Below are 60,948 nucleotides of genomic sequence, written 5' to 3'. Positions count from 1 at the left end.
ATCAAAATCAGAAGAAAAAAAGATAATAGAGGGACCAAAGTTGCAATTAAACTTTTTTATTATTATTCGATTTTGAGTGAAATTTATGATTTTCTAGAATATCAATCTAGTATATTCAATTTCTTTGTTATAGTTTGTATCTTAACATTATTTTTGATATTTTTAAAAAATTTATAGTGATACTTTGTTGTGAACCAGACAATTTAGTTCTCTAGTCATATATAACATTATTGTACTTTTTCTAAATGATGTATTACGTACTAGTACTAGCTAGTATTTGTACTGGATTCCATACCATACCTCTTAGCCAGGTGTGAATTGATTAAGATTTGAAAATAATATATATTTTCAAGGATTTTTACATTTGACTTGTTCATCTTCTTGTTCCAACAACATCTCTAAAGGAATCATGTTTAACTGTATATCTTACCATGTTAAATTGAAATATGCAATTGCAATTGCAACAACAATATTGCTGGTGTGATATATTTCACAATCACATTGAGCCGTAATTGTGGTGTGATTAAATATCACGTGTTAGACCGCATTAAAGTCAACATTTCACTCACATTTATTTAAGTATTTTGATTAAATTTTAAAATATCAGAACACTAAAACTCAATTTACTTCGGATATAATGAAATTTGTTAACATTAAGTATTTTTCAACAGTGTATTTCAATTATCCCTCAATTAAATCTCACACTGCAACGGCCGCAATGTACATCGCAATGACCACAACTGTAACACTCGTATCTGCAACCACAAATTAAAATCATGTATCATAGTTTTCAATTATAAAAGCTTTCGGTGTGACGTATCATACTTGTTTAGCTCCTTTAGCTATGGAAGTGATTTGGAGGAAACGTTCTTGATAACCCGGAGGACAATAGTGTTGCCTATAACACCCCGAATTCTAGATTAATTGTTTGTTTAATTAATTTAACATGAATATATGAGTCATTGTGAAGTATTCGCTAAATATGATATTTTAGTGTTTTTATGTGAGTCCTTATGATAATTCATGATGTTTTGATGAGTATGATGGTTATGTGATGTTTATGTGAGTCATTGTGAAACATTTGATATAGATGATGTTTTAGTGATTTTTGGTGAAGTATTTGACTTATGTGATGTTTTGATGATTCAAGTGATGTTGTGGTGAATTGTGATGACTTGATGAAGATGAGGTGTGATATGATGTTTTGGTAATTTATTTGATGATGTTGATGTGTTGGGGAATTATAGAGTATTTTAGATGATATATAATAATTAAGATAATTAGTTAATATTATTCTAATTAGTAAAATATAATAATATTAATGATATATGATGATTGTGGTATCAGAGGGTATGTATCCTTAGAATAGAGGGTAGTGCCTTTGATTAGAAGTTGTAGAATTAATTAATTAAACATAATTAGTTGTAATTATTTATTTGATTTGATTTAGTAGAAAATTAGATGATTTAATATGGTTAGAATAAGAATTATTATTTAGATATAATAATAATAATAATATTAGATATTATTTGATACTAATAATAATAAATCAAATAATATAAAGTGTGTGGAGATTTTGGGGGCAAATTAGTAATTGCGCGAGGATAAGTTGGGGGCAAGGTGGGTAGATCATAGAAAGGGTCTATTTTTAAGAGAAAATTATGAGGGTTAAGGCTTTTGTTGCTGATAAGTGAAAGTTAGAGAGAATGTGAAAAGGCTAGGGCAAAGAGAGACAAGAAGAGAAGAGGAATCTTGGTAGAACACAAAGAGGATTAAAAAATCAAACCATAATTCTATGGTAAGATAAGTTTTATCATTGTTATTATAATTTATTTAAGGCTTAGATGATTATAGGATTATTGAGGTTTTGGTGTAGGTTTTGATAATGAGATAGATGTGATGAAATTGATGATAATATGACGAATTTTGGTGATTTAGATGTGATAATATGTAATAGATAATACCCATAGAATAGAATGCATAGAGATGTATTTCGATTATGAAATATGGTGACTATATGGTGTTTTTAGGGCTTATAAGGTGTAAAAATCGCAAAGGAATTAGTCTGAAAAGTGCAGAAAAATTCAGCATACGGATAATATGCGTCGACGCAAACAGGGGAGCGGTCGACGCAAAATGCAGGTGAACGGTCAATGCAAAATGCAGGCGAACGGTCGACCATAGGGTCGGCCTGAGTGAACCCGACGTGGGTTGGATTATCTATGCGTCGACCTAAGGAGGTTATGCGTAGGCTCACAACATCCAATTTTTGACAGATTTTTGTAAAGGCCATAACTTGAGTTTTAGGACTCTGATTGATGCGTCAATCAAAGCGTTGGAAAGCTAACGTAATGAAATATACCTTGGTGGAATAAAATTAATCATAGGGTTTAGTCTTATAGTGCTTGAATTAGGATGTAATGATGAACTATGTAGTGTTAACATAGAAAGTATGCCATTTGTTATGAGTTGACGTAACCATGTTTTGGTATAACTTGATGAGTGTTTTCTTTATGATGACATGATGTTATTGTGATGATGGTGTGTGTTTTCCTTACGACGAGATGATGACACCATGTGGTGATATACCAATATGTAATGCCTTCTATTGTGAATTTATTTAACCATGTCTTGTTGTGACTTGACGTGTGTTCTATGATGAATTGATGATGTTATGTTGATGTGGGTCTTATGAAGTTGCATTTATTATCTCTGGCATTGCACAACACTTGTATTAAGTGATGTCTTTGATTGATTCTTGAAAGATAATGTTTGGTATATTTTAAGTGATGTATTTGATTTATTCTTGGATTTATGATGTTGTTGTGACGTGAAGAACTGGCGATTGTTGTTATGTGATGGAATGTAGTAAACGATGTTATATGATTGTTGTTTCCTTGATATAACTACTATATCTATTCCTTATGTCTTTTATAATGATTATGATTTACTCACCCTTTCTATTTGAATGTTACGTCCACATGGGTAACGCGCAGGTGGTCAAGTTTAGTGCAGGAAGCATAAGAGGTAGCTTCGGAGTGTGCTATTTAGTTTTCGTTGAGTATAGTGGGTCTTGCTCTGATATGTAACATCGTGGTTTGGATCGATTGATTGTGAACCTTGAGCATTTTTTTATTTTGAAGATTTTGTATTACTTTTATAGTCATGAAGTTATAAACACGAAGTATGGTGATTTTGTCGATGTTTGAACTACCTTTCATGGTAATGATTAATTTATGAAGAAGTTTCTAAGAGATATTTATTCCACTGCGAAATTTGAAGTAATTTGATTAATGGCACTCAGGGCCGACCCAATCAGACTGAAGGTCCCGTTCTAATTTAAATAATAAGCCCAATTTTTTTTAAAAAAAGTACAATTATAATAAATAAAAATGACAGATATAAAATATAATCATGTATTAGTAAAACAAATTTAATTATAATTATTTGGACTTTGATCAATCTAATTTTTTTATTGTATTGATTTTTTATCATAACATTTTTTTGATTTATTAAATTTTTTTATATCAATTTATATATTTATTAATATTAATGCAAAAAAATTGGACTTTTTAAAAATTTGGGGCTTCTAAAATTTGGAGCCCTGTGTTGTAGAGCCTAGCCTCTTACTCCTGCACAGGGTTAGGCTTGATAGCACTAAAGATGTTATTTGTGTTTAAATTTTTTACAATCCGTATTATGGAACAGGATTAATTGCTGTATGAAATTATATGAAAATGTGACATCTTCACTTTTATTTTATGTTTATTTATTTATTAAAAATATTCTTGAAAATGATGTCCTTTCAAAAGGGTGTTACACTGCTACTTTTGGCCTTCCTTCTTTTTAATAGCTATGTACTTTAGTTGAATTATTTAGTGGTAGTGAAAACTGATTTCAATTTGATTTTTTTTTTTTAAATGAGATAAATGAATTAACTTATGTTAAAATTTATTAATTTAAAGATGATTCTTATTAATTTATAATGTTTGAATAGTTTAAGATCAAAATAATTTTAAACGTGTAGTTATCAAAATGGTTTTTAATGTGTATTTAAAATTAATTTGTTTTGCATATTAAACTTATATATCTACAAAAGTTGTTAACATGGTTATTTATATATAAAATGTTGGGTTGATAAATTTGGGATTTTTTTTTCGTTATCTTTGATTTTTGTATGTCAATTGATTAATTAAAATCATGAGTGCTAAAAATATTCTCTTTTCTTAATATTTACTCAATGAACTCATGTGAATTTCACTATTTTATATGGAATCTATTATAAAACCGAGGCCCACTTTAATTTCTATAACAAAAGAGTAAGTACAAAAGTAAACATTGAGACCAGAATATTTTTAACATTGTTCAAGGTTATAATTGATAGAGAAAACACAAAACGTTTATTGCACCTAATGCATTAGTCACTTATTCTGAAAATATTTAGAAAATATTTTTAGAATTTGAGAATTAGAATTTGTACGTATTTTAAACACAACAAACCCAATTTCTGAATTAAGTGAATTATAAGTAAAAAATTTAGTCTAAAAATTAAAATTCGGACTCACTCTAATCACAACAAATTCAATCTCATAATAACGTCAAATACAATTAAAAATAGGTTTCGAGATTGATATTCAGATTCAACTTTGAATACTAAAATGTGGACACACTCATTTAAATGTGTGCAACCAATCTTTTCCTCCCCATTCGATTATATTTGGAACCGACTTCTGAACTTCTCTCAAGAATATAATAAATTTTCCACTTATCTGAATCCATCATTTTCCAACTATGCTCTCAATATATACTTCTAATCGTTCAAACCAAGCATTTCATCAACTTCTACTCCTTTTTATTCATACTAACCACATTCACATCTCACATTTGATAAATTATTCATATTCTTGATTTTTCATATTTTTTTATGCATGCAACTCCTTTATAGCTTGATAGATTATATTTAAGATACATTAGGTTATATCCAATAGAAATGTAATTCCTATTTTGATTAGGTATGAATTTGAGAGATCTGAAGGTTAGGGTTGATGTTTGGTCTGGTTTTTGCTATCTAGGTAAATATGGATGTAACACCCCAACTAAGTTATGTGTTTAGAATCATAATAGTTGAAGCATTTTTAACTGGTATTGAGAATAATCATTATATATATATATATATATATATATATATATATATATATATATATATATATATATATATATATATATATAGCATTAGTGTACATGTACAACACAATCATCCCCAATGTAGTACATGAAACATCATAATGTCGGTACAAACTAAAATCCAAAACATAAAATACGGAATACAAAAGCTCTAGACACAACAGAAGCATACCAAGAGACATATCAATCCTCAAGGCCTTCATTGCGCCTTCCCCCAGCCACCTGAGAAATATGCAACATGATTGGGGGTGAGATACTATATCTCAGTGAGGGTCACCTATCCTACGAGTCCGCTCGTCTGCAGAGTACACATGACTAGAAAGATTTTATGTCCTAGTTCTTCAAGGGATGACTGAATCTACAAAAGATTTGAAGTCCAATGACCTCCTAAAATGCGAAAATGTTGGCTAGTCGCCTATATAGTCAATGCTTACCAACAAGACATATCCTCGTTTACGGGTTCACATTTACAGGCTAGGCGTATTGCCAACCAATATTTATGCGGACATACACCCCGTTCACACTACGCCCCTTATCATAGTGCGAAGTGATGCCTAGCAAATCATTCCACAACATTACGTTCCATTTCATAGTGTAGGCATCGCGTTACGCCCAATTTGGAGTGTGAACGACACATTATGTGAGTCGTAAGGAGTGTGACTTCACATTACACCCCTTGGAGTGCGATTATCCCATACACTTTGTTCAAAGTGTGAACATCACATCACACCTCACGTAAGCAGTGTGACTTAACATTTTGCCCCCACTTAGGAATTTTGAGTTAATGATTTATAGTCACCTCTCCGCATTACGCCCTCGTCGGAGTGTAAATGTCACATTATGCCCCATTTTGGAGTGCGAGAGTACTTCATGCACATTACGTCTCACCGTATTACGTTTTATCCCGTGATGAAGATATCGCAGTATGCCCCACTTAACTTAAGGAGTGTGAATATCATATTACACCTTGTTCGGAGTGTGAACGTTACATTACATCCCACTAAAGGAGTATGACTTCACATTACGCCCCACTTAGGAATTGCGAGTGAATATGCGGAAAAGGGTAAACATTCGTGTACGCATACAAGTACTCCTAAATACTTATACTGAACCTACTAGGGTTTCTCACTTGGCTGTCATTTATCCGTATTATTCAACCCAAGTTATTATGCCTGATATACACCTCCATGTTCATTGAGATTTTTTATGCAAAAGCATGCTAAGCGATCTAGTCTTATACAACACATCATATTATATTGATATATCACCACTTATATAATTATTTAACTCCATAGTGCATAAGAAAGATCAAACAAGTGAAAATGATAGAAAAATAGGGGATGCAATCAATTTCTCAAAGGCAACAATCGATTGCATGGCCTATTTCTCTTGGCGTTTATTCTAAATTACATGGTGGCAATCAATTGATCCAAAGAAGGAATTGATTGCTTCTAGGAATTTTCCACACGTTCACCCCCAAAAACTCATATATTCAAGCATGCAATCGATTGTTTTTAACTTGCAATCAATTATAAGTACTCCAAATTGCAAAATTCCCTGCTTTACTTCCAACTTTCTAGTAATGACACACGCACACACCAATCCTAAGTAACATGATCTAACATGTTAAGGGAAATACATCATATAAAATAACACCTACAAAGCATCAATCTATGGCATACCATATTTCATCATGCATTGAAAGTTAAAGTGTTGATTCATGTTATCATACTCATGAACATGTGAGCAACCTACGGATTTTCACATACACATAGCAGAAGTTCATGTAATTCATACTAAGAACACATTGCAAAAACACATTCATAGTAACATAAACATAATCATACACATGCATTTAGAAATTTTTTGAAACCCACAGGCAACAAACCCTCCTAGGGCTAATACATACCTCTATCTATTGAGCCCCTACTTAGTTAGATAGAACCTGCAATTTTTGACGGATGATGATGAAATTATGATGGTGATCAATCTTGTTATTGAACTTAACTCTTCAAGAATCCTACTACAACTTGTTATTGTTCTTCTAAAATTTATCTCTCTATCCCTTTTTTACTTGATAGAGAAAAGACAAATAAAAAAATTAATAATATCTCTCTTAAGAGTCATCCTTACTCCTGTAGTTTTAGGAGAATATGTACGACGCTCTCGATCAGGCGGTGGATCAAGCTAAAGAATTCTTTTTGCACGTTCATATCCCTATTACGAAATTGAATTCTTTCAAGGTTAATTAGGGCAGGGCTTTGGTGGCCAATTGGGACACAACATCTCAGAGTGTGAAAGCCTGATTTTCGCCTTCTTTTTCTTCTTTCTGTAATGTTGGATGGGCTTTCATGTCTTGGAAAAAACGACAATATTTAAAAATATATTTAACTTTACATCTGGTGCCTTTATTTAGATTTGTGTGTTTGGTATATTTTATTTCTTCTTTATGGTTGTCGAATCCACCTTCTTGGCCGCTAGTCTCCCTGCCTTGGATTGATTAGCATTTTTTATTGCGTTAGGACATTCTCTTTGTTCCTTCAATTTTAAAATTTTTCTCCTTGTGAGTGTTGATGGTGTTTGTCGTGCCCATCAAACTCTGTAGTAATAATCGGAGTTTCGTCATTGTTAGCTCCTATTGGGAAGAGTTAGTATTGTTCTTCAATGTTGCTATAAACCGTTCTCATCCAAAGACAAGATGCATGTCCCTTTCCCTAGAGTTGACCTAGTTCAAGGTGGACGTCTCTGAACTCCACTGTCTACATTCTTGAAGTGGTTAGTTCCTAAGAGAGGGGTGTGTTAGCTTCGCTTTAAGCATGTTCATCAAGTGTGGAATTTTCCCCCAAATGAGCGACTTATGCCATCCTGCAGAGGATTACAAGACCCTTATGGTTGCAATGTCCCAAAGTTAGCAAATTAATTATCGACATTGTGCAAAATATCTACAGAATTAACTCGTTGAGAAATTCACAATGGTTGTATGATCTACTTCCTCTTTACTTATTTTATGGATGTGGTCGTCCACCACGAGTTTTGTCCGCGTACCTTTGCTTGAAGGGCGTTATGGGACATTCGGTGCCTTCATAGTTGCTCCTCATCCCAACCGTAAAGGCTCGATTGTCTCTGAGCGGCTGTTCAGGGATGCATCTTATGAACGATCGGTTGAGTAGTATATATTATTTGTTCCTTTATTTTGATCTAGATGTCATTCTCCACAATCCTCCAAAATTAATCAACAGTATGCGTATGGGATGAGATTCCTTAAGACTCCCACCACTAAGTCCTTCTTAAGTCAATGTGTACATAGTTTAGTTTCCTTCTCTGGTGTACTATTTACGTACGAATTAGCGAAGTCGGGCCTTTATCTTGATAAGACGGGCGAGCGGAGACGTCTTGGACAGTGTTTCTCTTCAAGGTTATCAGAAACTCATATCACCTTCCTCTCGTCTGCTCTTTCCTGCTGAGGGTATGATCTTCGTTATTTTGTGAGGGTAAGATATTGAATTATTGGAGGTCAAAAGATCTCCACTATCATGTGTGTTTAGATCCTACTGTCGGAGATTTGATTTCTCGACTACGCTAGATCAAAAGCTATCATAGGAAATCCATTATCTATGTGGTATCTTGCAAGTGTTTCGATAGCGGTGGAGACTGTTAAACCCGCTGATAGCTCCACACTGAAGATTATTCGTATCTTCTTGTTTCTCGAGTATCCTAAGGCCCCTTTATCTTTGCTTCTTGATTCAATATCACTCTGTCATCTAAAATAGGAGTTCTAATGACAGATTGCCACTAGATTTCACGAGGATGTGGATGTTAGTGGTGACAATCAAATGTAGTAGGATAAAATCAGGATACCTAACAATTTTGTGTCGCATTAATATGTAGTATGATTCACAACAGTAATCATTGTAATCGGCGATAACTCTGCGTTCGGGATTTTGTTCACCCTATCGCGGTCTAGGGATCCTGGTACTACGCAGTCTTTGCTTATCACTTTGTGATTACTCGTCATAGGGAGGAAGTATTCTGGTAGTGAGTCTACGTTGAAAATTGTTATGGTACGAATCTATTTAATGATGGATAATTGAGGTGATACAAAATCAGAAGGTTGATCGAGGATCTTCGGTGTGATACTAGAGGTTTAGGGTCCATTTCTCGGCAATTTTTGTAAGGACCCGATTTTGGATCTAGGATCTATTTGAGGAATTTTCGTGAGAATTATGAGTCAATTTCCACACACGGCGTCATTGTTCTGTTTTGGAACCAGAATGAGGTGTATGTTGATGGTGAAGAATCATATATTGATGGTGCTGATCTTCAATACGGCGACACATGATTAATCTGTAAGGTTAGCACTCTAATGTTCAAATAAGTTCAAAATTTAAGATGAGTGTAATAAAAAAATGAAGAAATTTACATTAAATATATCGTGTAATGACTTTTATGTCTTGAAACATTTAGAATAAATTGAACTTTGCCTTTTAAACATTTGGCCGTCTCATAAGAATACCACTCTTACTAATAATTATACATTACAAATACACACTATTTACGGCAACGGTCCAAATTCCATAAAAGTAAAGTAGGTGGCCAAAAGTAAAATCAATCCATAAACATAAACTAGGCCACCTTAAATCCTTTAAATGAACAAAAAGCAAAACCACTTTTCTTCAATAATCCATCTCTCTCTATCCCTTTTTTACTTGATAGAGAAATGACAAACAAAAAAGAATAATATCTCTCTCAAGAATCAGCCTTACTCCTGCATTTTTAGGATCTCAAGGATCTACAAGCTCAAGTAGTATATTCTTTATTACAAACCTTATCCTTGTGATGTAACACAATCAAATAGAGCTGTCACGGGTTTCATGGCTTGTGTTTCAAATTTCAATTTTTAACTTGAAAAACAACCAATAATTTCAGCTTCACTATTTGCCAGAACACCTGCCACTTGAGAATATTTTTAAGTTGACCATACTTATTGATTATTCTTAGTACTTAAATATCATTATCATTACTTTTTCAAGGGATGTTTTATGAATAATTTGCCAACTCGATTCTCAAGCAAAACTTGGCACGATAATACGATAACAGTATTAATTAATTTTCATGTATTATACAAATGTTATATAGTACTTTTTGAACTGAAGTAAATTCTATAGAATGGAAGTGCCTAGGAATAAAAAATAGTAAAAAATAAACTTGTTTTCAACTCGTGAGTGATGTTTGGACCACAAACTTTCCTTATTATAAGCGACAATACATGTGTTGTTTGTAAGAGAATCTTATATTAAATATAGCTAGGTAAAAAAATTATTAAAAAATATTCAAATATAAGATAAGATATTTTGCCGATGAGAAATGATTTTTTTAGTTTTCATCTTGTGAATAAGACAAGTTTTGTAACAAAAAGGGAAAGGGTGTTGGGAAAGTGTTCTGTTTTTGCATCTTAGTAAGTAGCTCTTACAAAAAAAGTGTGCATAGACCAAACTAGAGCAAGCATAATGAACGTCATGGTGGTGTTTGGTAATGAAAAAGTTATCAATCATCATCACTCCAACCAGATCCAGATCAACTGTAGAATCATGATTTAATGAGAGTAGAAGATAATTGCACAAATTCAGCACTTGCATTAATCATTAATCATGATTTAATGGGAAGCGGCAGATAATTGCAATAGGTAGACAATATTGAGAGGAATGAACTGTTCCTTTTTTTTGGTGGTGAGGGTACTGGGTCACTGGTTTAGTGGTCGAACCACTGGGTCACTGGTCGAACCGCATGACTAAACCGGGTTAAATCGGATAACTCGGTTGAATAGACCGGTCATTATAACAAAATTATATAGGTGTAAAATCTGTCGAACCTGATGATTCAGTCCCTACAAAATATAACTAGTACTTAATTTTTTTGAAAACATCATATTATAAAAAAAAATCACAAATTCATAATTTAAATTCAAATTTTACACATAAGTATCACACACACAATCAAATAGTACATAATTATAAAATATAAGCAAAAGTTTAATCGCAACATAATTTAATTGAATAATTTATAACAATATAATTTCATTGTCTACTAAATTTAATTTCAATAAAAGAAAAATTGTTTCAATGTAGGGATTTCCTTCTTCAATATCAAAATTATCGGTAACAAAATCAACCGCATCTACAACCATTTTTTTATTTTTTATTTATTTTGTTTTTTTATTTAATTTTTAATTAAAATAGTCAAAATAACATTGTTTTAATTTTTAAAAATAAAAAAAAATAAAAAATGCATTTAAACCACCGGTTCACAAAAACCGCCGGTTTTCCCGGTTTTAGCGGTTTACACCGGTTTTGACCGGTTCACACCGGTTCGATGACATTCCCGATCCAGCTATTGAACCAGACCGGTTACCTGGCCGGTTCCCGGTTCAACCGGTCCGACCGACCGGTCCGGTCCGGTTTTTAAAACACTGAGTTGTACAGATATTGCAGCACTGCATGGCCCACAACTGAGTCTACATTTGCACCCGCTGAGACAGTGTCGATGATTGAGTACTCAAACAAAATCTAGTCTGTGTTACTATATATTCTACTGTCAGAACTTAATTGATTTCACACTTATTGCAATGTAGTAGCATGATACAGTCTATCAATCACTTTTGAAGTTCTCTTTTCTAGTCTACATTTTTAGGGCTTCTTTTTCTTGGTCAAGTTTGAGATAGTGGCATCTTCAAACTTGAATTGAATTTTCAACTACTCATTCTTTCTCTTGTTATTTTTATGGAAAAAATAGGGATGACACCAAATGTTTTATTCAATAGTCTCACAGAAACCAATCTGCACTCAGGATTGATTGCATGGTCTCTTATAACAAGTGTCATAGGTTTTATAATTGTTTCAGCAGTATAGTTAGGTTACAGATTCATTACTAAAGAACAACTAAAGATTGCAACATTTTTCTAGTAGCATTTAATAAATTAGGTAGGACCATGTGTTGATAATCGAATACAACAATAATAGAGTTACAATATTCAAAAATACAAAGCAGAAAGCCACATCAGGGATTTTCAATTCAACCATTCACACCACCCTGTCTGTCAAATCAACCACTGCATCCTCCACAAGTTCTTCAAGCAACTTCCCTTCTACTTCCTTTACCAAAATATCCATCTCTAATCCCATTAGCTCAACCCACCCTTTACCCACGACCTCTTTTCTCACTACAGTTTCCACTACCAGGCTGTTACTGTCCCCACAATCCCCCCAAACAGACCTTATGCCACTAGATGTCAACTCCTTCATATGGGCTACAATAAGGTCTACCAAAAGGGGAGGTGCACCCTCTGATAATTGGAGCCTTCTATGGTCCCCACTCCACAACCTACCAAATAAGGAACTTTCTGATCCATAGCCAGTAATTTCTATTAGTGCAACATTGACACAATCAAATACAAGCTTCTGATTAGATCTCCTCTGCCTTCGCTTTGCTTCATGAAGAGGCTGAGCCTCCTTGTCGTAGAGATTGGCATATTTGTCCCTCAATGATGGCTCCAATGGACTTTCAAGGGAATGCCATCTAGAGTAAAACGAGTCAGACTGCACTTGATCATCAAGTCCAGAAGCTGATAGTAATTTCTGAACAAAGACGAGCAAGTCTTGATCCTCTACTTTGGTGTCTAAGGAAACCGATGTAGGCTTTAATGGGTACGAACTTGCCACCTCCGCACAAGAACCATCCCATGAGAGGGTTCGAGCTATTGATTCTATAGGAGGTGATTTGTCAATTAAATTAGACTTCAGAGACACCCGTGATCCTACAGAATAGATGACATTCGAGTAAATAAACCAATAAAGACAAGAATTTTTCAAATAACAATGTGCTGGTCTATCAAAATAAAATAAGATCATGCTGAAATAGCAGGTTTGGGATAAATAGAGAGCAAGGTTTTAAGCATTACCAAGCAGACCACCCTTCATACAGTCCAAGGACTCGTGAGCTGCATTTTCATCTTCAAAGGGAGGCTCTAAAACTGAGATTGGACTTGGTTGGTCCTGGTTTTCAGTTGAAATCCCTGTCACTGTGGGCTTTGACGTGGTAAATTCAGGCTGTGAAAACAAACAGAACAGTCTCAGAAACTTCTCCAGTCCATTTAGTTACCAACTTCCAGCACATATAACAGATTTTCAGAAATATTAACTCAGGATATATGGCATTAAATTCATCATTCCATAATCTTTGACAACAAGAGACATTTCTAATTATTTATCACAAGATCTATAATGTTCATAACTAGGTGTTGTTCAAAATTTTATACACTATTTCCAACGCATACCAAAATCTCCAAACAATTTGTCAAGTTGTTTGTTTATAAAGAACCTGCCACCATGTCATCAAATTTCTTAAACAATATACCATACATGAAAGCATCTCTACAACAGTGCAAGGTTCTAGGGACCAAATTTAGTAGTAAGGTGGAGAAAGCAGAAACTTAATTCTGGATAGTGATGAAGCAGTACTTCAGATCATACAGTTTAAGACTGTTTTTATCATGTTGCTTAGCAAAACATAGATACAGATGAAAAGATAGCCATCCATACAACTCGTTAATAAACTAGAGTTTAGAAGAAGCAACGTTATATTCAATACTGTGTTTCTGTTCAATGATTCAATTAGTTCCCATTTTTCTCTCCCTTTTTTTCCCTTTTGCCCTTTTGCAGAGAAACAGGGTTGAGGGACTGAGGAAAAGTAGCAGAATAGACGCGACATTAATGAGTTAACCTAGGCAGCCAATAGAGAACTCGTGCATAATGCACTGTGAAAACATGGATAAATCAAGCTGAACAATATTAGCTATTACCTCCATAGATATTACGCCTCGTCTGCTAGAGACAGGATAGGATAAAGTTTTGCTCGATGATTCACATAGAGCTGGAAGGGAACACTCTTCAAAGGACCCACCGTTGAAGCTTTGAGACACATCATTCCTAAAGACTTCAGGTGAGTTTATTGTAGATACTGATGTTTCTGCAATAGTTGACTGAGATTCATCTGTAGAATGAGAAAGACAAGATTTCTCCCTGATTGATTTCTTATTCCTTGAGAATAAGAAACTCGCAACTTTCCCTTTAAATGTTGACTTCATACTCTTTGACTTCGTCAGCTCCTTGGAGCCGTGTGCTTTACCAGCATCGTTATTACAAGCTTCAATGTAGAGCCCATTTTCATAGACATTGGAAGATACAGGGACAGACTTTGACCTGGGGAGGCTTTTAGTAGACCCATCCGCGGATATTTCTTCATCATTCGAATTTTTACTGCAAGAAACAGATTCCCTCGGTTCTGGTTCTTCATTAATACCTTCAACCTCAGATATTAGAGATTTCTTTATATCTGAAAGAGCAAGCATCTCACCCAAGGTAGAGCTTCTCCGCATATGTCTTTGCTCTTGAAGATCCTTCTTAGATGCCATCATGGCCCATCTTTCAGAGAGTCGTTTCTTAGCCTCTCTGCCTACTGATGATTCAGGAGAGCCCGAAGCACGACTGAAGGATGATGAAGAATAAGGACTTCCACAGCGATTGACGAAATCCCAAGAATGCCTGGGAGATGGCGACATGACTTCTAAATCACTAAAATTCCCTGCAGTACACTCATGATCTGATTTGTAGAATGAACTGTCATCACCAATATATCCAGTGGAAAATACTGGAGAATACACGGTTTCATCCCTCTGATAGCTCCTGAGGTCTTCATGCATTTGCTGTGTAATGTCTTCTGCCACTTTTCTTGATTCAAGTAGATCATCATCATCTTCAGGGCCGTGATAGAAGTTTCCACTTTGCAGATTTTGAGGTGATAATGACATTGGAGAAACCAAGGCCTTAACATCATGTGCTCTCACAGAACTAGGCTTCAATACCACAATTCGAGTAGGTTGGACAGGAAATTCATCAGCTTTCTGACTGGCAGGAGAGTATCCAGGACTATTTCTCTCCCATGCAGCATCATTATTTAATGGTTTCTTAATATGTTTGTCGTTATTGTTTCCCTTTCTACTGAACTTTTCATTGTCAACCAACTTTGAAGGTTTAAGAACAGTAATGCGCTTTGTCTCAGCCAGTGGAGTAGACTGCCGTTCATATAGATTTTGAGAATCCAATAGCCTGATTAACAGATCGTTATTTGAGCTTAAAACTTCCAAGGCTTCATCAAACTCCTTTGATTGGCGTAATCTCTCATCTGTAGACAGTCGCTTTGCTTCCATGAATTTTTGACGAATAAAAGCCATTTTCTTCTCATTAACATCTTCAGCCCACTTCCCTCTCTCTGGTGTCTTGTCGTTAACATTACTTGTTCTCTGTGATTGCAGCCATATTTCATAAATATCTTTGTAAGCAACCTGTTCTCTGCTCGGACGAATATCATGAAGCATTTCCTTGTCCATAAACCTATCATCCAACTGCCGATGATTGAATGAAGTGCCAGAATGACCACACATGTGCTGAGAACAATCTCCTCCAGGGCTTCTCTCCACAGGTAAATTACGTTTTCCCTGTGGAAGGGCTTCAAGGCCCATTAACTTTGCGACAACATTTGGTGGAGTATGCTTGGAAACAACTTCTTTGGACATTTCTTGGTCCATGAGCATCTTGATGGGTGTTCCATTTATTTTTTTATTTGAAGATGCTCTCATTAAGTTAGAAACAATCTGCAAAGTTCACGAAAACGGGAAATAAATCAAAACAACTACAGCAAAGTACACAGTAAATTAAAAATAAGAAAAACACTCCACATGACAGTATTATCCCATTCATCTTTTCCTTTGAATTACACCAAATGACCTTTACTAACAAAAAAATAGTAATCCTTTTCAAATTACCGGCCTATCTTCTATCTGATCAGCAAATGAAGGACTTGCAATCCTCGAAACATCTGATTGACTTCTTGAAAGAGATGCTGCTGCAAGTCAGTTATAACGCAGTGAGATCAAAATGGCAAATTATAAATGGTATAGAACAATTCCAACAGCAAAACCACAAGCACAATTATTACAAACAAGTTGCAAAAATATATTAAAGCAATTGACTGGGTTTTATGATGCTAAAGTCAGCTAAACACAAAAACCAGACAAGTCATAAAAATAGTTGTCTATCCAAAACTACAACAATGAAAACACAATGGAAAATATATAAATAAACAAATAAACAAAACTACAACTAGAAGGCAAATAGGAAAGTGCAAACAAACTACAAAATAAACAGCTTGTTACGTTTCCTCTATTAATCATCATCACCTACAAGCTATAACCCACCAATTTCTACTGTCTACCACCAAACCCCAACAAAAGAAAACCACAAACTAATTTAAACACAACCCACCATAGAGAATTTGTAAAGCAAGGAACTTGGGGGCTAAAAATGGAAAAATAAAGTAAAAATTAGAGAAGAAAAGAAAACCATGATCACGGTGTGGCTTGTCGGTGAGAAGCTTGTTTCCATTTCCAGTAGCAGTAGTCAAATCAAAAAGGTTAACCATTCTTCCCAAGCATCCAGGAAAAGGCTTCTCATCATTGTGAACCGTTCTATTATTCATCATAGTATTCATTTCAACACCTACATACAAACAAACACAAGGTTAATTGATTGTAGAGATCTAAAACCTAGAAATTCATAGAAGAAAAATAAACAACCACGAGCAAAATACGAGATCCAAATAGCTAATGAACAACAATGCAAGTAACATAAGGAAGAAATTAGGAAAACCTAGAAAATCAAAACGCGGAGATGAAAGGGGAAAACGACATTGATCTGGAATGTCGGTGGAGGGAGAAAAGGGGAATATAGAGAGAAGAAAGGGGAATCTAGAGAGAGAAGAAAGGTAGAGAGAGAATGAACCTGAGGAGAAGAAGAAGAGGCGGTGGGTGGTGTGGCATTGAGAGGAAAGGATGATTGGACGGAGTTGTTAGCTGTTTGCGTCGCGTCGGACTTGAAACCTCCTTTTAGTTGAGATGTTGTGCGATTCGTTTCACTCATTTATTACTTTTGGGTTACGGTTAATCACACGGACTCACTTAACGCTAATGCACTTGCTTTGTTGCTTATTTTAATTAAATAATGTAGCAGTAGGATAGTACTACTACTAGTAGTACTATTTAATTTCTTTTTTTTCTTAGGGATTTAAAGAAAAGTACTTTATTTAATGAAGTAAAATTTGGATGGACATAATTAGAGTGATAATTAATGGTATAATTGTAACTTTTTAGTAATTGTTTGGGTTAGGGATAGTACAAAACTACAAATTCTTTTAGGACTAAAAGACAAGGTGAGCAAGCTATGCAATTTAAGAAAAATTATGAGTGTCATGTTGGTTGTTTAGTTTATTTTAGTTCATGTTGATTTTGGTTTAGTTGATGTTGGTCTTTAATGTGATTTTGTCTAAATTTCAATCAAATGAAAGGTTAGTAAAAAATAGAACGAATTAATTTTAAAAGTTGAGAATCATCGACAAACTATCGGAGTTTTATCCATTTTTTTAGTGAAAGTTGTCCCTAAGTCTAGTTAGATGTCGCTCATACTATGTTATTTGCAGGTGGACGAACTTCTACTAGACGAAGGCAAAACAAGGAGAATTCGAAAGCAGACTGCTAAGTACACTCTTCATGAAAAAACTTTATAAAATGGGGAGAGTCTCTCCCATGCTACGATGCCTAGGCGAGCATGAAACTGCCTTGGTGTTACCTCGTATTTTCAACACAACATGAATGAGAGGTTTAAAGACGAATCTCAATGGTAATAAATTAACTTGAGTTATACTTTAGTCGAAATGGGCCATGGTCGACTAAAAGACTTGTTTTTCTGGGTTGCATACGACCGAAACATATAGTGGAATGTCGGTCGAAATATGAATCTCATCATCAAATTGAGTCAAAGACATGATGCTCGAATTAGGGGACTTAGAGAAATTTAGAGACTTTCAGTATAATGTCACCACTATAGATGTCAACATTGTCAAAGAAGTGGAAAATGGACAAGATCAAACAGCTATTAGGGACACGTGGATGTTTTTTGGGAACGAAAGACGTGTGGAAATGAAGACGTGTCGGACGGTGTTTAGTCGACCGTTGGTGATGGTTACATTAGAACTAGTATATAAGTAGTTCATATCTGTAAGATTAGGGGTCCACAATTTTACTCAAATTCTATACACTCAAAGTATCCAAGTGTTAGTGAGAAACGAGTTGATTTGAATCAATGTATGCATTTGCGTTCCATTTATGAATTTAGTTTGTTTACTTTATTTTGTTTACGACATTCAATCTTTTCTTTTAAATTTCGACATATATTGTCAAACATATTTCAAACTTATGATTTTTGCACAATTCGTCCTGGGATCTTTTCAACTTTAATCCCTTAGGTGAAATCAAACTTGTCTTTGTTTACCAAAATTTCCAGTAAACAAATTGACACGTGCAGTGGGACTTAAAATTTTGGCACTTACAACACATGCTAACAGTGTTGTCTCAATAACACATGATGTCAAGACAGATGTTGCGACATCTGGAAACAGACCAGACACATCTGACTGAAATTAATACTGAATTAAAATTGTAGAATGATAAACAACATAAAGAATTGTTAACCCAGTTCAGTGCAACAACACCTAATCCAGAGGCTAGCAAACCAGGAAGAAAATCCATTATGACAATATTAATTCATAGCCTAAATAGTCTCAGTTTACAACTTCTCACTTAATCACTATCTTGTGCAACTTCTACCTAGAAATCGACATCAAGATATGAGAAATCACCATCTCACTTCCTAAATCACCTCAATGATATCTAACAGTCCCAATCCCAGTGATTGTATCAAGAACAACCTAATTTAAAAGATTACACTTCAAATACAAAATACTTGATCATGCTTAAAAGCTTCAACCAAGAACAATAATCAACTTAAATGCTTTAAAACTTTAAAAGTGAGAACAATAACTTGACAAACAGTCTAGTAACAATCCGTCTATCACACTGTATCAAAAGATACATGGGTGACTTACACACACAAGAGACTCTCAGAACCTAAGACTTCTAATCCTTCACCTAACCTTACAATTGTCAAAGACTTAGTTACATTAGATCTATGATTCTCTTTATATAGTCTTCAGCAGTCCATGGGCTTCGAAAATTTTATCCACTTCCTAAATCACCTCAGTGATATCTAACAGTCTCAATCCCTATGATTGTATCAAGAACAACCTAATTTAGAATATTACACTCCAGATACAAAATACTTGATCTTGCTTAAAAGCTTTAACTAAGAATAATACTCAACTCAAATGCTTAAAAAGAATGAGCATAATAACTTGACAAACAATTAAGTAACAATCAGGCTATCACACTATATCAAAAGATACGTGGGTGACTTACACACACAAGAGACTCTCAAACCCCAAGACTTCTAATCTTCCCCTAATTTTACAATTTTCAAAGACTTAGTTACATTAGGTCTATGGTTCTCTTTATATAGTCTTCAGTAGTCCATGGTGTAGCGGGGAAAATTTGAGATCAAAGTCATTGATTGACTTGACTCATATTTAGTGAAAGTCGCCACCGCGCTTTATTGTTTCCAAAGGAAATGGGAAGAGAGCGAAATAAACTCAAAAGAAGTTTTTAAATCAAAAACAATAAAAAGCAGAGTTCTTAGGTACAGATGTTGATTATACAAGGGGAAGGTGTTAACACCCCTCATATATGTGGTACTCCATAGGAACCATTTTGAAAATTTATGTTGTTAAAAGATATTGTGTGTAAAAAAGGTTTTGTTTTTAAAATGATGCTCGGTAAGACATAACATCTTGTTCCTACATACCTCCTTGGTGAAATGGAGAAGTCAGAGCAAATGTAGTTCCGCTTAAAAGGAAAACAAGAGATTTTAAAACTGGATAGACACTTTATTATCATAGTAGAGAAAACTTAGCCAACCATACTTGAAATGAGAATAGATGGATCATTTGAATCATAAATAAAAGAAGGGCTCCAACTTTGATAAATCAACAAGTATGCCACTATCTCTTTCAAGTGGAAAAGGATCAATCATATCAATCAATATCAAAGGGTTAGGGGATTACAACTCCACCATAATAATTAGTCATGTCTAAACTTTTGAAAGAAGAGTTGTTAAGGGCAAAAGATTTTTAAGAGAAAGTTCATAAAAGAAGTTTGCAAACATAAAAAGGTTTTGAAAAAGAGGGAGAAGATTTTGAAAATTAAAGAAGATGGGAGGAGATGAAGGGACTATCCTAAAGCATAAAGTAGAAAAGCTAAGGACAAGAACATTGTGACTAAACAAGAAGCCAACACTTGACATTAAAGAGTCAATGTAGATTTCCATCCTTTGGACTTAAACCATAACCAAGCAAGCACAATACTAACTATAGGATCCAGATGAACTTGATATCTTCATGTATAACTTACTCAAAGCCTTAGGGAATGGGGATACACCATGAGAACTTGAAGCAAAAATTGGGCAGAGTAACAGCTGTGTTCAGATGAATTCCTTATCATAATGCCTTAGAATTAACCAACAAGGACTTTTAAAGAATCACCTGCATAAACAAAGAAAAATAAACCAGTTCCTTGGACTTCCAGACAAACAATCACAATACAATCAAAGTATCAAGAACTCAGATGAAACTCCAAAGTGCTAGGGTCAAGATCCTAATTTTAAGTCCATAGGTCCATCCTCCAAGCTTGGGGTAAGGTAACCAAAGTCCAAGTCCACATTAAGTCTTTTATATTTCAAGTTGATTATTAGTGTTTGAAGCACAAAATAAAAGTATGATCCAAGTGGACAAAAGGAAAAGTGCATAAACATAAACATGATAATGAATGATAGATGATAATATAAAGCATAAAGCATAAAAATAAATAAGATAATAAAAGAAGCATAAGAATAAAAGTTAGAAGTTAATTGTTAGAAATTAGTAGTTACTATTTAGCCTGAATGATCAATAATGGATGATCAATGAACTTAGGTCAAAGTTTATGAAAACTTGTCAAAAGATTGATAGAATCAAAGCCTCTACACAATAAACTTTCAAAGTTTTTGAACCAATTGTCAAATAGTCAATCATCCTTGGGCTTGTAAACATAAGTTTAGGCCACGAATGATCATTCTCCGATATGGGACAGAGAAAAAGAAAGGGAAAGAAGTAAGATTAGAAATCATAATATCCAGAGGAATTTCTTTTGATTTTTATGGGAATTTATCTTGACGATTCATTAGAGGATTGATAGAATTAAAACCTCTACACAATGAATTCAAACAAGACTTACACCCACTAATCAAAGAAAAAGAGGAGATGGAAGAAAACTCAAACTATCATTGATATCATTCATCTAATATTATGAATTTAGTTCTTTGAAACCTATCAACATCCTAGATCCAATGATATTATTGAAGCCAAGTCAAAGCATCACAAAATATTCACAGTTTCAGAACCACATATAAGGAAACAAAAACTATTATTCAAAACAATAGGAAAGGGATTTTAAAATGGTCTAAAATAAGAAATTATTGATGAAATACTTAAGTGGCATCCAAACACCAAATAAATTTCTCACAAGACCATAATAAAATAAAATAAAAACTATATATGATTTTTAGAAAAAGGTTTCTTAATTTTCAGAAACTCAAAATTATTTTAAAATGACCAAAAATGATTAATTAATTGGAATTTTGTGATGAAATACATAAATGGTATCATAACACCAAACAAAAATCGCAAAAATTAACCATAGGTCAAACATAAGTCAACAAGTGTTGAAAAAAATTATAATTTTTGAAAGTCAGAAAACAATTTAAAATCAATTAAAACAAAGCTAATAAAGAAAAATTCAATAAAAATAGTAAGACCAAAAATAAAAAATATGGAAAATATAAATCAAAAATAGAAAAATGAAAGAAAATTTTAGCAAAAATAATGGTATTTTTTGGATTTAAAATGAAATAGTTATTCATTTTTGAAGTTAAATCAATAAAAAAAACTAAATAAAAGAAAAAGAAAATAAAATAGAAATGATGTAGGCCATTGGATCAGTGTTAAAACGCATAAGTAATCACATCCAAAGGACATAGCGTGTTGTGCATGATATAGATTTTAGTGAATAAAGCACTGAATTAAAACGTTTTAAAAACAAATTCAAAAAAAAAACAGCGTGTCAATATATCATTGGTTGAAGATGACCATGTCATCATCTTCAACCTCTCGCCAAGGCCAAAACCAGGTCTCTCCAACTGTAAAATTAGAGACCAAGACCTATGTCATTCTCTTCGTCTCTTCAAGACGATTACATTGGTGCCTTTGTAAAATATTTATTGTTACCATAACTTACTCATTTTGAGAAAAATCAGAGAAAATTTTGAAAAGGGATTTAGAAACATGCGTATCAAATGCAGTTACAGTTCAGATTAAAATATACCATGAGCTTCAGCACGTCAAGTGCTACATTGTGTCATACCCCAAAATTTGCCCTCCTCTATGCATCTGCAATGGTTCAAGGCTCAAGGGTTCTTCTCAAGCAACAATATCCTAATCGAAGGTCTCAAAGTTAGGGTTTGCATTTCATCAAAGGATTTTGAATCCCCAAGGCCTAAAATGGATCTCAAGGTCTCTCATATATTTCAAACACCTCCATGACACATATAAAGACCTCTAAATCCATTCTTCCATTTTCTATTATTTTTATTTCTTTTATATTGAATTTTAGTCAATTAAATTCAATTTAAATTAGATAAAATGATGAAGATATTTTAAAGAATGCACAAGGATTATTTTTCAAGCAAGTCATGATCATAATATCATTGAAATTTGTTTGGGTTGATGGCAGAGAAATATTAGAGGAAAAAATAAAGAAAAAAAACATGTTATTTATTCAAATTTTCTTTTATCTTGGTAAATGATAGTCCAAGCCCATTAGCAACCCTAATAGAACCATATATATTCTAAAATATTGAGGAATAAAGGGGGGACGAAATTTGGGGTCAAGGGAGAACTAGGGTTTTAAGAAAAAAAAATCAAAAGAAAAGAAAAAGGAGGATTCTTTGTTGCAGCCTCCCTCAGGTCCAAGAGATTGCTGCAAACTCTTCCCCATGCGTTATGCAGTAAGAAAGGACCACTCATGAGGACCCATAACACGCATGACGTTGGTACCATGTCCATATAATTTTCATGCATTCTTGGTTTTTTCGTTTGCCATGTTTAAGTGCTTTGCAATTAATTCTAATGCCTTGTATGAGTTTCTGGACATGTTTAGGACAGGTATGGAGCATTGGTACGATGCTACGACGTGTAGAATGCTACCCACCATTGTTAGGGCAAGAAACATGTGTGGTTTTTGTTTTCATGTATGCAGGAGAATTCAGGCGAAAACGATGGCATATTCGAACTCAGAACATGCTTTTACATAAATCTGGGCCCTTAGCGTTAACTATGAGGACCGGTTTCGCGAAGTATATGCGTGCAATTTTTTCCTTCGAAAACCTATCTTTTCCGCAGGTAAAACGGAAGCAAAAGGGGCAAGTAAATCCGCAGGTATCTGCGGAGAAGATGATGAACAGTGCAAGGAATTCAGACTCGCACGCGTGGCACCGTTGGATAGGGTAGTCAGCGCGTCTTCCATTGCTATCACGCGGGGGGACATGCTACTGGCTGGTCAACAGAAAGCCAGTTCTCTCTCCACTCTGGATTGGCTAGACGCTCACGCTGTGGGACCCACGACCGCTTGGTTTGACTTTTCCCATATGTACTATTATTCTATATTTATTTTGTTTAAAGTGTTTTGTTGACAAGAAACAAGGCATGGTATAGCTGGAGGTTCAAAGGGGTGTGCTTCTCCATAGTCCTGGGTTCGATCCCCAGGATGGACAACTTTTTTCAATTAATTTCCATACGCTGATTCTGTGCATACAAGCTCGTCTGGTGTACGGTACACCTTCAGACAGCCACCACAAAGGTCTCCTATAATCCCATCTAACGCATCAGAGTGGCAAGGCATGCCACATACAATTGATGCCAGGTTTCTTTATTATTTATTTTGTTATTTACCTCATTATAATTAATTGTTTAAATCAATAATATGGTTTAATCTATTTGATTTAATTTAATTTATCTATTAAAATTAGGATTAGGAATATGTTAAGTCTTAGGATTTATTTTCCTGATTATATGCCCGATTATTCAACTATTTCGAGTAATTTGTTTAATTAAATTTTAATAGGTATTAAATCACAGAAAACCTAGGAACCCTTATTAACCATTAGGGTTCGTCCAATCCCATTTGGCCAAAGTATCAAAATATTAGGATTTTTATTTATTATTTGTTCCGACTAAATCTATTGGTCGCAATGGTTAATAATCGATTAATTTAATTAATCAAATCCTACAAATTAAAATACATATTATTTTGCTAAATGGTTGTAACCAAATCTATTGGTTACGATGATTAGCATTTTCCCTTTATAAAATTCGTTATTATTTGTAATCGAATCTATCGATTATAAGGGGTAATGATAATTAAAATACGCACATTTGCTATTCGCGATAATCAATCTATCGATTATAGTGGTTAGCAATCCTCCCTTTAATCCATTAGCCATGGTAATCAAACCTATTGATTATCGCAACTAACGGTAACAAATTAAAACCAGTGTTGTACGCCCAAATCTAAAACACTCAAAACACTTCAAAACAAACTACGGATTTTCATCCTTATTCAAAACTACGATAGGCCATTCAAAAAGCCTTTAAAACAATTTCCAAACCCATACAAAATCAAATTTCAACTCTAAGGGCGTACAACCCTTCCCCGAACTACGTTGACTCTGATTCTCCCTAAGGAGATACGTAGGCACTTGGCAACAAGGCGAGTCCCCCTCCTCCAAATCTTAATCATGTCCATAATTAAGCTTTAACCCTATTAACTTTCTGCCACCTTTCTTTATTTTTTTTTGCCATAACCCTTATCTTTGTAATGTTAACCTTTAGGAAAGGGTTTTGGGTGCCTAACACCTTCCCTTAACCCGAATATAGTATCTTACCCTTAATCTCTTAACCATTAAAGGTTTCCTATTCGCCTTGGTAGAATAGGTGGCGACTCTCTAAGTTAAAATTTTAGGGCAGGTTGCTACACATTGTAGCCATAAATTTGAAGAGAATTGGTGAAGAATTTCACCTGTAGAAGTCCAACTTTAGAGCTGTGAAATTGAACTTGGTGAGCTTGATTCAGGTCACGATTCTTGGTGCAAATGATGTGGTTAATGTCACTTGATGTTGGTGAAGCTAACTGAATGGAGTTTTTTAGTGATTGAAGGGTGGAAGAGAAAAAATGAAATTCAAGCTTAAGAGTTCAAATGGGATCTTAGCAGGGGTCAATTGGCTATCAAAGCTTGAGTGAAATGAATGGGGGATGATCTCTATTTATAGAGGAAGTGATTGGTGAGCTCATACATGCCAGAGGAATTGGAAATGAGTGAATTCACGTGAGCCCGATGCTATGTCAAACATGTGACTTCGTGTGATCAAAACTCCACAAATTATTGTGTTTTAATGCACTAAATTACTTCTGGGAAGTTGCTAATCACATTTAAAAGAATAAACGCGTGCCATATTGGATTAATTTTGAGTAATTTGGAGATTTGAAAAACTGATCATGAGCTTTCTTCAGCCTCAATGTACCAACTTCACCATCATAGGGCAACTTGTGTAGGGACCTTTATGATACAATCTTGGGCTCTTTGGAAAGCCGAGGAATCAAGCTTTGTAATGTGCTTGGAAAGGTTGCATTTGGTGTCTTGCATCAAAAGTTATAGCTTCTCAAAGTGGAGGAAAAAGATGCATAAAACACTTAGCCAAATTTAGCAATTATGAATTTATGACAATCTTGGTAAGCTCACTTCAACCTTAGGCCTCTAACAATTGGCTCGTGCGCTTTCCAATCTTTCTTGAGCCAAATACTCTTCTCATTACATAAAACATGATGCAAAAAGAATGGGATCAATTAGGCAATTGAGGAGAAAGATATGCTATTGGCAACTTAGGTAAAATCATGGTGTTGCACCCTCAAATTTTCCCTCATCTATTCAAAATAATTTGACTCATGCAGTTTCCTCAAGCTCATATGATCTCCAATTGCTCAAGGCTATTCAAGAATCAAACATGACTACACTCCTCTTAAGCAATGGACCCATAACTAGGGTTTTTCTTCTCTCAATGGAAATTAAACTTCCAAGGCCCCAAGTTGATCTCATAGCATCTCATATGTCTCAAAGTATCTCCAAGTCAAGTTTCAAGCCTCATAGTGCAAGATTGGTCAGTCAATTACTCAAATGATCAACAGTCGACTATGTTGACCTAAAAGTCAATTATGGTCAATATACAGTCAAAACTCAAGATTTTTGGTCAACATCAATCATTTGAAGTCATATTCATCATTTGATCAAGGGTTGATCACGATTCATCTCAAAACTCAACAAAAATCAAAAGTTACTAAATTAGGGTTTTTGGTTATTTTTGAAGGAAAGTCAACCCAATTTTGACCAGGCATAAATTTCACATACTTCATCATTTTCCCCCAACCCCAAAGCTCATTCTAAAGGAAATTATATTCCCTAAAACTTTGATGTTGGGTCCAAGCCCAAGATATGCTTCAATTAAAAGATAGGAACCAAAACATTACAGGTCCTTCTAGAAGTCCACAAAAAGCCAACTTTTTGTCAAAGCCAATATCACCTGAATAAATTCTTCAAATGCAAAAGATGTTCCAAAGAGGGTTGTAGTAGACATCTTGAGCTTTCCAAAAAGTACAAGATCATCTCCATATGATAAAAATTGAGTGAGTTATGGTTGACAGAAACTGGGTGAAATTCAAGAAAGGCATGAAACCCTAATTGGTGAATTTTGAACTTTTGAGCATTAGGCCTATAATTTGGAGTTACCCATGTGAATGCAAGCTTATAAAAGGCCCATAAATTAATTTTTATTTATTTTATGGTTTTATTTAAATTATCTTTGAATTTATTCATTTAAAATTTAAATCAAATAAAACCATGATTAAATATTAAGAGATTATAAATTTAATTTGCCAAGTCATGATTAGTTTCAAAATCAATCCAAGGGCCAAAAAAAAAAAGAAAAACGTGATAAAGAGCATGGAAAAAGATTGGATCTTAAAAAAGAAAGTTTTTGTGCAAGAAATCAAATCAATTATTTTTAATCAAACAAATGATCTCTTCCCAAACTTGCTAGCCTAATTCCTTCTCATATATATAGACAAACATGCTCAGCATAAGAGAACGAAAATAGAGCAAGAGGAGGCTAGGGTTTCGAGTTCAAAAACTTCTCCAAACTTGGGCATGATATAAAATATTTCCCAGCAAGTTTCAGTCAAAGTTAAGCATTCAATCATCCTCCTAAAGGTCCCAGGAGTTCATCCCTATCCTCCTTGAAGCTTGAAACACGTGAAAAGGTCTCATATATCTCTCACCGGTTTGCTCTTAAACTTAAATTCCAAACTTCAAATACAGGCACTTTAAATGATTTCCATTCATATATTCATGTCCATGATGTTGTGTAGAGTCGATTAGACCCATCATTTTGAAGATTTGGAACAGGTATAAGAAAACGCCATGGTTAGGGCATGACGAAGCATCTCGTTCATTTTCATACTTATAGGACAATTCAATCCCAAAAGACACTTTCATTGAGTTCGTAGCATATTATTTAGGTGATCTGGGCTATTAAAATTATTGTTTGATTTGTATTTTCCAAGGTTTAATGTTTGCAGGTTTCGCTACGAAAAAAATCGTAGCTAATTGGTAGCAAAAGCGCCGCCATTTCGTAGCAAATTCTGGAGCCAAAGCGAGGAAGACAATGAATAGTGGGGTTGACAGTCTGACTATACGCGTGGCAATTTCCTTCGTTATCATTCGCCAGTCAACATCCCAAGGGTCCCACTTGGATTCTTGCATTGAATTAACCATCAAATTCATATTTTAATATTTAGTATTTTTTATTCATTCCATTATCAGCTAACACATGGCAACTCAGTTGGTAACGTGGATAAGCTAATAACAAAGAGGTCTTGGGCTCGATCCTAGGCGCCCTCACTCCTTTTTTTTACCAGAGTTCTCATCTTCTCCATTCTTTTTCTTTCTTTTTCTTTTTATTTTAATTTTAATTAACCTTTAACTATTTTCTAACCAGGTAAAAATCACCAAAATTAGGATTAGGTCTTCTAATTAATCAACTAACCACTTTTTCCACTAATATTTTAATTTTTTTAATTAGGATATTTTCATTTAATTTAGTTTAAATCATAAAAATCATAAAAATACAAAAATAATTATTTTCTTTTTTAGGATTTAATTGATATAATTTTCAACATGGTTCGTAACTATTCTTAATTATGTCTCGATTAAATATTAGGGTTTCACTAATTTAATTTAATTAGACATTAGGATTTCTTAATTAAATTAATTGTACATAATTATTTAATTAATTAGTAATTAGGTTAATTGATGAGAAATAGGTTTTAATTAGTTCTAACCTTGATTTATTTTCTTCAAACCCTAAATCCATTCTCCTCTCTTCTAATCTTCATCCACTTCTCGATTCTTCGATTTTATTGGCATATTTAATTATTTGTAGGGTTAAATATATAAAGTCCTCCGTAATATTAGGGGGATTTGTTTTTAGCCCCTGGTAAAGTTTTTTTTATAAAATCCCCCTTGAAATTCCCATATTCCCTCATATACACCCCTGATGGCCACATTGCAATCAAGATTCCCTCTGACTGCCAGCGTGGCAGTTCACGTGGTATTTTTTTTAAATCCACGTCATATTTTATTATATTTTTTTAAAATAATATATATTAATTAATAATTATCACTTTTTTTAGTTAAGAAATTATTTTTTATCAATATTATATATTTCTACGTTTTTATTTATATTATTATTTTTATGAAAATCTATTATTAAAATATTATCTGGGCCTTTAAGACCGATAAATTTTTTAGATCGAATGAGAATTCAGTCCATTACTCTCAGTCTGTTTTCAAGTCAACAAATAACATGTGGTTTTGCTTTATATACACTAATGTTATTTGTTTAAAAAACTATGTGGGATTTTAATACACCATTTCCCATGTTTTTTCATCAACAAGAAACATTTATGTGTATTTCCCATGGCCAAGGGCTTATAGGTCTAACATCTCCATGCAACAATTGTTCTAGATTGCCATTGTTGACGTATTTATACACAAGCATCCTGCAAAACAATTTCATACCTCTAATCATACATTTCTTCAAAAAACAAAACAAAAAGAAACTCCAGCCATGCGCTAACCAAAAGCTGAAAAGAAACTTAACTATTTTACTCACTTGAGCCCCCACTTAAATGATAACTCATAAGGGTGTAAGATAAGAATAACACAAAAGTAAAAGATAGTTACAAAGTGGAACCACTAGTTAAAGTAAAAAAGAAAATATCACAGACTCGTGCCCCTTAAGAGTGAAGGAGGTGATACATAGCCATTTGAGGTTCTCAGCCTAGCAAGCTCTATATCAGCCAGTCTTTAAATCTGATGGGAATGTAGTATTATAATTTCATCAAAATAAAATGTACACAAGAAGAGACATGGTTAAGGTTAGTAGTAGATAGTAGAAAAGTAATATGTGAGAAGATGTACCGATGTTCAAAGATTTAAGTTCCTAAACCAGCATCCAAATTGTGAAACTGATTTCATCAGCGTAAAAGCTATTTTTTTAGTTATAAATCTAAATGAATATCCATATCTAAAGCTTTTATTTTCAATGACTTCATTTCCTAATGCATTTATCAGTAAGTTATCATTTGACATAAATTCATGTGCTCTTTGTTATACTCGATTATCATTATTTTGTCTCGATCTGAAAGATGCATCGCTATAAAATGAGAGTAAGTTATCATTTGAAGTTGAAGTTAAATCTTATGTTTTACTTTGCAGATTTGAAGTTGTGTTTGCTTTGTATTAAACCACGTCTATGTGCATAGAGCTGTTATTCAATCACATAAGTGTTTAATCCAATTTAGAGCTACTTTATGCTCTTGCATGCATATATTCATTTTTTGTTGTATATTTTTCTCCTTCTTCTTTTATTCCATGCGTGTATGATTATGATGGAAGATGAGGCTGAGATGAATAGATTTACATTCTACATGCTTGATTACTCAGTTTTGTTGCAAAGAATAAAGTGGAAAAAGTAATACTATTTGTAACACCCCGATATCCGCTGCACGCATCATCCGTGTCGGCCAACCGAGCATGTTACCGGCTTAATCAATAATCCCCCTAGGTCCGCTTATCGGCTGCCCAGGAAATATTGTTTTTGCCTCCCGCAGGAATCGAACCATGTACCTAGGGGTTAAGTACATATTCATAGCAATTCCTGCTACCAATTGAGCTACTAGCTCAATTGGTAGCAGGAATTGCTATGAATATGTACTTAACCCCTAGGTACATGGTTCGATTCCTGCGGGAGGCAAAAACAATATTTCCTGGGCAGCCGATAAGCGGACCTAGGGGGGATTATTGATTAAGCCGATAACATGCTCGGTTGGCCGACACGGATGATGCGTGCAGCGGATATCGGGGTGTTACATTAAAAAAGCTCAAGTGGTAGCAGGAATTGCTATGAATATGTAGGCAAAAACAATATTTCCTGGGCAGCCGATAAGCGGACCTAGGGGGGATTATTGATTAAGCCGGTAACATGCTCGGTTGACCGACACGGATGATGCGTGCAGTGGATATCGGGGTGTTACACTATTAGTCCCACATCCGTTTGTCTGAGAAACATATTAGTGCTTATATAGCAAACACACACGTAGGACATTAAGTTGTAAATAGGCTGAGGGTAAATGGGCCATAAGCCCAATATGTTTCAAAACAAATTTTTGTTTAATCAATTTCTAAGATTAAAAATAAAATGAAAAATATTAATTAATATAAATTCTGAAAAAGAAAAATATAATAATATATATTTAATAGAATATAGTATATAATTTAAAAAGGTAAAAAAGAAGATTTAAACAAATCCACATAGATTTAAAAAAATTAAAATTAAAAAAAAATACCACGTGGACTGTCACGTAGGCAGTTAGAGAGAATCTTCGTTGCAATGTGGCAGTTAGGGGTGTATCTGAGGGAATCTGGAAATTGCAAGGGGATTTTTAAAAAAATTATTTTACAGGGGCCTAATGCCAAACTCGCTAATATTACATGGGGTGTTGTATATTTAACCTTTATTTGTAATTATGTAATTGCTTCGAGTTTGTAATAGCTAATTAGGTTTACTTTTCGCATTTTTTTAATTATGTAATTGTATATGGGATGTAATAGTTTTAATTAGGGCTTTACTTTCCGCACCTCCTATTATGTATCTCTCCCAAAGCCATGTAATAGCTTAGGACTTTATTTTCCGCAATTTACTTTCCGCACTCTTATAACTGCTAGTAACTAGGGTGTGTATGGCAAGACTAATTAACTGAACGTTAGTTAACCATAATCAAGATTAAATAACTGAAATCAAACACTTCTCACACTTGCACCTTTAAGGTAACCCTCTCTTGCTGCCTTTCCATTACATGGTCAAGTCCCTCGAATGTAGGGATGTCTTGGCAAGGTTTCCCTTGAATAAAATCATCATAGACTCTTCGATATAAAGATCATAGTCCCTCGATGACCCTTCGATGTTGCCTACGAAATATGATCTTGTCCGTCGAGCTGCCTACGAAAATGATGATAATCCCTTTGAATGCTAATATATTCCTACAAGTTGCCTTCTACGACCATTTGATGGCCATACGCTTGTCCCTTCACATCCAATAGATAGGATTACCTCCCCACTAATGGTATGGATAGTACTATCTCTCAAAGAAAGCTATAAATATAAGAAAGACCTTACAAATTAGGGTAAGTAACTCTTAATTGCTTGCTCACAACCAATTCAAATCTTCAAATACTTTTCACATCTCATGTTTTTCAAAACATCTTTCAAGATAACACTTTGTATACATTCGTACAAAAATCATTACAAAGTCATAGGTTTCTTCAAACCTCGTTTTTAAAACATCTTTCAAGATAATACTTTGTATATGTTCATACGAGAACTATTACAAAGTTAATTCTTTACAAAAAAATGTTTTTTAAAACACACACTACACTTCAAACAAGTTAAACAAAAGTGAGCTAAGAAATTAAGAGCCCATGGATAACCATGGATACAGAGGGTGCTAATACCTTCCCTCTGTATAACCTACCCCTCGAACTCAAAATCTTTAAAAAGGTCTTTCCTGTTCTTTTTGTCTTTTCTAATTGGATAAAATAAAAGTCGATGGCGACTCTTGCTAACCGTAATATGTTTTGCAAAAAACAAAACAAAAAAGCCAGTTCTCCCACCGTATTACACATGACATTTGCCCGGAGTCATTTCATCAAACACCTTGATGCATATGCCAAAAGTGCATCTTAGAGCTTGAATTTGCCAAAAGTCCCAACATGAAAGTTTTAGAGAATATAAAAATAAGCTTAAGTAAAAAAAGTGATGCAGGAGAAAGTGAAATTTGCACCAATTGGCCTTAAGGTTAGTTTTGCTTGCAAGATGTGCCTTAGACCCTAGGCATCCAACCATGACCTATAACGTTTTCTCTACAAACATGATCTTCCATTTATATTTTGCTTTTAAACTTCTAAGATGGATCAAAGTAGACTCACTCAATATTACTATGCAAAAAGAATGGGTTCAAGATGATGAAAATTGGCCAAGTTATGATCCTTTGAAGTCAGTACATAATTCCTTAACTTTCAAAGGAGACTTGTAATGTCTTCTAACTAATGATGACTTTCTTCATAAAATTTCTTCTTGACTTGTGAGGAGAAGTTGTTGATGATGTCAAGGAGAGTATTTTGCAAAAATAAGCACTAAAAAATGTTGAAAATTGAGAAAGTTATACCCTTTGGATCAAAGAATCAAGAACTTGTCCAATTAGGTCTATCTTCTTGAATCAACTTGGAATCCTTTGAACCTTTCTTGCATGATAAAGCATGAGGGGGTACATATAACCTTGAAAAAATATTCTCTTGAATCACACTTGATTGTGAGGTTCATAGTTTGATGAAACTTATGAAGAAGACATGGAAATAAACACATGAACCTATGAAGTTTCCAAATGAATCAAACCATACAATCTTGAGATGAAGATGACCAAATGAAGTGGAGACATGATTAAGACATGACCCATGATGATGGGGAAGATTCTCTTGAACTACAAGTCATTTATCTTTCATGAATACCATGTTGCTTGAGAATCACCTTCAAAACCCTAATTTTAGGAGAGGTGTGGATGCACTTGATTCAACACCTACCTTACATCAAAAACCTTGAAAGACAAAGACATTTTTTTGTATTTTGGATAGTGTAATATATATATATATATATATATATATATATATATATATATATATATATATATACAAGCTAAAATATAGGTGTTTGATGGTCCATCCTAAAAATAAGGTAAGCACAACGCCAAAAGAACAAACCTTAAAATTGTGATCTTAATTAATAATTAGAATGCAAATGAATGGGTAATCTTAGCGTCAAAATTGGGGTATGACACATGGGCTTCGAAAACTTTATCCACATATTACTTGATCCACGAGCTGAGGCTGCAAGAAATCTGCAGAAAAATCTTTTTGAATCTTGGAACAAATCTTCAACTTTCCTAAAATGTCTCAATCATCCAATTTTAGAAACTCTAATTCTGTTGGAGATTTGATTCACTTGTTCCAAATTAAATCTTCTTGACCTGCAAAAATTATTGAGATATATCCAAAAGAAATACCACAAAATCAAATCAAATCTGTCAAGATTTAAACCAGCCTGTACTGATATTTTGGTACAGAATATCACGACATTTGTTAGGACATCTGGTTTTTAATGTAAGATCATACTCACATGTATCACTAGAACAAGATGTTATGACATCTTACTTAGCATATTTCAAGCACCATATTTTAGCTAAATTCTACCAATCCTAAAACCATGGATCTAACAATCTCCCCCTTTGGCAAATTTTGGCTAAATCAACCATAGACCAAACTGCACAAACATGTATAAAAAATAACGCAGTTACACAAACACAAGCTACATGCTAAACATTTAAACTTTGTACATGGGAAAGAAGATAAATGATACTCTCCCTAAAACATAGTTCCAATTTACCATCTTGTACTTTCTAGGTGAAATTCCACATAACTCAGCGCACAAGACACAATTATGCTCATAACTCAGACCATAATACACAAACGGGATGTTAGAATATCCAACCATAGTTTTAAATTGCGGTCGCGGTTGCGGATGTTGAAATTGCGGTCACTGCGTTGCGCATTGCGACCGCTGCGGCGTGAAATAATTTTATACACGCATTAAATTTAACAAAAAATTTAAAATTATTGTAATTATTTATTTTTCTTGTATTTATAATTTTACATTAGTTTTAATTCACTTTTAGTCTAATGAAACAAGCATTATCATAACCATTCTTGTAAGTTATTTAGATAAACATAACCTTGAAAGTAATTTTAAAGTACATAATACAAATAAGTTACAGTTTATTTTAAATAAAAGATCTAGAGACACAAATATATTAATGTCCTATGTTGCCATCTTGATTGTGAATAACGACACCATTTTATCTCATTGAGATGTCTTCACTGCAAAAAAAGAAGATGAAACTCCTAATTAGTACATTTAAATTGCATCTAATATTAAAAATTTCCATCACATATATTTTACTAAATATAAATCAATGTTTGAAAATGTAACTTACATGACTCTTGCTACCACATAGTGGAATGACGTGAAGGAGCATAAAATGTACTTTCACTCTGACTATCATCTTGTCCAAAGACATAACAAAAAAAATTACCATTTGATTGTTGATGATAAGGATTGTGATAATTCATTAATTGTTGATAGTACGAAGGAGCTTGATCACTAGGATATTGGTTATAGGAGTTGAAATAAGGATACCGATAAACAGGAGGATACGATTGTTGACTAATTTGTGAAGAATCACCAATCCCAAAATCACTAAAACTATGAGCAATACTAGAAGAGGAGGAATCTTCAAGTGGAGAATTTTTTTTAATTTCCCCTTTCTTCTAGATTGTGACACATTTACTCTTGTGTCAAGTAGTGAGTTGTCAGAATGATCCATATCATTCAAGTTCCTATAACACATACAACTAGGTGGTGTTTTATGATATGGATCAAGTTCTAATTGCTCGCCATCTTCTTCTTCATCATCACTGCCCCCACTTCCACTTTTGTTATCCACTTCATTACCACCCCCATCACCACTATTACCGCTTGGTGGACTTAAACCACCACTATCATTAGATTCACTATTATCATCAACATTTTCATCATCTGTATCAACTATTGGCAACCATTATGCATTTTGAACTCCATTCAATAATGGATTTTCCCTCTCTTCTATCCATTGAGATAACGGATCTTCTTGAAATATATAATCACGATTTATCGGATCAAAACTTGCTTCTATTTCTTCCCGACTCTTCCTTAATTTATCCCTCATTCTCAACTTCATTTCGTAATGTGTGAAGACAAGCTTATGCAATTTTTTGTACTTCAATTTATTTCTTGTCTTTGTGTGAATATAGCTAAATATACTTTAATTTCTTTCACAGTTTGTGGCAGAGGTTGTTTAACTGAGAACTATCATAGCCAAATGTTGAAGTTCAGGAGCACATGAACCATGATATTTCCACCATTGAGCTTTTTAAGTAAAGAAAAAAAGAAAATTATTAGTTATATTAAAAATATATATTTATAAAAACTTATTGAGGTTATGATGCTATAAATTTAAATTGCATGACAAAATTAAAACTATAAAATATATTGACATACCAGTAGAATAAAGATCAGAGTGCATGAATTTCCAACGTTTGTCAATGATATCATTATATTTGGAATGATAACGAGAATTTTGTTGAATTGCTTATTTTGCTCGATCAGTGGCTTCATATATGAAAGCCATGGTTGGTTTCTCGTCACCATCCACAAGTCTCAAAACTTTTACAATAGGCTCAAATACTTTCAATATGTCATTGGCCTTACTCCAAAAGTCCCTACTCATAACAATTTTTCTTGCTTCATATCCTGATCCTTTCTTCTCTTTACCATGTTTTGTTTTTCTAAATTCTTCAGAATTGAACATGTTTTCAAGATATTCCCTTTGTCTAACAATTGCTTGAAGTATTAGAAATTGTGTTGCAAAACGGGTAACACCAAGACAAACAATATCTCTACCACCAGTATATTTTTTCATGAGACTCACATTATACGTATGGTTATAGATGAAGGTTGTCACCATTTTTGATTCACTTAATAAGTTTTGTATGCTTTTATTTTTTCCTATATCCTCCAAACAAGGATCTAAACAATGAGCAGCACAAGAAGACCAATATAAGTGGGGTCTCTTCTCTATAAGCTTTTGACCAGTCGCTTTTAAGGCGGCTTCATTGTCTGTTACCACTTGAACTACATACTCTTCACCCACTTCTTCCACAACTTTATCCAAAAATTGAAAATAGTAGTCAGTGTTTCTACTATCAACATCAGAAGCATCAACGGACTTCCAAAACACAGTACCTTTATGACAATATACCAAGAAATTCATAATATGAGTATGGTTGATGCTGTTTGTCCAACCACCACACATTATTGTTGCTCCTCTTTCTTGCCAAAAAATTTTCATACCATTTATCCACTCCAACATTTCTTTATATTCAACTTCTAAGTAAACATTTGAGATTTCATAAGGAGTTGGGCATTTGGCTTTTCTAACCTCAAAAGCAGTATAAAGCAAATTATGTAACCAAGGAGAGATAGATAAATTCATAGGCAAACATTCATAAATTATAAATTTGCTTACAACCTCTCTAGGAATTTTCTTCCATGTATTTAAAAAGCCTTTATTAGCTCTTGGTTGTTTCATGCTTTTGCTCCTAACAAGATCAATATTAGTAGATCTCAAAGAAAAGAGATATCTTCTGGCCTTTCAGCCCCACTAACACTAACACGAGAGCTTCCGCCATGTTCGTATACATTTTCAAAACCTGTTGTTTCTCGTATGAACTGTTGCATATTTTCCTATTTTTGATGTGATCTAAGGCTTTGTTGTGTTGCATATCCCAATTGATCATCAATAAGAGTATCCACATCTTCATCTTCATCTTCAACATCTCCTCTTAAACGTTCTTCAAATTCTTCTTTTCTTCTTTTAGAATAATTTCTCTTTGCTTTTGAATCAAGTAGAGGTTTCATCACATTTTCTCTAACCATAGTTGTTACTCTAGCACAACCTGTAACTTGTCATTTCATATGTGCTATATGTTACTTCAATCTTGTAATGCCACCTTTTACTGCCACATTATAAAGTTTGCAACGGACATTGTTGCGACTTCCGGGTTCTGGCGTTCCAAAATACCATCCAATATCATTACTTGGAGCACCATCCAAAACTTTTGTAGGTAATTGTTCTCTTGGCGGCATTGTGTATATTTAATAACACCTATTAATTTAATATAAAAAATAATTAGTGATAAGTATAAAATTTAAATAAAATCCAACATTTTATTAAAAACTAATTAATTAACTAACATAAGACAATTGTTTATCAAAAATATAAAATCATTTAATATAATAAAGCAAAAGGAGTATTTCGGCAAGTTTGACAAGTGTCACTCCCTCATGAATTCTAACATTTTCTTTTCATTCTATTTATAGTAAATTTTATTACTTCTTATTTATTTATTTTATTTATTTAATTATTTGATTATATTTACTTAATTATTTATATAATAAAAATTGATTGAAACACGTGAAGTTGTTATTATTAGTTTCACTATTGGAAATCTCAACAATCTCTTATCAATGATACTTTGTTCTTCCTTGAAGTCATCTACAATTCTAATAACAAACCTCTGCCAAAATCCTCCATCAACCAATCCAAATCCGCTCAACCATTCACCATAAATCCTCTTTTTGTCGTGGTTGGAAACGTCACCACAACACCATCACAAAAACACCATCATCAAGGAGAAATTAAGAAGACGTACCTAAATTTTTTCCTTTTTGTTTCGTTCGATTTTGTTGTCTTATTTTAATTTTTTCATCTGCATCAAGCCATGTAATTGTAACATTAAAATTATATAATGGATTGTGTTAGGGTTTATGTGGGTTGAGGGTATTTTACTTATGTTTTGATTGTTAAATAGTAGAGAGAACAAGGGAGAGAATTAGAGGAAATGGGCACGCGACACCTTACAGACAGAGATGAATTTTTTATAATTGGTATAAAAGGAAAAAGTTAATATATATTTATTTTATTATGTTCCAATTAATCTAATTTAACCATTATTTTTATGGGAAATTGTCCATTATCAATTTAATGGGAAATTTATAAAATAAAATTTGATCAAAAATTTTAATTATTAGGAGGAAAAATATTTATAACGATTTCGCTCTAATTTTTATCACGTTAAACAAACAAATCATTTTTCAATGTATCTTTTTGGCATTCTATGAATTATGACAATATTTAAATATTAATGAATTTTATAAAAATCAAAAGAATAATAAATAAAATAAGGGTAATATAACAAAAAGAAGTTCTATTTCTTTTTTTTATCACATTTTCTTAATCCGTATGAGAAGCTCAATTACTACAAATAATATAAAACGGATTGAATAATAAATAATTTTAATAATTAATTTTAATATTACAGCAGCATATGAGTTATTTATTTATTAAAATATTTTTCTCTCATTTATTATTTACATTAAAAAATTATAAGATAATTTAATTTTAAATTCATATAACTTATTAAAGTTTTTGCTATGGTAATAGAAGAAATAAATTTTTTTTGACTAACCATTTTTGTTGTAAAAGTCATAATTATTTGTCCGGTCATATAAAAAAAATGTTTAAGGCAGTAATAATGATGAAGTCAATTTTATCTTTTTTATTTAAATAGTAGATAATAGAATGCAAAACATAAAAATAAATCAATATAGATTAAAAACATATAATGCACTTATTTAAGGAAATATATTATTAATTTTGACGTTAATGTTGTATTAAATTTGACAATAGTAATTTTATAATTAGTATTAGACAAAAATGTATACTGATTAATATAATCAAAAATATATGATACAAAAAGATCTCATTTTATTTAATACAAACTAAATAATTTTTTTACGATTGTTATGATACACAAATGATGACTAAAAAGTTGAGAAATTTTTTAAACGAAAGTTTACCAGTTATATATAAAAAGATCTGAATTTAATTGTGTTACACTGACAGATTAACCCATAGATTTAATAAAATAAATATGGTTGTAATACCATTATTACATATTATTATTTATAATAAAATATAGTTAAAAAATCAAACTCAAAGGGAAAAGATTTAAAAAATAACGTGGAGACTCTATGGTGAATGGGTCCTCTAAAATGAGTAACATTTATACTATATTTGTTTTAACAAAAAAATGTAAGATAATATGATGTATAGAAATCACAACTTTTTCTTATGAAAAAAACAAATGGACAATTATATATTTAATTTATTTTATTATGTATTAAATATTTATAAGAAAGATGAATAAATGTAAATGTATAATAAATGAATTTTATATTCGTATGATATTTTTGTTAATGTAAATTCATACAATATGAATCTTATGTATCTTTGTTAAAAACAATTCTTAATTTTAAAACTTGAGTCAATAAATAAAAATTATTTTTAATATTTGAAAAATTCTATCTCAAAAGTCAATATTTTCGAAAAATAAATGAATTATCAAATACTTTTTATTGAATGTTTGAAATGAGAGTAAATGTTTTTATTATGTATAAAGTTATATTGAATCTTTTTATCCCGTGCGAGCCGTGAATATACTAATCATTATATAGTTATTTTGAATTTCGTTATAGTCATACTGATCGAAATCAATCATACTAAATTTAAACTCGTGCCTCGCACGGGTATACAAACTAGTAGTTTTTTATATAAAAAAATTTAAGTGTTAGATGACTAAAATTTAACAATTTTAAAAATAATATTTTTAAAATTAAATAAATATAAATAAAGAAGTAAATTATTCAAAAATTAACTAACATAATATAAATTGTTTGTCAAAAATATAAGATAATTTTTTTAATAAAAAATTTAAGTGTTAGATGACTAAAAATTAACAATTTTTTAAAAATGTTTTTAACATTAACATAATTAACTAAATGTAAAAAAGCAATACATTATTCAAAAATTAAAATTATCTTAACATTACAAGATTTTTATTTGTTTTGAGCTATTTTCTACACACACCATATTTTTAACCTAAAATTATTTCCCTCTATAAATTCCTTCCTAAATTTTAGCCAAAATTTAAGTAAATTAATTAAAAATAAACTATAGTACTTTTTCATATATTCGTGGCTTTACATATTTGGCAACAAACCAACGTGGCTTTTCATGTTCCACACATTTTTAAATTGGAAATAAATGATAACATGCTGTCACATAGGGTTCACAGAACAACAACATAAAGAAATTAAATTGTTATTTTCTATCATCTTCTTTCTTCTCCTTCCTACACGTTAAACAACAACAACACCCACATTTTCATTACTCTTTTTCTTTCCCTAATCTTTCAAGTAAACAACAACAATGACCAATTTTTTTTCTTAAATTGAAAATAAAAAATCAAGCACATAGTGAAGTAAAGAGAAACTATTACAATATATGAATTAACTGAGAGAGAAACTTACAATGGAGTTGGAGAGGAAAGGGAGAAACTTGCTTCAAGTTGAATTCAAAAACACAATGAAACAAAGAGAAAATGATGAAATTCTGAACTAAGATAATATTGATTGAAGTTATGAAGTGGTGAATGAAAGTTATTGAGCAAATGAAGTTAAATACAAATACTTCATTCATTTGGAATATTAGAAAAGCAGAGAAATGACATAAAGGTATGAGTCTGAGATTCTTATTCTATTTTATGTCTGAGATTCTTCTGAAAGGTTAGATACTTTTCAGTTTTTATCTAAGATTCTTATTTTCTTGCTTTGGTTTTATTAAGAATAATTTTAAACTGAATCAAGTGTATGTTGCGGTCCATTGCGGTTGAAACACCTTTATAATGCGTTATTTATTGTTCTGTTGCGGTGGTGATGCGACCGTTGCGTGTGATTTCCATTCACACCACAATTGCGGTCTATTGGCGATGCCTTGTTACCCGCAACCGTAATATTGCAGCCGCAACATGGTTGCGGTCTGCAATTTCAAACCATGCATCCAACATGACATTGTGCAAACACAACCACAATAGAAGTAGAACCAGAAGTAGGAACATACAAACTCAAATAAACAAACTTAGACTCAAGACTCACATGACAGACATTCATGCTCCCCATAAATGATTGCATTCATCAATTTTTGACACTTGACTCAATGACATTTTTCTCCCCCTTTTAGCCAAAAATTGACAAAAATTGAATAAAAAGAAACTGACACAAAAAAAAGACAAGACAAGCAAGAATTGATTCAAGACAAACAAAAAAGGACTAAAAAATAGACTCAATAATTAGAGGATGGAATAATAGTACCAAAAAGACATATGACTAACAAAGAAAAAAAAAAGACCCAAAGAGACAAAAACTAAGGGTCTCCAAAAAAAAACAAGGGAAACAAAAGACTACAAACACAAAAGAAACAAACAGAAAATACACACCCTTTTTTATATATTTTTTAAAAACAGATAACATATATTAGCTATCCAAATCTCCCTCTCGAGTCAATGAAATTGACCCAGTCTTCATCAACATCTGAATCTTGTAGATGAACTTGATTCTTCTTCTAGGATTTCATCTTTGTTAGAGATGTTTTCCTTGTCCTGGATGCTCTAGTAGATGTTCTAACATTTGTTACAATGTCGAACCCAGCCTTCATTGGATCACTGCCTTTATCCTTCTTGGATTCCAGCAGATGAACCTTCTTAAAACCAGTATCTTTGGAAGATTTGCTCATTGTTGAAACCTTGTTTGTGAGGAATGTGAGGTTGTTAAGCATTTAAATACAAGGAGAGTTACCTAGTTTGTAACGAAACCTTGCTTGTAACAACAGTCTAGTCAATGAGAGAATTTTTGGAAGAAGATAAAGTCAATCTTAGTAATAGTGCACCATTCACCACAGGAGAGAGACACATTTCTTATCAGCTTTTCTCACTTTCCAAGCTTTGATTGCTGAAAGATGTTACAACATTTGAAATGACATTCTCCATGCCATTGGAAATGCTTTTTCAGAGATTGCACATATCATAAGATGAAGGCATATAGTTGACAAACCGACCAAATAGCTAGTACTATAATTCTTCAGCAGTGCAGTTCCAAAATTATCCCTCATATTTTCAATGTAACTTGCCCCTCAAGTTATGATAAAAATAATTCATGTAGCTTCTTAGACATGCCAATCTTAGAAGTGTCAGTATTTTCCTGTAGCAAGACTCCGAACATAATGATGACTTTGAACCAAAGACTTGTTTCTATGGACAGAGTTAAATCCTTGAGTACCTTGATTGCAATAGCTTGTCACATAACAATGTCTTGACATTCAGTTTGACATTGTACACTTATAGTAATCAACCCAATGGAAAATACATCTTTCTTCAGTAATGTAGCAATCTTTAAAGATAGACCAGGATAAAATAAATTTTGATCCAAGAGACGCGATTGTTTCTCAACCAGAACATCATCCTTTCATACCATATTCATTAGACTTGGCCAAAAGTTTTATTTTACTCCAAGATTCACCATCATTAGTTACTTCATCTCCGAAACTACTGATCATTCCAGACTAAAATAAACTCCAAATAATGAACTCCCTTTTAGATAAAATTTCATTTACTTGAGAGCTTTCTTAATCAGTGTCTGCTAGCCTTTTTCATAATTTCTGGAGTAACCACTTGCCGAGATGATGTTTCTACATCGGGTTGAACATTACTAAAGGTGCTTCTCTTAGCATAATAACTCAGAAGCATACCTTGTTCTCTTTCAAGGAAAACATAAAAATCTTTGAAGACTTTTCAGATGATAAATTTTCCTTTGGTATAGATCAGAAAAGAAAAGGAATATACCTGTTTCTATCCACCAAGATACTTGCCTCGCATTAGAATGTTCAAATACATTATAATATATTCTATAGCTTTTGTAACTGTCTGATGTAACACCCATAATCTACCCCGCAATTATAAGCGAAAATCAGAGTGCATTTAAAAATTATTCACCAAAACGATGGGATGTCACAATTCGACTTAACCAAACAAACATACTTATATTGCATTTAATAAAGATACATAGCATTCGGAACAAAACTTCATTCACCTCTTACAACTTAAACTTATAAACACCTTTCAATTCAACTTAACACAAATGTCATCATGGAATACAATAATCATATAATAACGACTAATCCCCCTGAGTGCTACGTATCAGAGCAATGGACACCAACTCGACTTGCCATAAAGCAACATAAATACTTCACATAAACGAACTCGAACAACCACGACTAATCCTGAGTACCTGCCCATTTCCCATGGTAGGGGAAATATCAACAAAGGGGTGAGACATCTCACAATATAAAGGAATGCATGATAAATAATATAGGAGATATAGATCATACATAATTTCACCATTTCGCATCCCATAACATCTTACAACGATTTTTATCGCAAAACAACTTATCAATATAATACAACTTTCAAAACGGCAGCAATATCATTAATCAGTTAAGACAACATATTCAAATTCACAATTATACTAACATCACGTCACAACAACATATCACCGTCTCGACAATTCAAATAACATAATCAACTTATAAAATGGCAACAATGTTAACAATTCAACCATGACAATATATGCAATTCACAAGTAAGATTCCAACACATCATGATAAACATCTCATCATCAAGTCAACACATCACCATAAACATAATCAAATGAGACTCAAATGCAATTCACATGTGACTCGACTTATGCAAATGCATGTGGTACCATTTGGAGTAAAACTCCCACCGTCTCAAAATTTGCCATTGGGCACACCATCGCTATTTGCCATCAAGGCCACCGTCGCTTTTGCCATTAAGGCCACCGTCTCTTTATGCAATGGATGTGACTCAATAAATGTAACATCCACACAAACACAACACACATAATTAATACGTCACAACATCGTCTAAATCACCATCAAACATTATCAATATAATGTCGAACTTCAACAACAACAAAATCATCATCATTCATAAGAATGCATCACTTCACAATCACGTCACTATGTTGCATCATCATACAACAATAATTCACCTCAAAATACATCACAATACAACTTATCAACATTGACCATAGGGTCTACGACAACGACAACATTTTCCACGTACTAGCGACAACGACAACAAATTCATCATGTTAACAACAACCACAAATTCATCATATTATAACAAACATCAACGATTCATCATATTGCACAACAACAACAAACATCAACACATTCATCATATTCCTTAATTCAAGTAATCATCATAATACGTTATATTCAATTTCATATATATTGTTAAGTCATCGCATGGCATCATTGTCGACTCATACATATCAAATACGCACAATTAATCGCATATAGTATACAACATCTCTATTAATCATGCATATCATCACATACATAATTATCTCATTCATCATAAGGAAGGTACTTATCATCATCTCAATAACATTGTATCATCATAAGAAAACATACATCAAGTTATACTACAACAAAATTATGTCAATTCATCGCAAAGAGCATACTTCATATGTTAACACAACATAGTTCATCACTTAATCCTAATAAACATAATAGGAAACTATATCATATGGATCATTTTATTGCATCATGGTATAATTCATTGTGTTAGCTTTCCAACGCTTCGAACGGCGCCTAAAACGGAGTTACGGATCAAAAGTTACACACATTCGAATTTTTCTCAAATCTGCCTACAATCGCGCCGCCACCCTACAGACGCGCCGCGAACTACAAGGAAGTAGCCTACCAACTACTCAGTTCGCGCCGCGATCGCAGTGCAGGAACATTTTCCTGTACGCGTTCAGCACATCCCCCTTCTCATCCCGACACCCAAATTCATGTTCTAGCTCAAAATTGCACACGAAATTCCCATACATATCATATATACAACACATAAGGACCTCTATAATCATCAAAACCTCATTAATCATGCAAATCTATGAATTTCACCCAAAATCCCAAAAGTTAGGTTTTCCCATTCTTTCCACCAATCATACTACAATTCAGAACCCACACATAGAATCATGATAAGAAGCATTATAACATATCATTTCCATCAATATATACAACATTACCCAAATGATTTCACTCAAAACCTAACATTTAGAACTCACACATCCATAGAGAATAACATACAATCTAACCCACCATAAACATTATCATGCCAACCCTTAGAGAGTAAGAACCCCACCCTTACCTTAGCAAAAGCTTCACTTCCTTCAATGGAGCTCTTCCTCTTCATGTCATAGCTTCCTCTTCTTTCTCTTCTTTCTCCACAAAATGAGTTATGAGGCCAAACCTCTAAAACCCTAACTCTTACTATCATTATCACTAATGGGCTTAACCCATAACCCATCCATTGTGTTATATTCTTTCCACTTAGGCCCAATTCATAATATCTCTTTAATTACTCAATTAATCCGAATAATACACGTAAATAAATAGCCACACAATATAACCAAATATTATTTCCAATAATATTCCACATTTACCATCGATCCATAACTTTAACAATACTAACTCGCAATTGTACTTCTCTGACTAATCCGACTAATTAATCTGACCATAAATTAACTGCTCAAATCAACATATTAATCCATTACGTTTGTATAATAATACCGATAAACCTCGACTTCAACTAATTCCGATGAATAAATCCTCGATCAATTTAATTAAATAATTAATTAAATTCGGGGCGTTACATCTGATGTTGCACCTTCTAGTGTGACATCTTGACTTCATCTTCCTTGAACACTAAGTAAGAGAATAAGCAATTAAATACATGTGGTGAACACTAATAGAAATTGTTTTTAAATCTTCATAAGAACTCCATACATCTCATTAGAGACAAGACATTCTTTCTTGATGATATATACCTTTAGACCTTGATCACACAATTGACTTATGTTTAGCCAATTTTAGTGCAACAACTCCTAATCCGGAGGCTACCAAGCCAGGAGGGAAATCCACTATGACAATATTAATTCATAGCCTAAACAATCATAGTTTACAACTTCTCACTTAATCACTATCTTGTGCAACTTCTACCTAGACTGTATCAAGAACAACCTAATTTAGAAGATTACACTTCAAATACAAAACACTTGATCTTGCTTAAAAGCTTCAACCGAGAACAATACTCAATTCAAATGCTTAAGAGTTTAAGAGTGAGAACAATAACTTGACAAACAATCTAGTGACAATTAGTCTATCACACTGTATCAAAATGTGGGTGACTTACACACACAATAGACTCTCAAAACCTAAGAGATCTAATCCTTCACCTAATTTTACAATTGTCAAAGACTTAGTTACATTATGAAGGTGTGAAAATACAAGAAATGGGGGGTTTGAATTAGGTTTTAAAAACAAAAAGATTTCTTTAAAAAATCCCCTTTCGAATAACAACAGATTCTCTTTACTATTGATAATAATGTAAAATATTCAAGAAGGAAAGAACATGGTATGTTTATACTAGTTCACTTGAAAATTATCAAGTTAATCTAGTCCACCCGCCAAGGTGATTTTGCCTTATCAGACAAGGTCTTAATCCAATAATCTCAAGATTATTACAATGCATAAGCTAATTGCAAGTGACTCACGTACAAATTCTAAGAAACACTAATCTTAGACTTCTCAAGGATTCTGACCAACTGGTCCCTTAAGGAACAATCAAACAACAATTTGAAAAAGGTTTGTTTATAATAGATTTGCTTCTACGCAAGCTGATAGTAAAAAGTATTTCAAGAATTGTAGACTAAGGAAAGTGTATGAAGAGTCTTGTAAGATCGTGAATTAGCAGCCTTTTCATTTGGTCTTCAAGCCTATTTATAGCCAAGAAAGTAAATATTCGTTGGAGGGTATTTCTAGAAATTCTAGAAAGCTGGCAACTTGAATACATAGGGGACAAGATAATAAGACGCGTCCGTCCTTTCATGGTAGTGGAGCGAAACATTCGTTTTGTACCATGTACTATGTACCACGTTAACATTATCTTCTTATCTTATTGGACTTCAGAGGCTTCTAACAAGAATGAATTAGAAGAAAGAAAATAATCCTTGGGTCATCAGAAATTCAAGTCTTCAGAGTCTTCAGAACTGCGTCTTCAAAATCTTAAACACTTAGTCTTCAGTACCCTAATCTTTAGAAACATAAGTCTTCATCATCTAGACTGTTCCTCAAAACTTCTGTCTTTAGATCTTCAGAACTTGATTTTTTTGATTGCGAATCAGAGTCACAACTTCAGAGCCTTCTGAAGTGGTTTGCTACTGTTCATCAAAACTTGTGTAGCTCAAAAGTGGAACTTGGTCTCTTCTGATGTCTTGGCAACACATTTCATCAGATTCAAAACCTGTTTGTTAAATATTCAAAATAACAAACATTAGAGTACTAAAATTGTTCATACACACATAATTGTTATTATCATAAAAACTCAGAGGTATTATTACATAACCAAATCTTATTCTAACACATTAGGTCTAGGGTTCTCTTTAAATAGTCTTCAGTAGTCCATGGGCTTCAAAAACTTTATCCATATATTACTTGATCCACAAGTCGAGGGCTGCAACAAATCTTCAGAGAAATATTTTTGAATCTTGGAACAAATCTTCAAGTTTACTAAAATGTCTCAATCATTCAATTTTAGAAACTCTAATTGTGTTGGAGATTTGATTCACTTGTTCCAGATTAAATCTTCTTGATATGCAAAAATTACTGAGATATATCCAAATGAAATATCACAGAATCAAACCAAATATGTCAAGATTTAAACTATCATGCACTTATGTTCTGGTACTGAATGTAACGACATTTGTCAGGACATATGGTTTTTAATGTAAGCTTATACTCAGCTCTATCAGTAGATCAAAATGTTATGACATCTTTGCTTAGCATCTTTCAAGCACCATATTTTAGAAAAATTATGCCAATCCTAAAACCATGGATCTAATAGGACTGTTGTGCGAATTAAAAAAAATTGCATGTAAGTTCTTCATTTATGAGACTTCTCAAAGTCTTAAGTGTGTATGAAATTGAGGAGTGGGAGGATAACCAAAAATTACACAAGTATAACAACTAGAATACTCCCTTCATTATTTTTTATAAGTAAATTTTGACTTTTAGCTTCACTCAATAAATAATGTATTTAGACTATATTTAAACTAGATACATCAATTATTCAATGAACTTAAAAATCAAAAGTTGTTTATAAAAGAGAATGGTTCATCCAATAAACAATAATGAATTTTTCTTCACCCACCTCCTAACCTTCTTGCCAACCCCTGGTGAATTTACCACAATACCCCTTGTTTCGGAAGTTCATTTCCGAAACTGTACTTATTTTCTTAAAAAAGGTGTTTTCGGAAATGTATCTCCGAAAACGTGTGTTATTTAATATAAAATATTGATTTCGGAGATGCATCTCCGAAATAAAGTTACATTTTCAGAAAATGTGGTGTTTCGGAAGTTCATTTCCGAACACACCCCCCTTGGAGAATTCGGAAATGAACCTCCGAAAATATGTCTGGACAGAATAAAATGAAAAACAACAACAATTCGCTTTATTTAATCGGGTGAATATTACAACGATAATATTACATAAAATTAAAGTTACATATATATTGTTGAACACGGGTAGGTGGGGATGAGAAAGTGGTGGGGAGAAAAAAAGGCTTCCAAATTTCAAAAGGTGTACTACTGTAAGTAACAAATGACGGAGGAGGTGTAACCGGGGCCGGAACATATGACGGAGGAGGTGGATGTCCGGAGGAAGAAGAACCGGAGGTACGTCCACCGCGAGACAAAGGAGCCAATCAATGTAAGCTATAATTTATCATTATCATCAGGGGACGTCATTACAAAAAATTGGGAAAAAATCTTATTATTTTTAATCTTGATTTTTTAGAAATGACGTCCCCAGATGATAATGATAAACTATAGCTTACAATGATTGGCTCCTTTGTCTCGCGGTGGACGTACCTCTGGTTCTTCTTCCTCCGGACATCCACCTCCTCCGTCATATGTTCCGGCCCCGGTTACACCTCCTCCATCATTTGTTACTTACAGTAGTACGTATTTTTATTAACATGATAAATCCAATACAAAAACATTGTGCGATACAATCCGAAATCCGAACAAAACAAAACAAAACACGTCAAACAAAACAAAAACATGTTATTCTGCCCGACGAGCGTTACAAAATACACATCAAACAAAATAAAAACACGTTATTCTTCTCGACGAGCGAACTCCTCCAAATGAAGATAATTATACCAATCTTCATCCCACTCAGTATCAGAACCATCCGCGTTGATCACGCCTGAAGGCTGAGCCTGCGCGTCCGAGCCATGGACTCCCTGGGGACGAGAAGCAGAACCAGTCAAAAGCTTCTTCTTCTCCTTCACCTCCTTCACCTCCTTCACCTCCTTCACCTCCTTCTTTGAAGAACCCTTTCTTCCCTTAGCGCCCTCATTAGAAGACGCAGTCCTGCGTGCTTGTTGGTTGTCTGACATGTTCCTGTAAACAGTTGAAATCGATTAATATGCGAGACAAAATAAAAAACAAAAAAATTTGAACTTCTGATACAATTCGGAAGTTCATTTCCGAAAACTGGGAGGGAGGTGTTTTCGGAAATGAACTTCCGAAACACCCCTGCGATACACTTTTCTGCAACTTCCATGGCAGACCCCTAAACCAAACTTCAAACCAAATCAAAATGCTTCTAAACAACCTAAATACTACTAACAACCTAACCATATATCATTTATGCAATTAAAACCCTAAATAACATGCATTTCAATAATAGATCTAAAAATTTCAAAACTTACAAAGTGTTAGGATTGAGGGCTTTTGAATGTTGTTTAGCAGTGTGATTGGAGCCTTGATGCAGCTTTGGAATTCTGTTTGCACAAATTTTCGCCTTTGCCACTTTTTGTTTTGATTTAGGGTAAATGATTGGGGGAGGGGGAGTGTTTTGATAAATCTGCAGAAATCGCAGTATTTCGGAAGTGAACTTCCGAAATAATGTTTTCGGAAATGAACTTCCGAAATAAGTCAATTTTTTCAAAAAAAAACGCTTTCGGAAATGAACTTCCGAAGCAGGGGTATTTTGGTATTTTCGCTGGGGGTGACCCCCATAGGGAGGTGGCCAAAGAAATTTTCACAATAATACCAATGTAGAATAACCATCCAATACTATATGTGGAGGCACCCGTCGCTGCGACTTTGACTGAAGCAAACGCCTCCACACCAAGCACGATGGTCATATCAACGATTGCGCAAGAAGGGGCAGTAATTTCCCCAACAATAACGACGAATCTCCCTGGGGCACTTGCTCCTATTGCACAATTATATCAAAATACATAATAGTAGTTGTTTGAGCCTTCAGTTTAATGTATGTGTAATTGGGAGAAGAATCCAACCAATGTGTCCTATACTTCTAAGCACATTAGGAAAATATAAAAATAATTAAACTCTAAAAAATACAAAATTACTTGGAAGTTTCCCTCATTAGAAGTTTCTATTTGAATATTCAAATCAAATCTTTCAAAAAGAGAAACTTTTCTAAATCCAAAAGTATTGAAAAAGAAAAGTTCGAATATAAATATTTAAATCAGAAATATTGAATACGATAACTTTTAATTTTCATATTTAAACTCTAAATATTATATAGTAAAAAATACAAAACTCAGTCTAATCTTTTAGAACTTGTTATTTTTGAGATAAAGTGTTTTTAGAAGAAAAATATTAAAATTTTGATTTTAAATCTTTAGAGGTATATGTTCATATAATTTAGAGATGTAGGTCTCTATTTCTTTTGACAAAAATATTTGGGCTAAGATATACTCAAGATTAGTACAAGTCCAATTATTGTTATTAGAGGTATAGGTCTACAAGAGGGGGTATAAAATCCAATTTTCTAAAAATGGTCAACAGTTCATTTCAATGCCCAGCCCATCGTTTTACATATGTTATCCAAAGGTATGGGATATGGTGCATAGGTGGCATTATCACAATGGAGGAAATGATTCTGATAATAATTTTCCTAAACAAACAAACAAACAAATTTAGTTCATTCAAAGCCTCTCAATCTTTGTTCTTGTCTTTTATTTTAGATTACTATTAATATTTTGTCACACTTTGGATTATCATCAAAGACACACACAGAGGTATTATGGCTAGTTGCAACATGGCATCAGCAGCTTCAGGGTTTGTGTTGTCCCATACTGTTTCAGGCAACAACACAAGCACAAATTCATTAGCATCTAGAATCAATATGGTGATGTATGGGTACCCTACAACAAAAAATACCAATTCTAGACTTGTTGTTAGGGCAGCTGATGAGGTTTCAGCAGCACCAACTGTTGAAGGTGATGTAGCTGCAAAACCTAAGCCACCACCTATTGGTCCCAAAAGAGGTGCTAAGGTGAGTTATATATGTAACACTTCATTAGTTTAATAGGAAACTTTATTTATCTTGCTCTAATACTTATTTGTTTTGTTGGTTGGTTCTACTACTATAGGTTAAGGTTCTTAGAAAAGAATCATACTGGTTCAATGGTATTGGTTCAGTTGTTGCTGTTGATCAGGTTAGTTTTTCCAATACTTCACAAAATTACTCTTCATTATAATTTCATCTGTTAGGGTTATCAAAAAAGTCGTCTTAAATTTTTGAAAGTTCTACTTAAATTTTTTTTGGACCGTGTGATAGTTCATCCATTCTGCACGCCTTCAAAACAACCCTAATTAATAAGCATGATGGTAAATTTTTGAGAGTTTAAATTTAAGAGCAGACCGATCTTTTGGGTTCATATTTGGGTAGTCGATACAAAATTTTGCTCTTGGTTAAAATAATTTCCTTTGGTGTGAATTTTGAAGGATCCAAAGAGTCGGTACCCAGTTGTGGTTAGATTCAACAAAGTTAACTATGCCAATGTATCAACAAACAACTATGCTTTGGATGAGATTGAAGAAGTCGAATGAGTCATCTATTTCAATTTGTAAATCAAGTTATTACTACTAGCTTAAGGGTTTTTATGTCACAAAGAAGAATGTATATATTACTATATGATGACTCTATAGTACTTTACATTCTATACATGTGCAGTTTCTACTTTCTAGTAATCAGATAATAGAAATAAACTTTCATTGTTTATAATTGAAATGAGTAAAATTAAGAACATTTTTTAAGAATCAAATTGGTAGACGAATAACTTTTTTTACATCAACCAATCCAACAATCAAATTGCAAAATGTTAAAAGAAATAAAATACATGAGAATTGGATTTTATTTTTTTTTACAATAGATTAATGATCATAATTTTATATTTTAAAATAAATAAGTGAGATAATTAATCTATTGATTGAGCATTTATTGATTGAGCTGACTTAATCTAATATAATATAATATTATTCTGATAATTTGTGTTTCTTTTCAATTGGAAACAGAGGTAATTTTCAAAATAAAACAAAAAAGGTGAATCTCAATTTTATTCTGTTTGAAACATAACAATAGTCATTCTCTGCTAAAACTTCTGTCATTCAACACCAAATGCTTCTCATGAGTTAGTGTCTATTGCCTATGTTGAGAGAGTAAGGTGGAGAGAGGATTGAGGATGATGGGGTGTTTGATTTATTCATGGCGGCGGAGGGACGATTTGGCCGAAGAAGAAGGGTGGTGAGGAGCGCCGTTTTCGGCCATGAGAAGAAAGGGAAGAAGTTCTGAACGAGTAACCTTCTCAATTATCACTAATCACCAATAATTATCACTAATCACCAATTAGTTTGTTTAATTTGGCTCAGCAAGTGTTTTAATTGGTTTTGTCAAACTTATCATTATCCCAGTCAGCAAACAAATGCCACCGTGACCACTGTTTCAAAGCCCAGTCAGCATATGGAGTAAGAGGGTGTGGTAAATCCAGGATTTATGTTTTATAAGGGGGTTTTAGTAAAAAAATACACTTCAGGGGGCCCAAATCAAAACTCGCTATAATGATAGGGGACTTAATATATTTAACCCAAAATTTTAAGTTGAATAAAACAATTTTTAAAATTTTAAAAAATTGAATGCATGCTTCCAAATTCCCCCTATAAATAGTTCAGTAATTTATATCCTAAATACATGTTAGTATTAGCCTATTAATAATTATCGAGATAGATATATAAAATTTATTCATATTTTAAATAAGTATATTATTAACCAAATGTTAGTTGGTCCAGTAGTCATTGATGTTGTATTTGGTAGGGAGGACCACTGTTCGATCCAATCTCCCGCAATTAGGATTGGAAGGGACTTAAACCCAACTTATTATGTTAATCGAGCTCACATTATCTTTAGTTTTTTTTGTTACAATTGGATGAGAATCTAGTCCATTATTTCATTTATATTTGACCTCATAATATTAGATATAATCTAAATATTTCAATCAATAAAATGAGAGTTTATAATATGTCGTCATATTGATAATAATTTATACTCAATTTCTAGAGCCTATAACCCACTTAAAAAAATTTAGAATGGAAAAAAAATTAAGAGTTAAATATGTCTGAGATCGTCATAAATATCCCATAATTTAAGTTTAGTCCCTATAAAATTTTCCTTCAAACAATGGTCTTCTTAAATTTTTCCATCTAGAGTATTGGTCCTTCACGTTAAAATACCTTAACGGTTGCCTACGTGGAGGTCCAAATGGTTTTTTTTTGACACATTGGATTTTTCTATAGTTTTTTTGTTTATTTATATTTTAATTTTAGAACCCTAAATTGATGATCCAAATCCAATTTCACGTTCCCATTCATTTGTTCATCTTCTTCACTGGAAATCATTCACAAATCCTGATCGAATATCATCTTCATCAAGGCGAAACAAATAATTTTCCTATCATTCCTTAAGTGTGAGCAACCATCCAGGAAGAAGGTGTGAGTGTAATGCTCGGATGATATCATACCATTACAAGAACGAACATGATAAAGGGAGGCTTTTCCGAAGATGTCCATTTTGGTAAAGTGAGAAAACTTGCAATTTATTCATATGGGATGAAAATATAGCACAAGGAAAAGATGTTTATGAAGTTGCAAATGAAGATGAGAGAGAGCAAGGTGAAGGAGATGCAAGCTGTTGAAATGTTGAAGGAGATGTACGAATCTTCAATGAAGAAGAACAAGAAACTACATATGAAGTTAACGTCAGAGGGATTTTCAAGAAAGTTGAAGCTGACATGTCTTGTATTTTTTGTTTACGCTCAGCATGTACTTATTATTGAAGTGTAATTGTTGAACAAAATATTGAAATGTAATTTTGTTGAAATACTCTCCCAATGTTGCTCTAATTATGATGTATTTTTATTCAATTGTTGCTTAATGGTATTCAAATGTTGACAATCATGTAATGTTGTTCAATTGTTGTTGTAATGGTATTCTAATGATGTTCCAATAATGCAATGTTGTATAGATAAATTTTGATACAATTTGGACATAGTATGACCAATAATTTGAACATAAGGTTTTGTATAATTTGGACATAGTAAGACCTATAATTTGGACAAGGTATAACCTATACTTTGGCATATTGAACATAGTATGATCAAAGTAGTTATTCCATTCATTAGAGTTCTTATCAGAAGTGTAATTGCTCCATTCATTACATTACATATCAAAAAAGTAGTTTGAACACCATTTCAACTGACAATACATATTACAGGATGGTGATACAACACCATTCAAATCTACCAAAAACATAAATATCTTCATAACTTAAACTTAAAGACGACATATGACAATCACAAATACAAAACATAAATGTCTTCAAATGGAGCTCCGAATAGTCTTCATTGAGTTAGCCCTTTGGAAATGTTTGCCTAAATTTTTGAGTTCCTAGCACCACCGTTGACATCTGTTGTTATTTGCTCTACAATAATCACCAATGGATCATCAAGTTTTTTACCAGGGCCATATATGTCTCTTGTTTTCAGAGTCCTTAGCATGTCACTAAATCTTTTTTCCCTTGTCACATAAGCATTTTTCTTCACTTTTTTCTTTGGTATCAGTTTCTCTACCTGACATAAGAAGAAATAAGCATAATAAGGAAACATAATTAAACTACATAAGTGAATAAAAAAAGAAGAAGGAATAGGCACAACAAATATGGATATACTCATAAGATCATTGGAATTTGGCTTATGTGAAGAAATTCCTGGTGGTTTGAAAGCATTATTTTTACAAGCTTTTGGCTTTTTACCATAGAAAGTCCTGACACCATCTGACTTTGTTGTGGTAGGCTTGATAGGTGAAGCGTCAATACTTAAAGGTTGAATATCCATGACCTTTTCATCACTTAGAAATGCTGCCAAAGTGCCAGCATCAACTCAAAGTACTTGTTCAAACTTGAAGCTTGTGTTGGTGGATCCACATTGATGGTTGGCTCATTGATAGTTAGTGGCTAAATGGTTTAAATCTTCTTTCAAAGAACCACCATCATGATTCTACCATATTTTAACATCCCTAACATCAAGCTCAGGGTCAATCCCTTTGACTAAATCACGAGTTTCGTAATAAGACCAATAATCTGGATCTTGACCACTATATGCATAAGCATCCCCACCCTCATATCTTAAGTTAAGGTCTTTTACAAAACAAACCTTGGTGTAGAACACAACCTTAAATTTAGCTATGACATGTACAATTTATTCACTTAAGGTAAATTTTTTTCCAAATTAGGTCAAATACAGTAGAAATACTACCTAGATACACATACAATCCAACCAACAACATATAATATTCACTATTAATATAAGTAGATTGATTTTTAAACTATCCCTACCATTACTGAATAAACAAAATGAAATACTTGAAGAGACCACAAGCTGCGAAGACCCGCGGCCACAAAGTTGCTTTCAATTGGAGGGACCACGACCCCAACAAGATTTCGACTGGAAGGGACCTCAAAGCTGTGAAGAAATATGACCACACAGATGGAAAAGAAGACATCTAGGGCTTGACTTTCGAAGAAGAATGGTGGAATGAACTAAAACTTTTAGTTTTCTAAGCATCTACCCAATATTATCAGAATATAATCCACGTTGGTGAATAATTGAATAAAATAACCCACGTTGGCAAATTAAACATGTTCCACGTAAGCCTCCGTTACTGGAAACTAACGGGAGGGACTAAATTTATGGAAGAAAAAGTTTAGGAGAACCATCGTTTGAAGAAATTTTGTACGACAACTAAAATTGAATTATGGCCTATTCATAGGGACTAAAAACATATTTAACCCTATATTTATAACTTTCACTCAAATTAAAATATTAAAAAATTGCAAAATTAGTACGTAGCTAAAATTAACTAACATATAAGTTTTGTATACTTAAAAATTATGTTGTTTTGGATACGTATAGCAGGAAAGTCAATAATGTTTCTTCATCTTTTTTATAAATACCATGTTTTAAATGTGTAAGCGGAAGTGGCACAATTAAAATCTTTAAGTAATTATAATTTTGCAAATTTAGTTAGATGCGTCATTTTTGAATGAGTGTACGGTAGGAGAGTATAATATACTTTTGAACCTAAAAGAAAAATGTGATTTTGAAGAACATTTTAATTTTTTAAAATATTTTTCTCTAGTAAATATACTATGAGGGTGAAGCTTTCTACCAAAGACTAATCATTGACGAAATCACATAGGGAGTTTTTGGCAAAAAAATGTATTAAATAATGAGACTATATTATTTAACATGACATCTTCTTTGTAATAAGTTTATGGAAGGTCAAAATAATCTTTAAAAGGATGGATAAGGGTAGAGTTAAAAAATTAATTGCAAGAGGTTGTGATTATCAGATTTTTTTGGCAAGTAGGTTGGTTACGTTATAATGATGAATAACATAAGGAGATTTAGAAACGCTAGGTGCTCTTGATATAGTCGACACATGAGATAGATATTACACGGTCAAGTGTGACACATGTGAAGACTGTGAGAAGGATTTTATCAGGGAACATTGGATGATCTTCAATCATTACTTGGTGATTTGCAATAAGTCGTCCGACTTTGATCCATCGTTACATGATGCAGATAACATGTTGTTTAGGGTGTGAATGTATGGCCTAAGCATGTAATATTCTGATGAAAATGTTCTATTTGCCTTAGGACTAGCAGTGAGTTGTCTAGTAAAATTCAACTTTAGAATAATGGACACATCTCGCGGTAAATTTGCAAAAATGTGTGTTGAGATATATTTGAGTCTCTTTGTTGTTGATCATATATGGTTTCACTTCAGATAGTTCCCCATGGAATATGAGGGCATCCGCCTCTTGTGCAAATGCCATGGAAAATATGATCATGTCGTAAGAAGTTGCATTCTAGATAATACCGAAAAAACGTTACAGTACTACAATTGCAACAAATCAAGAAAAAAATAAGTAGATATTGGAGGACAAACTACTTATGGTGATTGACATGAGGTTTCTAAACCAAAAAAGAAGTCAAACACATGTTTTTACTATGCACATGAAGTATAACAAATACAAGAGAAAATTATGAAAATAATAACAAGATTTTGAATAATTGTTTATCCCGAATCTTAGGATTAATATATGAGATAGAATATGAAACTGTGAATCAACAAGGTAATATGGATGTTAGAGTGGTGTAACATCAACATAAAAAAAAACACGAAAAGCACAAACTTGGAGATTGTCCAAAATGACAATATAAAAAATATTGATGAAAAGAATATAACAACGACACATGATATGTCTCGAACTATCAAGGTGGGTCCACATAGCTCTAACTTTCAAGGTAAATTATTATGTGTCCATGATAAAAATGCAAGCTCTAATAAGGAGGTTCCTTTTCAACATCATAATACATACAAAGATATGCCTCATATTATTTATAAACTTTTTCATGGATTAAAATTTCATCATGTCATCGCAGGTGTTTCGAATCATCACATATTTATCTATTTAGAAATAGGTCAGAACGCACGTGCCTGATTATTTGATTGAGTGCATGGTTGTTTTCTTTATGGTTTACTATTTTAGTTTGGATTTTACCATCCAAAAAAACGAGAGACTGATGTATATTCAAGAGACCTATATGACACATTTGTTTTGTGATTTTTACAAAAAACACGTGGTTATAGATATTCGGAAGGGAGAGGTATGAAACATACTTTACAATTGTTTTTTATTCTTTGTCTTCATATTTCTTCTAATATAAAGTTTTATTTTTTTTCAATATTGGAATGAGTCTCTGAAATGTATAGATAACTAAAAAAAAATCACCACTCTGCTGACTCTAAATAAGGAGTGATTCATTGATGTTATTTAAAAAGTTGGATTAATTGACCTCTCCATAAAAAATTTCAACATAGTTCACCATGTTCTTTTGACAACCTTTTTAGAGAGGTGTCACGAAGAGACGACACATTCACCTTATAGTTGGGGAGATGACTGTGACGTTTGACGACATGTCTTGTCTCCTGCATCTTCCCATAAAAATATGTCTCATTAATCACATGGTTGTTACTAAAGATGATACACTAAATAGTATGATTGAGCTACTCATATCATATGTGATAGAGGCCCTTAAAGAAGTTAAAAAGACCAGAGGGTCTTGTACGATAAATTTAGATTCCTAAAACAAGAGTTTAAGAGACACCTGGTACCTATGAATGTCACTAACAAGAAGGGATATGATATGGAAAGACATATACACAAGCAATTCGTTATTTAGTGTATTTTTTGAAAGGTTCGACCATTTTCACAAAAAATAATTCAAAAATTCAAAATCCAATTATTTGATAATATTAAAATTTAATAATTCAAAAAATAATTCAATTATATTATTTGAGTTAATGAATCAAAAATCCAATTATTATTAAAAAATAATTTAATTATATATTTAAAAAGAAATTCAACGCTAAAAAATATACATAATATTTTTGTGAAAACAAAGTTTATAAAAAGTTTTAAAAATGTAAAAAGAATTTTACTAACCATAAACTCTTATAACTCTTCTACATGGTCTACTTTTTCACAACTTGTGAGATCCCACTATGGGAAACTCCTATAATATTTCCTTAAATTTTAAAATCTTCATGCAAAAATTTGAACTTAAATTTTTGGTAATTTATTTTTAAATTGTCAGATATCAATTTTATCGATTTTTCAATTTTTTTGATAAAAACAAAAATTTTAAAATTTTAGGCAAAAATTCAAGTGTTTTTACTGAAAATTTATGGTAAAAACGCATACATTATGAAATTATTGGTAAAAAAATTCAAGACTTTTTATCGAAAATTTTAAAATTTTTGGTAAAAATTCATGAATGTTATGATTTTTTATCGGAAATTTTTGGTATTTTTTCAAAAATTTTGGTGTAGTTTGAAGATTTTCGGTAAATATTCATGAAAGTTATAATTTTTACAATTTTTTTTTAAATTCTGATATTTTTTCAAAATTTATAATATTTACTCATATTTTATGAAATCAATAATTTTAGACAAAAAAAATAACGATAAAAACACGTATACATGGAGTGCTAAGTATAATCGAAGGGGGTGGGAAGTTAAATCCTGGTGACAGCTACAATTGTCCACTTGTAAACATGGATATGGGCTCACAACAAAATCTCAACAATCGTTAGGCTACAACTTACTACTTGCAGCCTTTGGGAAGAGGAACGTGGTCATCACTCATCAGGCTATACCTTTTCTTTTTGGTAGATGTCAAATATTTAAGAATGTTTTGTTTGATCAGTTTCAATATATCTCAATATATTGAATTACAATAGGAAAATTTCACAACTTACTCCAGAGAGGTCTTTTAAACACCACACAAAATGTCATTTTTGTCTCTGGCTTCCATAGATGCACCTTATATTTTGAAAAAATTTGATTCTTTTCATAAATACATCTGCGAAAGCGTATAAAAGATGTAATTAATTGGGAAAATCATAATTTTCATAGATGTACAAACGAAACACTCTATTGTCAAACATAACATCTACGAAAGATTTTTCTCGATTTGAGATTTTCTCAATTAATCAAACCCCATCAATTAATTGAGAAAATCCCAAATTAATTAAGTTTGATGACATCATTAAAACATAGCAAAAGTTGAATTTTCCCAATTAATTAAGAAAATCACAGGTTCCGTAGATACATTTACGGAACACTCTATTTTCAAACTCTATCAAACATTTCCGTAGACGTATCTTCGAAATATTCTGATTTTTCCAATTAATTGA

At 32.9% G+C, this 60,948-nt stretch overlaps 3 protein-coding genes across 5 annotated transcripts; 1 reads left to right on the top strand and 2 right to left on the bottom strand.

Moving 5' to 3' along the window:
* Positions 1-12,120: 12,120 nt before the first annotated feature.
* LOC131610053 (uncharacterized) lies at positions 12,121-17,251 on the bottom strand. Of its 3 annotated transcripts, none has more exons than XM_058881915.1 (6): positions 17,076-17,251; positions 16,638-16,793; positions 16,061-16,140; positions 14,039-15,889; positions 13,139-13,286; positions 12,121-12,994 (listed from the first exon to the last, which is right to left on the bottom strand). In XM_058881915.1, exons 2-6 carry the CDS (start codon positions 16,783-16,785, stop codon positions 12,261-12,263), a joined length of 2,961 nt encoding a protein of 986 aa, XP_058737898.1. In that variant the 5' UTR covers positions 16,786-16,793; positions 17,076-17,251; the 3' UTR covers positions 12,121-12,260. The 3 variants fall into 3 exon arrangements, with proteins under 3 accessions (XP_058737898.1, XP_058737900.1, XP_058737899.1); XM_058881917.1 differs by having other exon boundaries at positions 16,061-16,137; XM_058881916.1 differs by lacking the exon at positions 17,076-17,251 and adding an exon at positions 16,944-17,065.
* Positions 17,252-36,298: 19,047 nt separating this feature from the next.
* Positions 36,299-37,854, bottom strand: LOC131614710 (uncharacterized). Its single transcript, XM_058886269.1, has 3 exons — positions 37,700-37,854; positions 37,060-37,142; positions 36,299-36,951 (listed from the first exon to the last, which is right to left on the bottom strand). Exons 1-3 carry the CDS (start codon positions 37,852-37,854, stop codon positions 36,299-36,301), a joined length of 891 nt encoding a protein of 296 aa, XP_058742252.1.
* Positions 37,855-51,801: 13,947 nt separating this feature from the next.
* Positions 51,802-52,801, top strand: LOC131610052 (photosystem I reaction center subunit IV, chloroplastic-like). The gene is made up of 3 exons (XM_058881914.1): positions 51,802-52,127; positions 52,225-52,290; positions 52,580-52,801. The coding sequence occupies exons 1-3, from the start codon at positions 51,876-51,878 to the stop codon at positions 52,682-52,684; spliced, it is 423 nt and encodes a 140-aa protein (XP_058737897.1). The 5' UTR covers positions 51,802-51,875; the 3' UTR covers positions 52,685-52,801.
* The last annotated feature ends 8,147 nt before the right edge of the window (positions 52,802-60,948 follow it).

Source organism: Vicia villosa, linkage group LG6, assembly GCF_029867415.1.
Source record: "Vicia villosa cultivar HV-30 ecotype Madison, WI linkage group LG6, Vvil1.0, whole genome shotgun sequence".
Lineage (NCBI taxonomy): Eukaryota > Viridiplantae > Streptophyta > Magnoliopsida > Fabales > Fabaceae > Vicia > Vicia villosa.
The sequence above is the reverse complement of the archived record's forward strand: the minus strand, read 5'-3'. Positions and strand labels throughout refer to the sequence as shown.

Coding starts and splice junctions, on each gene's coding strand:
- LOC131610053 (XM_058881915.1), bottom strand. CDS start 16,785: ATGAATACTATGATGAATAATAGAACGGTTCACAATGATGAGAAGCCT. Junction 15,890..16,060: donor ATCAGATAGAAGATAGGCCG/GTAATTTGAAAA, acceptor TGAACTTTGCAG/ATTGTTTCTAACTTAATGAG. Junction 12,995..13,138: donor TATGAAGGGTGGTCTGCTTG/GTAATGCTTAAA, acceptor TCTATTCTGTAG/GATCACGGGTGTCTCTGAAG.
- LOC131614710 (XM_058886269.1), bottom strand. CDS start 37,854: ATGCCGCCAAGAGAACAATTACCTACAAAAGTTTTGGATGGTGCTCCA. Junction 37,143..37,699: donor GGTGGCATTACAAGATTGAA/GTAACATATAGC, acceptor TTTTGAGGTTAG/AAAAGCCAAATGCCCAACTC. Junction 36,952..37,059: donor AATGTTGGAGTGGATAAATG/GTATGAAAATTT, acceptor ATTGTCATAAAG/GTACTGTGTTTTGGAAGTCC.
- LOC131610052 (XM_058881914.1), top strand. CDS start 51,876: ATGGCTAGTTGCAACATGGCATCAGCAGCTTCAGGGTTTGTGTTGTCC. Junction 52,128..52,224: donor GTCCCAAAAGAGGTGCTAAG/GTGAGTTATATA, acceptor CTACTACTATAG/GTTAAGGTTCTTAGAAAAGA. Junction 52,291..52,579: donor CAGTTGTTGCTGTTGATCAG/GTTAGTTTTTCC, acceptor TGAATTTTGAAG/GATCCAAAGAGTCGGTACCC.